The following is a 72,089-nucleotide window of genomic DNA, read 5'->3' on the forward strand; positions in this document are numbered from 1 at the left end:
CATCGTCGATTACCATAGCTATCATAGGGTGCCGGTAGCGTGCACCATTGCTGCAGAGCGTCGCCCGGTGGGTTCTAAGTGGATGATGATTGCAATGTGCTTCAATATATTTCTGCTGGTTACTTGCACAAGTTTGACACCTTTTAAAGTACAATCACCTTAGTACTATAATTTAAGAAGGATTAAAGGATGAGTATAAGAAATCATATCTAGATCAGTGGTACTACAAGAATCACAAAAAACAAGTCTGCATGGATGAAAATTGTGATATAAGTAACTTACCATGTTCCCGAGGCCCAACATCATGTTGTCATCAGAAGTGCTTCCTGGAACAATCCTCAAGGCCAACAAATTCCTAGGGACAATATGCCTCACCTAAAGATCTATCTTCTTACTTGTCAGCTGCAACCCAGGCAAGATGAACTCATTTGCTATTGTGACCCTAACATTTTCTCTGAAACATATATCTATCAAGATGACCCAAAAAATGGTAGAAAAATAGGAGCATGAGAAGCAACACACATCTTTCCATTGGGCAGCCTCACATGACTAACAGTTAATATGCATATCAGAATGTAGAACTCCCAAAAGTGCATTGTTTAGAAATCACAACACTCCTCAAAAAAATAAATATCACAACATGTTACATCATCTATGGTTTGTATAAACCCTCAAAACCTAGATGCATGTATAACCAGACAAAAAATACAAATACCATGCATGGTTGCCCGGAACTCACCACCCCCACACTAGTCCTCCTGGCGTCTCATGCATTCTACTACTGCTAGTGCGTAGCATAACACGAACCAGAAAACCTCCTGCGCACCGCCCTCCACCATCCCCGCGGGGTCTCCTGATCGTCGACAACCTCCACCAGCCCGGCACGCTCCCGCACCATGCCCCGCACTCGCTCACCGCGGCGCACAGGCCCGTCATGCTGCTTCACCTCGGCCCCTTGCCCACCCTGGTCGTCTCGTCCGTGAACATGGCACGCGAGGTGTTGCAGCTGCAGGACCACGCCTTCGCCCGGCCCGCCCTCGCAATCCCAAGGCGTCTCCTCTACGGCTGCACGGACATCGCCTTCGCTCCCCACAGCGCCTACTGGCACGGTGTGTGCAAGATCGTCGTGCCCCACTTGCTGATCCCTGCCAGGGTGCGCACCTACCGTGGCGTACACGAGGAGGTGGCCGAGGACAGCGTCGTGGTGCGGTCGAGCGAGCTCCTGAGCGGCTTCGCCAAGGACGTGAACGGGCTAATCGGGCTTGGGTGATTTGATTCCTATTTTGTATGGAAAGTATTATTTGGAAAGGATAATATTGTTTGGAAAGGATGCCATTGGTTAATATTTGATTCCTGTTGTGTATGGAAAGTATTATTTGGAAAGGATAATATTGTTTGGAAAGGATGCCATCGGTTAATATTATTTGGCCTTTGTGGTGTTAATTTGGGGATTGTCTCAGTTAATAAAAAATAAAAAATCAGTGGAAGTGGATGGGATCGAGGGGTGGCCTCTCGTTCGATGGGAGGGGGAGGGTACGAGCGAACAAAATGACGTACGGACTAAGACATTAGGAGTAGAGATCAAAGGTATTCATAGTTTCCTTGGTCATGCTGGTTTTTATAGGAGGTTTATTAAAGACTTCTCTAAAATTTCTAGGCCTCTTACAAATCTTTTGCAAAAGGATATTCCATTCGTTTTTATGATGATTGTTTAGAATCCTTTGAAACACTCAAGAAAGCCTTAATTTCCGCACCTATTGTTCAACCACCTAATTGGAACCTGCCTTTTGAAATTATGTGTGATGCTAGTGATTATGCTGTTGGTGTTTTTCTAGGACAAAGAGTTGATAAAAAACTGAATGTTATTCATTACGCTAGTAACACTCTAGATAGTGCTCAACGGAATTATGCTACTACTGAAAAAGAATTCTTAGCAATGGTGTTTGCTTGTGATAAATTTAGATGTTACATTGTTGATTCTAAATTTATTGTTCACACTGATCATGCTGCTATAAAATATCTTATGGAAAAGAAAGATGCTAAACCTAGACTCATTAGGTGGGTTCTCTTGCTACAAGAATTTGATTTGCATATCACTGATAGAAAAGGAGCGGAGAACCCCGTAGCTGATAACTTGTCTAGGCTTGAAAATAATCTTGATGACCCACAACCTATTAATGATAGTTTTCCTCATGAGCAATTAGCTGCAATAAATGTTTCTCATAGTACACCTTGGTATGCTGACTATGCTAATTATATTGTTGCTAAATACATACCACCTAGCTTTACATACCAACAAAAGAAAAAATTCTTCTATGATTTAAGACACTACTTTTGGGATGACCCACATCTTTATAAAGAAGGAGTCGACGGTATTATTAGACATTGTGTACCTGAGCATGAACAGGGACAAATCCTATGGAAATGTCACTCCGAAGCTTATGGAGGACATCATGCGAGAGATAGAACTGCTCACAAGGTATTACAATCTGGATTTTATGGGCCTACTCTCTTCAAGGATGCTCGTAAATTTGTCTCATCTTGTGATGAATGTCAAAGAATAGGTAATATCAGTAAGCGTCAAGAAATGCCTATGAACTATTCACTTGCTGTTGAACCATTTGATGTTTGGGATTTTGATTACATGGGACCTTTTCCTTCCTCTAATGGGTATACTCATATTTTGGTTGCCGTTGATTATGTTACTAAGTGGGTAGAAGCTATTCCAACTAGTAGTGCTGATCAAAACACCTCTATTGAAATGCTTAAGGAAGTTATTTTCCCAAGGTTTGGAGTCCCAAGATATTTAATGACTGATGGTGGTTCACACTTTATTCATGGCGCTTTCCGTAAAATGCTTGCCAAGTATGATGTTAACCATAGAATTGCATCACCCTATCATCCTCAGTCTAGTGGTCAAGTTGAACTTAGCAATAGAGAAATAAAATTAATTTTACAAAAGACTATCAATAGGTCCCGAAAGAATTGGTCTAAGAAATTAGATGATGCACTTTGGGCTTATAGAATAGCATATAAAAATACTATGGATATGTCTCCTTATAAAATGGTTTATGGAAAATCTTGTCATTTGCCTCTTGAGTTAGAACATAAAGCATATTGGGCAATGAAAGAACTCAACTATGATATCAAACTTGCCGGTGAAAGAGGTTATTTGATATTAGCTCACTAGATGAATGGAGAACCCAAGCTTATGAAAATGCCAAGTTATTCAAAGAAAAAGTTAAAATATGGCATGATAAAAGAATCCAAAAGTGTGAGTTCAAAGTTGGAGAATATGTTCTTTTGTACAACTCTCATTTCAGATTCTTTGCGGGAAAACTCCTCTCCAAATGGAAGGACCCTATGTTATCGAGGAGGTTTATCGATCTGGAGCCATCAAAATAAATAATGCCAACGGTACTAACCCGAAGGTTCTTAATGGGCAACAAATAAACCATTATATCTCAGGTACGCCCATTAATGTTTAAAGCAATATTATCCAAACTATGACACTGGAAGAACACATAAAAGAAACCTTCTGGAACACTCCAGAATCATGAAAAAGAGGAGGTACGTGATACGGTAAGTAAATGGACTCCGAAAAAATCCACAAAAATATTTTTTGTCAGTTTTGGAATATTTAAAAAATTAGGAAAATAAGAAAATACTAGGAAGGTGACCTTGGTGGGCACGAGACACCAGGGCGCGCCTGGCCAGGCGCGCCCAGGTGGGTTGTGCCCACCTCGGGTACCTTCTGGACTCCGTTTTTCTTCTGTTTGCTTGTTTACCAAGATAAAAAAATCTTTATATACCCCCCGAACCTATTAACCACCGTATCACAGAGAAATCTCTTGTTTTCTTTTCCTTTTTATTTCTGCCAGATCTAAAAATATGTCGTCTGAAAGTTCTGAGGAGGATTGTCCAGTTACTTATCGGCCTCTGGATAATAATATCTTCAAGGATACCCGTCCCTATATGTGGTACACCAATGAGGAAGATGAAGATGAACCAGTCCCTCCTCCTTTCAAGAACGAAAGCATGGAGGCGTCATGCGGGAGGATAATAAAGCTCAAGACGGAGAATGATGAGTTAAGGATAGATAACTCTATCCTCCGGCGTAAGTTGGAGGAAAAGAAGGACAAACCGTCCACTTCATCACCACCACCTCCTTCTTCATCACCAAAACAAAATTGAGTATCGGGTATGGGCACTCCCCTTGGCTTGCGCCAAGCTTGGGGGAGGTGCCCCGGTATCGTATCACCCCCACTATCTTTTGCCTTTACTTATCTTAGTTCGATCCAAAGTTATCCTTTTCTTTAGATGAATAAAAGTTTAGTTCGATCCTTTCTCTTCGAGAGTTTGCTTAGTGATCTATCTTTGTAATCGTGTGCGAAATATATAATAAGTTTAGTTTGAGTTTTGCTTTCTTAACTTTCATGTTTCAATAAAAAGAAAGTAAATAAATGAAAACGATCATATGCTAATCTTATGGTAAGTAATGACACCACATAAGGAAAAGTATAAGTAGAAAATTTTATTGGAGATTGACAAACATAGCATCGGTCAATGATGCAATGCATGAAAGAATTAATAAGGGAAGAGAAGATTCACATGCGATACACTATCTTGGAAATCTTTTGTGATTGTGAGCCCCCATCAAAATATTATATGCTAAAATTGTTGACATTAGACAAGGAAGACAACATAATGATTTATGTTTGTTCATACTCACATAGAAGTTATATTGTCATAGATCCTTCAACATGTGGTGCTTGCCCCCCATCTTTGCTAGCCAAAAATTCCGCACCAAGTAGAGATACTACTTGTACATCCAAAACCCTTAAACCCAAATCTTATTTTCAAGAGTCCACCATACCTACCTAAGGATTGAGTAAGATCCTTCAAGTAAGTTGTCATCGGTGCAATAAGGCAATAAAAATTGCTTCTAAAAGTGTTAGATCATTTAGTGTAAGAGAAAATTGAGCATTGTACTAACTTGTGATGGCAAGGAATAAAAGCGACAGGCTGCATAATAAAGGTTGCTATCACAAGGGGCAATATAATGTGACGTTCTTTTGCACCAAGGGATTGAGCATACAAACAAAAAGTGCATGGCAACCTCTGCTTCGCTGTGCGAAGGGCCTATCTTTTACTTTTATGTATTTACTTTTATGCAAGAGTCAAGGTTCTTCTCCCTGTTCCTTTTTATTTTCTCTTTTGGGAAGCTTCATGTGGTCAGGAAAGATCTAGGCACATATATCCAGTTGGATATGGGTAGCATGAGTTATTATTATTGACATCACCCTTGAGGTGAATACGTTGGGAGGCGAAACTATAAACCCTATCTTTCTATGTGTCCGGTTGAAACATTTTGCTCATGTGTATGCAGTGAGTGTTAGCAATCATAGAAGACTATATGATGGTTGAGTATGTGGACTTGCCGAAAGGCTCCAATACGTGACCCTTCCAGAAAAGATGATGAATTGTAGTTGCAAAGTTGACTTAGAATATAGTTTGTTGGTTTCCAATAGAGTTTATGCTTTATACTTCGATGTTGTGATGAATAGTTACTTATTCATGAGAAGTCTATGATAAAATTTCTATGATAAAAGGTTTATGTTAAAGTTAGTTGTTGTTATAATAATTTACATGATGCTTTTATGTCCGTATTTTGTTTTTATTGACACCTCTCTCTCTAAGCATGTGGACATGTTTTTCGATTTCGGTTTTCACTTGAGGACAAGCGATGTCTAAGTTTGGGGGAGTTGATACGTCCATTTTGCATCATGTTTACCTACTGTTATTTATAATGTTTTTATGCATAATAATGCTTTTTGGAGTAATTATAATGCCTTTTCTATCATAATATGCAAGGTTCACACAAGGAGGGAGAATTCCGGCAGCTGGAAATCTGGACCTGAAAAAGCTACGTCAGGCTACCTACTCTGCACAACTCCAAACAAGCTGAAACTTCACGCGAAATTTTTATGGAATAAATAAGAAATACTAGAGCAAATAACTATCGAAGGGGGCCCACCTTGTGAGCACAAGACACCAGGGCGCGCCTGGGACCCCAGGCGCGCCCTGGTGGGTTGTGCTCAGCCCAGCCCACCTCCGGTGCCCATCTTCTGGTATATAAGTCATTCTGACCTAGAAAAAATAAGGAGAGGACTTTTGGGATGAAGCGCCGCCGTCTCAAGGCGGAACTTGGGCAGGAGCACTTTTGCCCTTCGGTGGAGCGATACCGTGGGGGAACTTCCCTCCCGGAGGGGGAAATCATCGTCATCATCATCACCAACAACTCTCCCATCTTGGGGAGGGAAATGTCCATCAACATCTTCAACAACACCAACTCCTCTCAAACCCTAGTTCATCTCTTGTGTTCAATCTTTGTACCGGAACTATAGATTGGTACTTGTGGGTGACTAGTAGTGTTGATTACATCTTGTAGTTGATTACTATATGGTTTATTTGGTGGAAGATTATATGTTTAGATCCATTATGCTATTTAATAACCCTCTGATCTTGAGCATGATTATCATTTATGAGTAGTTACTCTTGTTCTTGAGGTCACGGGAGAAATCTTGTTGCAAGTAGTCATGTGAATTTTATGTGTGTTTGATATTTTGATGGTATGTATGTTGTGATTCCCTTAGTGGTGTCATGTGAACGTCGACTACAAGACACTTCACCATATTTGGGCCTAAGGGAATGCATTGTGGAGTAGTTATTAGATGATGGGTTGAGAGAGTAAGCTCAAACCCTAGTTTATGCGCTACTCCGTAAGGGACCGATTGGATCCAAAAGTTTAATGCTATGGTTATAATTTATTATTAATACTTTTCTTATAGTTGTGGATGCTTGTGAGGTGGTTAATGATGTCTACTACGCAACCTTCTTCTTGTAGACATTGTTGGGCCTCCAAGTGCAGAGGTTTGTAGGACAGTAGCAAATTTCCCTCAAGTGGATGACCTAAGGTTTATCAATCCGTGGGAGGCACAGGATGAAGATGGTCTCTCTCAAGCAACCCTGCAACCAAATAATAAAGAGTCTCTTGTGTCCCCAACACACCCAATACAATGGTAAATTGTATAGGTGCACTAGTTCGGCGAAGAGATTGTGATACAAGTGCAATATGGATAGTATATAATGGTTTTTGTAATCTGAAAATATAAAAACAGCAAGGTAGCAAGTGGTAAAAGTGAGCACAAACGGTATTGCAATGCTAGGAAACAAGGCCTAGGGTTCATACTTTCACTAGTGCAAGTTCTCTCAACAATAATAACATAATTGGATCATATAACTATCCCTCAACATGCAACAAATAGTCACTCCAAAGTCACTAATAGTGGAGAACAAACGAAGAGATTATTGTAGGTACGAAACCACCTCAAAGTTATTCTTTTGGATCGATCTATTCAAAAGTCTATACTAGAATAACACCTTAAGACACATATCAACCAAAACCCTAATGTCACCTAGATACTCCAATATCACCTCAAGTATCCATGGTTATGATTATACGATATGCATCAAACAATCTCAGATTCATCTATTCAACCAACACAAAGTACTTCAAAGAGTGCCCCAAAATTTCTACCGGAGAGTCAATATGAAAACGTGTGCCAACCCCTATGCATAAGTTCACAAGCGGAACCCGCAAGTTGATCACCAAAACATACATCAAGTGGATCACGTGAATATCCCAATGTTACCACAGATAAGCACATGCAAGACATACATCAAGTGTTCTCAAATCCTTAAAGACTCAATCCGATAAGATCACTTCAAAGGTAAAACTCAATACATTACAAGAGAGTAGAGGGGGAGAAACATCATAAGATCCAACTATAATAGCAAAGCTCACGATACATCAAGATCGTACCATCTCAAGAACACGAGAGAGAGAGAGAGATCAAACACATAGCTACTGGTACATACCCTCAGCCCCAAGGGTGAACTACTCCCTCCTCGTCATGGAGAGCGCCGGGATGATGAAGCTGGCCACCGGTGAGGGATTCCCCCCTCCTGCAGGGTGCCGGAACGGGTCTAGATTGGTTTTCGATGGCTACTGAGGCTTCTGGCGACGGAACTCCCGATCTATTCTGCTCCTCGATGTTTTAGGGTATATGGACATATATAGGAGAAAGAAGTTGGTCAGGGGAGCCACGAGGGGCCCACGAGGGTGGGGGCATGCCTAGGGGGGTAGGCGCGCCTCCCTACCTCGTGGCCACCTCGAAGCTTCCCTGACGTCTACTCCAAGTCTCCTAGATTGCTTCCGTTCCAAAAATAACTCTCCCGAAGGTTTCATTCCGTTTGGACTCTGTTTGATATTCCTTTTCTTCGAAACACTGAAATAGGCAAGAAAATAGCAATTTGGGCTGGGCCTCCGGTTAATAGGTTAGTCCCAAAAATAATATAGAAGTGTATAATAAAGCCCATAAACATCCAAAACGGGTAATATAATAGCATGGAACAATAAAAAATTATAGATACATTGGAGACGTATCAAGCATCCCCAAGCTTAATTCCGGCTCGTCCTCGAGTAGGTAAATGTTAAAACAATTTTTTTGATGTGGAATGCTTTCTAGGATATTCTTCAATGTATGTTTCTCTATTGTGGCATGAATGTTCAGATCCAAAAGATTCAAGATAAAAGTTTATTGTTGACATAAAAATACTAATGCTCCAGGTATGCTAATCAAGCAATTATATCTTATCAAAATACCATAGCCAAATAAAACTTATCCCTACAAAGTCATATAGTTTGGCCATGCTTCATTTTCGTCACACAAAATGCTCTCATCATGCACAACCCCGATGACAAGCCAAGCAATTGTTTCATACTTAGACTTTTCAAACTCTTTCAACTTTTATGCAATATATGAGCACGAGCCATGGACATAGCACTATGGGTGGAATAGAATATGATGATTGAGGTTGTGTGAGAAGACAAAAAGGGAGAAAGTCTCACATTGACGTGGATTATCAATGGGCTATGGAGATGCCCACCGATTGATGTCAATGCAAGGAGTAGGGATTGCCATGCAACAGATGCACTAGAGCTATAAATATATGAAAGCTCATCAAAGAAACTAAGTGGGTGTGCATCCAACTCGCTTGCTCATGAAGACCTAGGGCATTTGAGGAAGCCCATCATTGGAATATACAAGCCAAGTTCTATAATGAAAAATTCCCACTAGTGTAGGAAAGTGACAAAATAAGAGACTCTCTATAACGAAGATCATGGTGCTACTTTGAAGCACAAGTGTGGAAAAAGGATAGTAACATTGTCCCTTCTCTCTTTTTCTCTCATTTATTATTATTATTATTATTATTATTATTTGGGCCTTCTTTTTTTGGCCTCTTTTCTTTTTTTTCTTTTTTTCGTCGGGAGTCTCATCCCGACTTGTGGGGGAATCATAGTCTCCATCATCCTTTCCTCACATGGGACAATGCTCTAATGATGATCATCACACTTTTATTTTCTTACAACTCAAGAATTACAACTCGATACTTAGAACAAAATATGACTATATGCGAATGCCTCCGGCGGTGTACCAGGATTGCGATGAATCAAGAGTGACATGTATGAAAAAATTATGAACGGTGGCTTTGCCACAAATACGATGTCAACTACATGATCATGCAAAGCAATATGACAATGACGATGCGTGTCATAATAAATGGAATGGTGGAAAGTTGCATGACAATATATCTCGGAATGGCTATGGAAATGCCATAATAGGTAGATATGGTGGGTGTATGATACCGGCGAAAAATGCGCGGTATTAGAGAGGCTAGCAATGGTGGAAGGGTGAGAGTGCGTATAATCCATGGACTCAACATTAGTCATAAACAACTCACATACTTATTGCAAAAATCAACAAGTCATCAAAACCAAGCACTACGCGCATGCTCCTAGGGGGATAGATTGGTAGGAAAAGACCATCGCTCGTCCCCGACCGCCACTCATAAGGAAAGCAATCAAAGAACACCCCATGCTTCAAATTTGTCACATAACGTTCACCATACGTGCATGCTACGGGACTTGCCAACTTCAACACAAGTATTCATCAATTTCACAATTACTCAACTAGCACACTTCTAATATTACCACCTTTATATCTCAAAACCATCTATCAAGCATCCAACTTCTCTTAGCATTTAAAATTTATAACCAAAGTGAATTACCATGCTGTTCTAAAGGATGATACATCCATTTTGCATCATGCTTTTACATCGATATTTATTGCATTATGGGATATTATTACACATTATGTCACAATACTTATGCCTATTCTCTCTTATTTTACAAGGTTTACATGAAGAGGGGGAATGCCGGCAGCTGGAATTTTGGGCTAGAAAAGGAGCAAATATTAGAGACCTATTCTGATCATCTCCAAAAGTCCTGAAACTCCACGGGAGCACTTTTCAGAATATATAAAAAATATTGGGTGAAAGAAGTTCCGGAGGGGGGCCACCCGCCGTCCATGAGGGGGGGGCGCCCTACCCCCCTGGGCGCGCCCCCTGCAACGTGGGCCCCCTGGTGGCCCTTTGATGCCCATCTTCTGCTATATGAGGTCTTTCGCCCGAGAAAAAAATCATAAGCAAGCTCACGGGACGAAATTCCGCCTCCACGAGGCGGAACCTTGGCGGAACCAATCTAGGGCTCCGGCAGAGCTGTTCTGCCGGGGAAACTTCCCTCCGGGAGGGGGAAATCATCGCCATCGTCATCACCAATGATCCTCTCATCGGGAGGGGGTCAATCTCCTTCAACATCTTCACCAGCACCATCTCATCTCAAACCCTAGTTCATCTCTTGTATCCAATCTTTGTATCCAAACCTCAGATTGGTACCTATGGGTTGCTAGTAGTGTTGATTACTCCTTCTAGTTGATGCTAGTTGGTTTACTTGGTGGAAGATCATATGTTAAGATCCATTATGCATATTAGTACCCCTCTGATTATGAATATGAATATGCTTTCTGAGTAGTTACGTTTGTTCCTGAGGACATGGAAGAAGTCTTGCTATTAGTAGTCTTGTGAATTTGGTATTCGTTCGATATTTTGATGAGATGTATGTTGCCATCCCTCTAGTGGTGTCATGTGAACGTCGACTACATGACACTTCACCATTGTTTAGGCTTAGAGGGAGGCATTGGGAAGTAATAAGTAGATGATGGGTTGCTAGAGTGACAGAAGCTTAAACCCTAGTTTATGCGTTGCTTCGTAAGGGGCTGATTTGGATCCATATGTTTCATGCTATGGTTAGGTTTACCTTAATACTTCTGTTGTAGTTGCGGATGCTTGCAATAGGGGTTAATCATAAGTGGGATGTTTGTCCAAGTAAGGACAGCACCAGTCCACTCACATATCAAATTATCAAAGTATCGAACGCGAATAATATGAACGTGATGAAAACTAGCTTGACGATAATTCCCATGTGTCCTCGGGAGCACTTTCCTTCATATAAGAGTTTGTCCAGGCTTGTCCTTTGCTACAAAAAGGATTGGGCCGTCTTGCTGCACCTTATTTACTTTTATTACTTGCTACTCGTTACAAATTACCTTATCACAAAACTATCTATTACCGATAATTCTAGTGCTTGCAGAGAATACCTTACTGAAAACTGCTTATCATTTCCTTCTGCTCCTCGTTGGGTTCGACATTCTTACTTATCGAAAAGGCTATGATAGATCCCCTACACTTGCGGGTCATCAAGACTCTTTTCTGGCGCCGTTTCCGGGGAGTGAAGCGCCTTTGGTAGGTGGAATTTGGTAAGGAAAAATTTATATAGTGTGCTGAAATTTACTGTCACTTGTTACTATGGAACATAATCCTTTGAGGGGCTTATTCGGGGTATCTTCATGTAGTCCGGAACTACAATTAGCTACTCCTCAACCTACTGAACCTACTGAAAATGTTTACTTTGAAATTCCTTCGTGTATGATAGAGAAACTGCTACCTAATCCTTTTGCAGGAGATGGGACATTGCATCCCGATTTACACTTAATCTATGTGGATGAAGTTTGTGGATTATTTAAGCTTACAGGTATGCCCGAGGATGTTATCAAGAAGAAGGTTTTCCCTTTATCTTTGAAGGGATACGCATTGACATGGTATAGGCTATGTGATGATATGGGATCATGGGACTATAAGCGATTGAAATTGGAATTTCACCAGAAGTTTTATCCTATGCATCTTGTTCATCGTGATCGTAATTATATATATAATTTTTTCCACGCGAAGGAGAAAGCATCTCTCAAGCTTGGGGAGGCTTAAGTCAATGTTATATTCATGCCCCAATCATGAGCTCTCAAAATAAATGATTATTCAAAAAAGTTATGCTCGGCTTTCTCTCAGTAATCGCTCCATGCTCGATACTTCTTGTACTGGATCTTTTATGATGAATACTATTGAATTCAAATGGGATTTATTGGAAAGATTTAAACGCAAATCTGAAGATTGGGACCTCGACGATGGTAAGGAGTCACCTAAGTTTGATTGTGTTAAACCTTCTATGGATACCGATGAATTTCGTGAATTTAGCACTAAATATGGACTTGACTCTGAGATAGTAGCTTCCTTTTGTGAATCCTTTGCTACTCGTGTTGATCTCCCTAAGGAGAAGTGGTTTAAATATAATCCTCCCATTGAAGTAAAAGTAGTTGCACCTATTAAAGTTGAAGAAAATACCATCACTTATAATGATCCCGTTGTTCCTACTGCTTATGTTGAGAAACCACCTTTCCCTGTTAGAATAAAGGATCATGCTAAAGTTTCAATTGTAGTCAACAAAAGTAATATTAGGACACACAAACCCCTTGAGCAAGTTAAAGTTGAACCTAATATTGCTATGGTTAAAGATCTCTTGGCCGATAATATTGATGGGCATGTTATTTACTTCTGTGATGAGACTGCTAGAATTGCTAGACCGGATACTAAAAATAAACATAGAACTGTTATAGGCATGCCTGCTATTTCTGTTAAAATAGGAGATCATTGCTATCATGGCGTATGTGATATGGGTGCTAGTGCAAGTGCAATACCCCATTCCTTATACAAAGAAATTATGCATGATATTGCACCTGCTGAGATAGAAGATATCGATGTTACCATTAAGCTTGCCAATAGAGATACTATTTCACCAATTGGAATTGTTAGAGATGTTGAAGTCTTGTGTGGGAAGGTTAAATATCCTGCTGATTTTCTTGTTCTTGGTTCCCCACAACATAGCTTTTGTCTGATTATATATGGTAGACCCTTCTTGAATACTGTTAATGCTAAGATAGACTGCAATAAGGATATTGTTTCTGTTGGTTTAGGGGATATGTCTCATGAGTTTAACTTTGCTAAGTTTTGTAGACAACCCCATGATGAGGAATTGCCTAGTAAAGATGAAATTATTGGTCTTGCTTCTATTGTCGTGCCTCCTACTGATCCTTTAGAACAATATTTGCTAGACCATGAAAATGATATGTTCATGAATGAAAGAAGGGAAATAGATGAAGTATTCTTTAAACAGGGACCTATTCTGAAACACAACTTGTCTGTTGAAATCCTAGGGGATCCTCCTCCACCCAAGGGTGATCCCGTGTTTGAGCTTAAACCATTGCCTGATACTCTTAAATATGCTTATCTTGATGAAAAGAAGATATATCCTGTTATTATTAGTGCTAACCTTTCAGAGCATGAAGAAGAGAGATTATTGAAAACTCTGAAGAAGCACCATGCTACTATTGGATATACTCTTGATGATCTTAAGGGCATTAGTCCCACTCTATGTCAACACGAGATAAATTTGGAGAAAGATGCCAAACCAGTTATTGATCACCAACGACGGCTGAATCCTAAGATGAAAGAAGTGGTAAGAAAGGAAATATTGAAGCTCCTTGAGGCAAGTATAATTTATCCCGTTGTTGATAGTCAGTGGGTAAGTCATGTCCATTGTGTCCCTAAGAAAGGAGGTATTACTGTCGTTCCTAATGATAAAGATGAATTAATTCCACAAAGAATTATTATAGGTTATAGGATGGTAATTGATTTTCGCAAATTGAATAAAGCTACTAAAAAAGATCATTAATCTTTGCCTTTCATTGATCAAATTCTAGAAATATTATCCAAACACACACATTTTTGCTTTCTAGATGGTTACTCTGGCTTCTCTCAAATACCTGTGTCAGCTGATGATCAAGCAAAGACCACTTTTACTTGCCCTTTCGGTACTTTTGCTTATAGACGTATGCCTTTTGGTTTATGTAATGCAGTTGCTACCTTTCAAAGATGCATGATGGCTATATTCTCTGACTTTTGTGAAAAGATTTGTGAGGTTTTCATGGACGATTTCTCCGTTTATGGATTCTCTTTTGATGATTGCTTGAGCAACCTTGATCGAGTTTTGCAGAGATGTGAAGAAACTAATCTTTTCTTGAACTGGGAGAAGTGCCACTTTATGGTCAATGAAGGTATTGTCTTGGGGCATAAAATTCCCGAAAGAGGTATTAAGTTGATAAAGCTAAAGTTGATGCTATTGAAAAGATGCCATGTCCCAAGGACATCAAAGTTTCACATACCAGGAAAAGAAAAGGTTCTTCTATGATTTAAGACATTACTTCTGGGATGACCCACATCTTTATAAAGGAGTAGATGGTATTATTAGACGTTGTGTACCTGAGCATGAACATGAACAGATCTTACGCAAGTGTCACCCCGAAGCTTATGGAGGACACCATGCTGGAGACAGAACTGCACATAAGGTATTGCAATCTGGTTTTTATTGGCCTACTCTCTTCAAGGATGCCCGTAAGTTTGTCTTATCTTGTGATGAATGTCAAAGAATTGGTAATATTAGTAGACGTCAAGAAATGCCTATGAATTATTCACTTGTTATTGAACCATTTGATGTTTGGGGCTTTGATTATATGGGACCTTTTCCTTCCTCTAATGGATATACACATATTTTAGTTGATGTTGATTACGTTACTAAGTGGGTAGAAGCTATTCCAACTAGTAGTGCTGATCATAAGTCATAACACCTCTATTAAGATGCTTAAAGAAATTATTTTTCCGAGGTTTGGAGTCCCTAGATATTTAATGACTGATGGTGGTTCACATTTTATTCATGGCGCCTTTCGTAAAATTCTTGCTAAGTATGATGTTAATCATAGAATTGCATCTAGTTATCACCCACAGTCTAGTGGTCAAGTAGAATTGAGTAATAGAGATCTCAGATTAATTTTGCAAAAGACCGTTAATAGATCTAGAAAGAATTGGTCAAAGAAACTTGATGATGCATTATGGGCCTATGGAACTGCATATATAAATCCTATGGGTATGTCTCCGTATAAAATGGTTTATGGAAAAGCATGTCACTTACCTCTTGAACTAGAACATAAGGCATATTGGGCTATTAAAGAGCTCAACTATGACTTCAAACTTGCCGGTGAGAAGAGGTTATTTGACATTAGCTCACTTGATGAATGGAGAACTCAGGCCTATGAAAATGCCAAACTGTTTAAAGAAAAAGTTAAAAGATGGCATGACAAAAGGATACAAAAGTGTGAGTTTAATGTAGGTGATTATGTATTGCTATACAACTCTCATTTAAGATTTTTTGCAGGCAAACTCCTCTCTAAATGGGAAGGTCCTTACGTTATCGAGGAGGTCTATCATTCCAGTGCCATAAAAATCAACAACTTCGAAGCCACAAATCCGAGGGTGGTGAACGGTCAAAGAATCAAACATTATATCTCAGGTAATCCTATAAATGTTGAAACTAATGTTATTGAAACCGTAACCCCGGAGGAATACATAAGAGACACTTTCCAAAACATTTTAGACTCTGAAAAGGAATAGGTATGTGGTACGGTAAGTAAACTGACTCCAAAACCGTTCTAATCGCAATTTTTCTCTGTTTTGGAATATTTAAGAAAATAGGAAAATAAGAAGCAGACCAGAAAGGACACGGGGCTTCCATGAGGGTGGAGGGCGCGCCTTACCCCTGGGCGCGCCCCCTGCCTCGTGGGCACCTCGTGCGCTCTCCGGACTCCGTTTTCTTGCACGATACTTCTTTTGGTCGGTAAAAATTCATTATATAATCTCCCGAAGGTTTTGACCACCGTATCACGCAAAAATCCCCCTGTTGTTGTTTCGAGCTGTTTTCTACCAGGGTTGTCAAGGCCAAGCATCATGTCGTCTCCCTCCTCCTCCAACAATGAGGGCAACGATGCTTGGCTAATGAACATAGAGCTGAAGAGAGAAGAACCCGGAGAGATCAACAAGGATGGTGGGATCAAGGAGGCCATGGGGGATCAAGCTCCGGTAGTAGTAGAAGAAGACATCCTTCCACCTCACCACAATCTCTTTACCCCAACGGATATTGAGGCTTTCAAGATGATTGAGTTAGCTCATATTCAAAACAAGTATCTCACAAGTGAAAATATTTTATTGAAGGAGCATATCATCGCACTCAAGGGCATTATCCGCAAATTGGAGGATCTCTTACGCTCGATGTGCGACTACCCATCATCACCAACACCTTCTTCACCAACAAAGAAGAACTGAGCATCGGGTATGGGCACTCCCCTTGGCAACTGCCAAGCTTGGGGGAGTTCCCCGGTATCATATCACCATCACTTTTATCTTTACCATTTTTCTTAGTTTGATCATTTTGATAATATCTTGATCTAGTAGAATGAAGTTTTAGTATGATCTAGTTGTGAGTTTTGCTTTATGATCTTCTTATGTAATCGAGTCCGTGAGCTATATATAATAAAGATTAGTGTTGAGTCAAGGGCTTGATTATTTTTCTATGATCTTGAGGGAATAAAATAAAAGAGAAGAAATAAAAAGAAATAAAGAGATCATATGGATCTTATGGAGAGTAATGAGCTCACATATAAAGAGTATGATGAATAAAAGTTGTTGATAGTTGACAAACATAGTTTTGGTCATCGTTGCAATTAATAGGAAGTAATAAAGAAAGAGAGGTTCACATATAAATATATTATCTTGAACATCTTTTATAATTATGAGCACTCATTAAAGTATGATATGCACAAGGAAGACAAGGAAGACAACGTAATGGGTTATGTTTCCTTACATCTGAGATAAATTATATTGTCATGGATCATCCAACATGTTGAGCTTGCCTTTCCCTCTCTTTCTAGACAATTCTTTGCACCAAGTAGAAATACTACTTGTGCTTCCAAATATCCCTAAACCCAGTTTGCCATGAGAGTCCACCATACCTACCTATGGATTGAGTAAGATCCTTCAAGTAAGTTGTCATCGGTGCATGCAATAAAAATTGCCTTCTAAATATGTGTGACTTATTAGTGCGGAGAAAATAACCTTTATACGATCTCGTGATGTGGAAGAAATAAAAGCGACAGACTGCATAATAAAGGTCCATATCACAAGTGGCAATATAAAGTGACGTTCTTTTGCATTAAGATTTCGTGCATCCAACCATAAAAACGCATGACAACCTCTGCTTCCCTATGCGAAGGGCCATCTTTTATTCTTGTCTTATACTTCATGCAAAGAGTCATGGTGATATTCACCTTTCCTTTTTACATTTTTCCTTCGGCAAGCATAATGTGTTGGAAAGATCCTGATATATATAGCTAATTGGATGTGAGTTTTCATGAACTATTATTGTTGACATTACCCTTGAGTTAAAACGTTGGGAGGCAAAACTATAAGCCCCTATCTTTCTCTGTGTCTGATTAAAACTCTATACCCATAAATATTGCGTGAGTGTTAGCAATTGTGAAAGACTAAAAGATGGTTGAGTATGTGGATTGCTGAAAAGCTCTTATATTGACTCTTTCCTATGTTACGATAAATTGCAATTGCCTCAATGACTGAGATTAGAGTTTGTTGGTCCTCAATGAAATTTATGATTCATACAAATTGTGATTGAATTTCTACTTTAGCATAAGAGATCATATGACAATATATATATATGTTGTTGTCTAAGAATGATCATGATGCCCTCATGTTTGTATTTTATTTTTATCGACACCTCTATCTCTAAACATGTGGACATATTTTTTGATTTCGGCTTTCGCTTGAGGACAATCGAGGTCTAAGCTTGGGGAGTTGATACGTACATTTTGCATCATGCTTTTATATCGATATTTATTGCATTATGAGCTGCTATTACACATCATTTCACAATACTTATGCCTATTCACTCTTATTTTACAAGGTTTACATGAAGAGGGGGAATGCCGGCAGCTGGAATTCTGTGCTGGAAAAGGAGCAAATATTAGAGACCTATTATGCACATCTCCAAAAGTCCTGAAACTCCACAGGAGCACTTTTCAAAATATATAAAAAATATTGGGCGAAAGAAGTTCCAGAGGGGGGTCACCCACCGTCCACGAGGGTGGGGGGCGCGCCCTACCCCTCTGGGCGCGCCCCCTGCCTCGTGGGCCCCCTGGTGGCCCTCTAATGCCCATCTTCTGCTATATGAGGTCTTTCGCCCGAGAGAAAATCATAAGCAAGCTCACGGGACGAAACTCTACCGCCACAAGGCGGAACCTTGGCAGAACCAGTCTAGGGCTCCGGCAGAGCTGTTCTACCGGGGAAACTTCCCTCCGGGAGGGGGAAATCATCGCCATCGTCATCACCAACGATTCTCTCATTGGGAGGGGGTCAATCTCCATCAACATTTTCACCAGCACCATCTCATCTCAAACCCTAGTTCATCTTTTGTATCCAATCTTTGTATCCAAACCTTAGATTGGTACCTGTGGGTTGCTAGTAGTGTTGATTACTCCTTGTAGTTGACGCTAGTTGGTTTACTTGGTGGAAGATCATATGTTCAGATCCATTATGCATATTAATACCCCTCTGATTATGAACATGAATATGCTTTGTGAGTAGTTACGTTTGTTCCCGAGGACATGGGAGAAGTCTTTCTATTAGTAGTCATGTGAATTTGGTATTCGTTCGATATTTTGATGAGATGTATGCTGTCATCCCTCTAGTGGTGTCATGTGAACATCGACTGCATGACACTTCACCATTGTTTGGGCCTAGAGGGAGGCATTGGGAAGTAATAAGTAGATGATGGGTTGCTAGAGTGACAGAAGCTTAAACCCTAGTTTATGCATTGCTTCGTAAGGGGCTGATTTGGATCCATATGTTTCATGCTATGGTTAGGTTTACCTTAATACTTCTATTGTAGTTGCGGATGCTTGCAATAGGGGTTAATCATAAGTGGGATGTTTGTCCAGTAAGGACAGCACCCAAGCACTGGTCCACCCACATATCAAATTATCAAAGTACTGAACGCGAATCATAAGAACGTGATAAAAACTAGCTTGACGATAATTCCCATGTGTCCTCGGGAGCGCTTTCCTTCATATAAGAGTTTGTCCAGGCTTTCCTTTGCTACAAAAAGGATTGGGCCATCTTGCTGCACCTTATTTACTTTTATTACTTGCTACTCGTTACAAATTACCTTATCACAAAACTATCTGGTACCAATAATTCTAGTGCTTGCAGAGAATACCTTACTGAAAACTGCTTATCATTTCCTTCTGCTCCTCGTTGGGTTCGACATCTTACTTATCGAAAAGGCTACAATAGATCCCCTACACTTGTGGGTCATCAAAGGACTCTCAAAATGATATAAGTGAAGCATGAGAGGTCAATTATTTCTATAAAGTAGAACCACCGCCGTGCTCTAAAAGATATAAGCGAAGCACATAGAGTATTCTAATAAATTCCAATTCATGTGTGTCTCTCCCAAAAGGTGTGTACAGCAAAGATGATTGTGGTAAACTAGAAAGCAAAGACTCAAATCATACAAGGCGCTCCAAGCAAAACACATATCATGTGGCAAATAAAAATATAGCTCCAAGTAAAGTTACCGATAGACGAAGTCGAAAGAGGGGATGCCTTCCGGGGCATCCCCAAGCTTAGAATTTTTGGTGTCCTTGGATTTTACATTGGGGTGCCTTGGGCATCCCCAAGCTTAGGCTGTTGCCACTCCTTGTTCCATAATCCATCAAATCCATACCCAAAACTTGAAAACTTCACAACACAATACTTAAAAGAAAATCTTCGTGAGCTCCGTTAGTAAAAGAAAACAAACAACCACTTCAAGGTACTATAATGAACTCATTATTGATTTATATTGGCGTTAAACCTACTGTATTCCAACTTCTCTATGGTTTATAAACTCTTTTACTAGCCATAGATGCATCAAAATAAGTAAACAACACACGGAAAACAGAATCTGTCAAAAACCAAACAGTCTGTAGTAATCTGTAGGTTTCGAATACTTCTCGAACCCCCAAAATTCTAAAATAAGTTGCCGAGCGGGAGGAATTTATCTATTAATCATCTTCAAAAATAATTAACTAAATAACACTCTCCAGTAAAAAATGGCAGCAATTCTCGTGAGCGCTAAAGTTTCTTTTTTTACAGCAAGATCAAAAAGACTTTCCCCAAGTCTTCCCAACGGTTCTACTTGGCACGAACACTAATTAAACACAAAAAAAACAACCAAAACAGAGGCTAAATAAATTATTTATTACTAAAAAGGAGCAAAAATCAAAGAATAAAAATAAAATTGGGTTGCCTCCCAATAAGCACTATCGTTTAACGCCCCTAGCTAGGCATGATGATTTCAATGATGCTCACATAAAAGATAAGAATTAAAACATAAAGAGAGCATCATGAAGAATATGACTAGCACATTTAATTCTAACCCACTTCCTATGCATAGGGATTTTGTGAGCAAACAACTTATGGTAACAATAATCAACTAGCATAGGAAGGCAAAACAGGCATAACTTTAAAACTTTAAGCACACAGAGAGGAAACTTGATATTATTGCCATTCCTACAAGCATATATTCCTCCCTCATAATAATTTTCAGTAGCATCATGAATTAATTCAACAATATAACCATCACATAAAGCATTATTTTCATGATCTACAAGCATAGAAATTTTATTACTCTCCACATAGGCAAAATTCTTCTCATTCAGAATAGTGGGAGTATCATAAGAGACTCGAATACTAAACATTGTTTCCACATTAAAATAGTAATATTTAGGAAAAGGGTAATCATAATCATGAAAAGTTTTAATATAATCATCACTACTTTTTATAGCATATGTGTCATCATAATAATCATCATAAGTAGCAACTTTGTTCTCATCATAATCAATTGAAACCTCTTCCAAGATAGTGGAATCATTACTAAATAAAGTCATGACCTCTTCAAATCCACTTTCATAGTTGTCAAAATAAGATTCAACATCCTCCAAAATAGTGGGATCATTACTTCCTAAAGTTGACACTCTTCCAAACCCACTTTCATCAATATAACCATCATAAATTGGAGGCATGCTATCATCATAATAAATTTGCTCATCAAAACTTGGGAGACTAAAAATATCATCTTCATCAAAAGTAGCATCCCCAAGCTTGGGACAAACATTAATTGCATCAAATACATTCTCAAACATGTCATTCTCATCAAACATAGCATCCCCAAGCTTGGGCCTTTTCATATCATAAGCATAATCATTCTCATCATTAATAGTACGGATAGCACCAATAGTATCACAATTATCATCGTCACAATGAGTAGTAGGAGCAACATCATTTGGGAGGGATACATTTTTACCTTTACTTCTCCATCTTTTCTTTTTCTTCTTCACATTATGTGTGGGTTCAATCCTCTTTATGGAGCTCCTTATTAATGAGATTGGTCGAATAGAAGGCTTCTCCTCGTTACCTGATTCATCATAAGAAATAATAGGAGGATATTGGGAAGCCTCTTCCCTTTCATTAGTATTCTCTTCATCCTATATTTGTTTTCTTTTCTTTATGTAATTGGCAATATAAGGATTTTCAATTCAATTCACCGCACAATACATAAAAATTTCTTCTAGATCAATATCGAGGAATTTCTCAAGGTTATATTCTGGAATATGCTTAGTTATATGTTTCATTTTTTCATAACCCAAAAGCAAACTAAGTTCATTATGATGTGCAAGGGAAATCAAATCATCAAAAAATTTGGACATGATACGATCATGAAACAATTTTCATTGGAGATTTAAATGACCATGTTCATTACAAAGTTCACAAGTATGGAGAAGAAATTTTAAATTTTCAACACAAACATCTAGCCTTTCTTGCAACCACTTAGTTTCCAAATACTTATGCCTCCTGCAAAATCTATCTCCCCTATTTGGTGTGTACTTGCAAACTCTATGCACTCCACAAAAATTTACATGCTTATAAGAGACATTTTCATCATGACTAGTGCAATCATCATTAGTACTATGGATACTCAAGGAGTTCATACTAACAACATTGCAATCATGCTCATCATTCAAAGATTTAGTGCCAAACATTTTATAGAATTCTTCTTCTAGCACTTGAGCACAATGTTCCTTTCCATCATTCTCATGAAAAATATTAAAAAGATGAAGCATATGAGGCAAACTCAATAAACATCCAAAATGGGTAATATAATAGCATGGAACAATCAAAAATTATAGATACGTTGGAGATGTATCAGTTAATCATAAGTAGGAGGTTTGTTCAAGTAAGAACAACACCTAAGCACCGATCCATTCACATATCAAATTATCAAAGTAGCGAACACAAATCAAACCAACATGATGAAAGTGACTAGATGAAATTCCCGTGTATCCTCAAGAACACTTTGCTTATCATAAGAGACCGTTTTGGCCTGTCCTTTGCCTCAAAGGATTGGGATAACTTGTTGCACTTTTTGTTACTATTATCGTTACTTGCTCGTTACAAATTATCTTGCTATCAAACTACTAGTTACTTACAATTTCAGTGCTTGCAGACATTACCTTGCTAAAAACCACTTGTCATTTCCTTTTGCTCCTCGTTGGGTTCAACACTCTTACTTATCGAAAGGACTACGATTGATCCCCTATACTTATGGGTCATCAGTAATCTCTTGACAGAGAACGCACGCTGGCCATGGCAGACGCAAGGGAATGATGCTGAATGACTTGTTTGTTGTTGTGGATGAGGAGTTGAGGAGGAATGTGCAGTCATCTTGGCATAGTAGTATTTATAACCTAGTACTAATATGCCCCCAAGTGGGAAACCGTTTAGGTTGTGATCGGTGTGAACATTTGCAATTAAATATAGCGTGGTAGTAATTTGGAATGTGATGAGACGCAAGCTCAAAATTTATTGACGGTTCTAGTTTCGAAGTGCGGCACTATTCCTGGATGGCGTAACGTGGGCACGTGTTCTCGGCCATGGTGTGTAGTTTTGTAATATGCCATGGTACTTCTTTTTCTACTGCTGTGTACGTGCAATAACTCGCACTGTTGGATACATATCTTACGGTTATTGGGGCGTTCGACGGGAATAGCCTCATGGCGAGCTACAGACTAGTGTTTTTTTCAAACGCATTACATCGACACGTATCATCTCTCTCCCTCTTTCCCACGCACACACCTAGTCCCTCGGGACTTCTCGCACACACCATCTCTAGCTCCCTAGGTCGATGCCAGCCACATACACTTGTACTCTGAGTTTAGTCCGTTATACACGAAGAGAAGAGGTGCACGCACTCATCCTCTCTCACACACGCATCTGTAGCTACAAATTGTAGTGTTCTCAACCATCCGATTGGCTCTATCATAGGTTCCCGTTGCTCCTTGGCGTTGAGATTGAGAAGTTTAAAATGCAGAGGCTAAGCTGGAGGTGCGAGGTTTTGGTTAATGTGCGGACCGCACACAGCACCAACACGACACAAGCTTCGTCTGCCTGGTGCGCAGCTGGGTGAGTACTACTAGTACTACAACTACTTTGATGTGTCGCGTCAACTCGAACAAGTATGCAACACTTCCTGAAACAAGCATATAAGCTGCTTATACTTCTTAACCAAAGGATCTTTATATCCAACAGACACAGAATATCCGTTCGACCGTTGGAAATTACTTTAACTACTGATCTGATGTCAAAGTAATTGCTGCATCGCCACCAAAACCCACCATCTCTTAAGCTAAAGTAGACCGAGCTAACCCCTACATTAGCATATTACTAAGATAAATAGAAGGCACTGTGGAATCATTTATGAGGTGAGCTTGCCAATCTGAATGTGGAGGGACACCGTCCTCGACAACCCAACCCCGACCAGCAGTTTGGGCGGAACTGTGAAGAAGGTCAGCTCCTGCACGACGATGTCGCCAGGATCCTTGCTGCTTGTCACCTTGATTTCCACCTTGACGGCGTCGGTCCTGCCTTTGGGCTCCCCCGGCGGGCCGTTTGCCCATAGCTTGGCCGTGTAGTGCGGCAGTGGGGACGCCCCTGCTCTGATGTAGACGACCACACGGCGATAGGCGCGCCGATGTCGAGCATGCCGCCGACCAAGAAAAATGTGCGATCGTCCTCCTCCGCAAACAGCAAGAGTCGTGGCTCCGACACTGGCAGTTGCAACTGGAGCACCTTGCCGTACTGGATCCTATGCACGGGCATGGCATGCACGGTGCTGATGTGGTGGGAGAGCGCCGGTGGCGGGCCTTCATAGCCGCAGACGGGCACGGGGCATTTGGAGGGCGCGAGCGGACACACACTCTGGTGATCGGTGAGCTTGTGGTAAGTGAGTAGAGCCCACAACCTTCATGCGGGCACTCCACCCTCACCGAGGAGAGGACGGCGTCCATCGTCGTGTTTCGCACGTCGAAGTCGCTTTCGCGTTTGCACTTCTGGCACTGCCGCTGGTTCCCGGGGCGCTCACTGCGGTAGTCCGTGCAGGACAGGTGCCGTCCCTTGCACTACACAAATCAATTGAACATCACATCAATCAAGAAACCTGCACCTTGCTCGATCAGCCGAATGGACGAGGTGTATTCGAACCTCATACACTGTAGGCTTCAAGGGGCAGAGGCACAAGGGGCAGTGGAGCAAGGTGAGGTCCATAGAGACCATAGAGAGCTCCATCGTCGGGTCCTGTTCCGTTGGCATGATCTCTCCCTCCTCGTGCACAACCATCTCTCGCTTTAGGGCCGGGGCATTACATAGTTTTACCATCACATATTCATACTACTTCAACGTGCATTAAATCAACACATGCAAGTATCAAAAGGAAAGTCAAGGCATGCATGCATGCGTTGTAATTAATGCATCAGTAAACGCAAATTATTGAAATATATTGAGTGCACTGCTTTGATGTGTCGCGTCAACTCGTACAACAAGCACAAGTTTGATTACAACGCCCTCTCCCTTGCCCATGAGCGTGGTGGCTCGCAAGACTAGGAGAAGATTTCGCTACACGCTCTCCCTCCCGCACGCGATGTACATGCAACAGTTCATTCGGTGTCAGATGGCCAGAAGAATACTAGTAGTACTCCACTGCAGTAGTACCATCATTGTCCGACTTCCCGAAGAGGCGAAGAGCCAAGCGCAACCCGGATGCTTGTGTGGCAGTTTCATGTGTTGGGGAGGTAGTATAGTGACATAGTCTAGGAAAACATTCTCCAATTTTTACCAGGGCATGGTGAGGCAATACCATGGCACCACGCTAGGCGTCATGTTTTCTAACCATGTGCTTCATTTTTTGTATAGTTGTTACCCAATAATAGACGCGTTTATGGTTGACTATTCGAACACATTTCCTCGAAATATCTGCCCATTCCTTGTAAAACGCATGAGAATGTACTAAATAACACGAGCTAGGTTTTCCAGAGCGTTCTTGTGCACCTTTTCATGCACCGATTGTTCAAATTTGAATTATGTCCATTAATGCCTAGAAAATGCACATAATCCCATAAATATGGTAAATGAGCCCGGAAAAATGTCAAATTTGAACATGTTGCATTTGAGGCGGTATGTTGATCGTTGGAAAAAAACTGAATGACAACTAGGACGGAAATTTGGATTCCCCTTCAATCTTGGGTATTTCCCTCTCGAAAGCATGGAACTTCCTCGGTGATGGTTCGATATATGAAGGGCGTGCATGATGACATAAGCCAAACCTTCTCAAATTTTTACCAGGGCATGGTGAGGTCATACCATGGCACCATGCCAGGCGTCATGTTTTTCAAGCATTTATTTCATTTTTTCTATAGTTGAAAACCCGACAAACAAACATTTGTGGTTGACTATTGCAACACATTTCATCGAAATATCTGTCCATTCCTTGTGAAAGGCATGAGAATTTACTAAATGGCACGAGCATGGTTTTCCAGGCCGTTCTTATGCACCGATTGTCTGAACTTGAATTATGTGCATTAATGCCTAGGAAATGCACATAATCCCCTAAATATGGCAAATGAACCCGAAAAAGTGCCAAATTTGAACACGGTGATTTGCAGGTTGTATGTTCATCATAGAAAAAACTCGTGGACAAAGGACAAAGGAAATTTGTACCCCCCCTTCAATCTTGGTGATTTCCCCCTCAAAACCATGAAAATTCCTCGGTGATGGTTCGATTTATGAAAGGCGTGCATGACGACATTTTTACCAGGGCACAGTGAGGCCATACCATGGCACCACACCAGGCGTCATGTTTTCCAAGCATGTATTTCCTTTTTGTATAGTTGTTAATCCAGTAAATGACGTGTTTATGGTTGACTATTGCCACACATTTCCTTGAAATGTCTGCCCATTCCTCGTAAAAGGCATGAGAATGTACTAAATAGCACGAGCATGGTTTTCAAACCGTTCTTGTGCACCTTTTCATGCACCGATTGTTCGAATTTGAATTATGTGCATAATTAATGCCTAGAAAATGCACATAATCCCCTAAATATGGTAAATCAGTTTGGAAAATTGACAAATTTGAACATGTTGCATTTGAGGCGGTATGTTGTTCGTTGGAAAAAACTGAATGACAAACTAGGGCAGAAATTTGGATTCCCCTTCAATCTTGGTGATTTCCCTCTCGAAAGCATTGAACTTCCTCGGTGATGGTTCGATTTATGAAGGGCGTGCATGACGACATAAATCAAACCTTCTCAGCTTTTAACGAGGGCACGGTGAGGCCATACCATGGCACCATGCCAGGCGTCATGTTTTTCAAGCATGTATTTCATTGTTCTATAGTTAATAACCTAGTAAATGACGCGTTTGTGGTTGACTATTACCACACATTCCATTGAAATCTCTGCCCATTCCTTGTAAAAGGCTTGAGAAATTACTAAATACCATGAGTATGGTTTTTCCAGACCGTTCTTGTGCACCTTTTCAAGCACCAATTGTTTGAATTTGAATTATGTGCACTAATGCCTACAAAATGCACATAATCCCCTAAATATTGTAAATGAACCCGGAAAAGTGTCAGATTTGAACATGGTGATTAGCAGGGTTTATGTTCATCGTAGAAAAAAACTCATGGATGAAGGACAAAGGAAATTTGGATTCCCATTCAATCTCGGTGATTTACTACCACACACGATTCATCTCCGTTGCCTCTGTGAACCGTGTGTATTCACTCACACATGCAAAAGGAAAAAAGAAAACCCTCGCCCACTTTGTTCCCACTCACTCGCCGCGGACTCCTCCGCAACTTTGCACCCTAAGCTCGATGGTTGTTGGCGGCAGGTGTAGGTCGTGCTCCAAAAGGCACGGGATTTCGCCCCTACCGCTTTTCGCCGCCTATCTGCATCGACATTCTAGATTCTAGTTGACTGGGGTTTTCTGTAGGATTGGGCCGAGGATTTTTCTCATGGAGAAGGTAATCAACTTAGGAAATATTCACTCATCTCTTATCGCAGTCCGTCCATCACTGTTAATCAACCGGCAGAAATTACCGTGGAATCATTTTTGTTCTAGCTGATTCATGGGTGTTCATTCATGTGTCCACAGTGCGAGCACAAATCGGGCAACTGTGGTCGTGGCTAGTCGGAAATGAAGTTCTATCTCGCCATTCCGGATGACTTCAGGGAGTGCCCGGTATGTTCAATCTCAACCTACCATGGTCGGCATGGCCTAAATTTGTGAACATATACCGTCTGTTGCTACATTATCTATATATTTGCATCAAATCTTTGTTACATTATCTATTTTTTATTATATATTTTTGTACTTTTCTTTCATCTATATATTGATCTATTCTATCAGTTACTCCCATATTTGCATTTTGCTTTGTTATTTCAATATATCTAATTTATGATCTTAATTTTCATTTCAAGCAGTACATCCCTTGCTTTGCAGGAACAGGAGTAGAAGAAAATCTTGGGCTTTACTTTATTGATGACTCCCAGGATGTCATATTGACAACGCAGTATGGATTGACAATGACGGTTAGCGTAAAACTTGATAAAGCTGGTCACTCCTATTTTAATGCGGACCTTTGGAGAAAAATATCTAAGTGTTATGAACTGAAAGCTGGGAATAAAATTCTAGTGCGTGCACCATAGCCTGGTCTAATTAACATGGATGTTTACTTCCCCAACGTCATCAGCCGATCAAAGTCTGATTGAGGTTAGTTTCCTTTCAACTTTCTCCATGCTGTCATATTACTTAGCAAAATCGGGGTATTTGTTCTGACTAATTGATCACTATTTAAGAAACCAATTGTGATTTCGTATTCTGACTCCGTTCCTAGGCAGTAACAAATTCTATTTACCAATTTATGCGCACTATATATTCTTCTACCATGTTCTGAATAAATAATACCTTTCCACCTTTTAAGCAGGATATGTTGGATGCATAGTGAATGGTCTGTATGTTACTAAGCGTACCAAATTTCATTGGAAGACCTTGAAGCATGTCATAAACTTTGTTGATAATCTAATAGAGATAGCACAGCATATGAACGCTGGATTTTGGATGGGATTAATTAGACCTATGGTGCACACACTGAACAAGACCAATTGTGTGCACAAAACGCTGGTAAAAAGTCTTATTTTAATGTTGATGCTCATAAACTGCATATATCTTCAACGATATGTTACAATTGGTTTTTACTCTACATGTCAACAAAAATTGCCCGTTGTAGCAGTTCCTGGATCGATTTCCCCGCGTGGTCGAATTACACTTGTGGTTGCTAATAATGCCAAAGTGATTGCAAGGTACTGCATTTCCCGTAGAAATGGAACCATTCAAATTAACAAGTTCTCGCTAATTGTAGCAATGCACCCATATTGGAAAATTGGAGACACTGTTCTACTCATGCTCCACCAAGGCACAGGAGGGCTCTTCCTTTTCATTAACGAGATGCCGAGTCGCCATGATCAAGCTGCTTCCAGTGGATAGTTGTTGTTCTTGGCCCTAGCCTCTTAAAATGTGCTAGTTGTTACTATACATGTTAAGTATGTAGATATGGACCATATGGTTGTTGGCCCTTAGCCTCTTAAAATGTGATAGTTGTTACTATGTTAAGTATGTAGATATGACAATATGGTTCACTATAAAAAAAAGACACATCCGTGACATTTTGGGTTGAATGGATTTTTTCTGTCATGTTTATGACACTTGTATGATGATAATTGTGACAAAACCCGGTATCATCATGGATGTGGTGGGCTCCTACTTCTATGACAAAAAATCGTGACAGAAAATGGGCTTTTTGTCCTGGGCGGGCCAGAGACGCAGCTGCATGACATTCTTTGGGCCGTCCATGACGGAAAAAAATAGTGGTAGAAGCGAGGGTGAGGAAAATATCGGGGGAGTTCCCAGTTACGGTGGATGGTCGGGCCGAGCGATGCACATTTCTCTCGTACATACGCGCGTGTGTGTGAGGCGTTGTGCTCTAACTGAACCCGAGCGAGGCGTTGGGCTCTAACTGAACCCAAGTGATTGCATTGCAGGCTACGCATTACTGAACCCGAGCAATCGATCCCTTGCTGTTAACTGAACCTGATCGAGTGGTTCCTTCGCAACTGATGCTAATTGAAGCCGATCAAACCTATTGCCTCTTGAGGAACAGTGAGCATTGTTGGGGGGTTTGGATGAACAGTTCTCAGTGGGGGGTTTGATGAACAGGAACCCGTGGTGTTGCCGCTGGTTGAACATGACCCTGATCTATCGAGCCGGTGGAGGGGTGGATGAACAGGACCCCGTGGAGGGATGGATGAACAGGACAACCCCGTGGAGGGCTGGTTGAACAGTAGCCGGTGGAGGGCTGGATGAATAGTAGCCCATGGAGGGGTGGTTGAACAGGACCCCATGGAGAGGGCTGGTTGAACAGTAGCTGGTGGAGGAGCGCGCGGTGGAGGCTAGATGAACAGGAGCCCATGGATGAACAATCGCAGGTGGTGGCTGGAGGAGGTCGACGGTGGAGATGAACAGTATCCCGTGGAGTCCTGATTTGCGGTACGCCACACCCCACCCGATGAACATGACCCCCATTTTGACCGTAGCACTCCAACACAAGTCTGTTTCCACCGTTTTGCGGTACGCCACACCCCTCCCGATCAACAGGGCCCCGTTTCGACCAAGAGAAGTCCGTTTCCTCCGTTTTGCAATACGCCAGACCCCTCCCGATGAACAAGATCCCGTTTCGACCGTGGTCGGTCGAACACAACGCCGTTTCCTCCGTTCTGCGGTACGCCAGGCCTCGTTTCCATCGGTTGTTTCGTTCAAGCCGGTTGGCTCCTGATGAACAGCACACGTTCCGTTGCCTCCCGATGAACACGATGCATTTTGTTTCCTCCCCATGAACACGACGACACAGTTTCTCCGTTCCGACCCAGCCATGTACACGAGCCCTGGCCGTATGTATGCGCGAATAGGCGTTCGAGACCCCACACGTTTGTATGTACGTGGGCGTATTTAATTTCTTGCACCCTGGGCGCTGTACGTACATGTACATGCTACGTGCGCGCCTCTACTACGACACGTGTGCGCCTCTACATCGACCAGTATGTACATACACGTTCGCAACCGGAATGACAACGCTATGTACACTTCGACCAGGTGGGTCCCGACTGTCAGGCACTTCCTTGCGTGCGAAGATGTAGCTGGTGGGTCCCAGCAGTCAGGGAGGAACTTTTTCGCGAAATACGGTGGCCCGTCCAGTGGGTCCCTGCTGTCAGGTGGAGGAATCATTACTTTCCGCGTAATAAGGAGGCACTTCCTTGCTGCGGCCGTGGACCTAGCTGTCAGCCTCTCCACGTACAGTACTCTTCCAACGTTCACCACATTGACCATGCCGCGCCGAGAGCACCAAGGTGGTGGACGGAGAGGCCTAGGAATGGGACGACGCAGAGCCGGGGAAGACGCGGCAGTGGATGCCCACGTGGAGAGGAGTATGAGGGTTCACTGGTTCGGCTGCGGCGTGAGGCTGTCGTCGCCGCAGGGCCTGGCCAGCAGTGGGAGTAGTAGGGGGCGGTGAGGCCTCCGCGGCAGCATAGCTAGGCGACACGACCGACGCTGCTTTGGGCGGCTGGAGCAAGAAGACCAGAGGTTGAAGAAGCACTATGGCCGTTGGATGGACATCATACGGTCACTAGATCTAGAATCGTTCATATTGACTAAGTTGACAAAGCCCTCCGTCCGTGTCAACTTAGTAGGTCCACAAGTCAGGCTCCCACTATGGTGGGTCCCAGCTAGCAGGGGGTATTCATTTTTTGTGTGTAATAAGGAGGCACTTCCTTGCGTGTGAAGATATAGCTGGTGGGTCCGAGCTGTCAGCGGGAATATTCATTCTTTTTGGCGTAATAAGGAGGTACTTGCTTGTGTGCGGCCATGGACCATGTGGGTCCCAACTGTCAACCTCTCCATGTACATCCCTCTTCCAATGTTGTTGTTTGTTGACAACGTTGACCACGCCGTGCCGAGAACACCAGTGCGATGGACGACGGCGAGACCCAGGAATGGAATGACCCGGAGGCGGCGAAGCCACAACAGTGGAGGGATGTGGGTGAGTAGAGGGATGGCCTGGCTAGCGGTGGGAGTAGTAGGGGCCGGCGCGGCCTGCGCGGCAGCACAGCCGGCCACGGGAGGCGGGAGCAGGCGGTCCCGCCGGTGCTGGATTTGGCGGCTGGAGCAAGAAGATCAGAGATTGAAGAAACACGACGGCCGTTGGATTTACATCCAATGGTTACGTCTGCTAGAATCGTTTGTTGACGTATGTAATAACTAAAAAAATCTTTCATACGCGTCAACTTAATAGGCCCACAAGTCAGACCATTCCCTATTTTTTTAATAATTTATATATAACTCATTGCAACTTCTTATGCAATTTATTGCAGTCCATTTTTTTGTTGGCCAGGGCCAGGGTTAAAAATTAAAATGAAAATTCGCATATTTCTGTGGGTTCCAAACTATTTTTAATACCTAAATGTCGAGCCAGATTTAAAGTACTTTGAAGATATATTTAAATTAGGTTAAAGGAGAGTGAAATAGGAATCTAAAAATGTGAAAAAAATTTCAGAAATTATAAAATAATTGCCAATTTGTCATCTGTTTTTATATTGACAACCCATTTCATATTACTTTCAAGATTTGCAGGCGTCTTGAAAGAATTGCATCCCATCAGGGCATAGAAAAATAAGTAGGCCTGGATTGGGTATTCTTTAGAAAAAATAATCTGGGCTCATTTTGACAAAGAAAAAATAGCTGGGCTGGTCATATGGTGAACATTTAGAGACATTACAACCGAGCACTCTTCCAGCCTTCTAAGGCCATCAGTGTTTTCGGTCGTCGGATCTATAGTCGTATCAGTTTTTGGCCGTTGGATCAAACTCTGAGCGCAAGAGTTTACGCGAAAGGGAATGGGCCACTGCTCGCGTAACAAAATTGGCGTTCTCTGGTTAACTGGGCCAACCTCGGCCTTTTAGGGAAGGCGAAGCAAGCGACGTTGCACAGGTTCCTCCTCTCACGAGTTGCGACCTCTCTGGCGGCGTTTACCCAAGGTCTGGTCACCGCCCCAATGATATCCCCGTACCCAAGGCGTCACGATATCTCCCTTTCGCCAGCTTTCTCTTGATCTGGCACCTTGTACCAGGCAAGCCCTAGCCACCCGAGATTGTCCTTCGCCTCATTTGCTTCCCTTTCTTGTTGGTCTCTCAGCCCTTCGAAACCTGACAATGCTTGTGACTACACACCTGGGGCTCTGCCACGATGTCAGAGGCGATGGCAACGTCGACAACGACGGAGGAATCTGGCACCACGCCCTCCTCATCTATCAAATTGGTGTTCCTCCTTCGCAGTGACGGGTCCCTAGGAAGCAGCGACGTAGTGCGACACCTCTGCCGCCTACATCTTCACCTTGGCATGATTTGGCACCGTGCCCTCTCCCTGTGTGCTAAATAACCCGCAAGTTCAGGTAACTTTCTCTCGACGATTTTTGCCTCCCTCTCCCATGGTTTGTTCTCTCACTTGTTATTTGCAATCACTGATGTTACTGCTGATTTTTTTCATATCGGGTATTTATCTGTACCGATGGATATTACAGTAAGCAGGGGTGGGCATCTAGAAGAATGAATTGGAAAGAAACAATGCTCTGCAATTATAGTCAGTAGAATGGTAGCCCCAAATTTCAACAGAAATAAAGTGAAAATGAATGATGTATTGTACCAGTAATATTTAGGGAAGTGCCACAAAATAGTATAGTTCTATCTGAAACTGTATATTTGACGGGCCATTCAAATTTGGACCTGGTATTACAAGTGCATAACTTACTTTTCATCTTCTTATTCAAATTAACCAAATTAAAATTCCATATGAATTCTAAACTGCATATACTGTACAATATTGTTCAAGAAAGGATGCTTTTCATCTAAGGAGATCCCTTGATGTGAGTTAGGTGGTAAATACTAAATAGCATGGTGTTTCTTTTTACATCTGAGGAGATCACTTGATACTAGACGCCATGTTTTTTTGGGTCCAATAATTTTACATGGGTACCTACTGATGCTATATCTCATGCTCCTTCATATATGCATGTATCCTTAATTTTTGTTCTTTTCCCTTGAGATGACACTGCAAATTTTTTGTGGCCACTACAACGATGTATTTTTCTGATCCCATTTACAGGCAATGCAACAGAAACAGGGATCAAGAACTGCTTATTGTTATGCTAATAACCTAACACACTCCTTGATGGTTTGTGATTACTTTCACCAGAAAATGCATGCTTTGCAGATTTATATCATTATTTATTGTAATTCTGCTACCCCTCTTATATCATTATTTATTGTAATTGTGTAAATTTCCATATATAGTCTGTTATGGTTGTGGTAAAATTTTCTCTGCGTGCTAATATGATTTTTATTTTCATGGTTCCATCTTTTCTATATGTGGATGAAGATGGCACCCCCACCTCCCACCTCCCTCTCCCTGGCAACTCCTAGGGCGACTCCATCGGCGATCCATGGCTCCCCCTCCTCGTGAATCTCTTCGGCCAAGATGGCGCCTCCTATCCTGGATGTTTCCCCGAGAGTGGAAATTGCTAACAAGGTTAGAGCAAGATTCTCAACTTCTGTTCATTGCCTCGACCCCAACCTCGCTTTTCATCTTGTGGTTTCTCTTAGCCATTCTTCTTTCCCCCTTAATGTTGATCATGTTGGCTTAGCCCTTGAGGCATGCATTGGAGGATCACCATCTCATCTCCATGTTTCTCACATCCGTGGTCAAGTATTTAAATTCTCAGTCATATCTAAGGCGGTTGGGTTTATGATCTATCAGCTGAGATCTTTTAAATGCCCTAGTTTAACTTGTCATTTTCATCTTTGGGGCTTTGGCGGACCCTCTTGGATTAGAGAATACAATCTTTGGCTTTACGAGCTAGATCATGAATGGACTACTGTGTCTAGATCCCCCCATGGCCTACTCACCGGTGCAAATTCAGTTCCTTTAGGTGCCCGACCCCATTCTGCATCATCGTCATGCATCATTCCGGCTACCGCCAACAATACGCCGTCATTCTCGGATCACGAGCCATCTGCGGGCGGGATTGTTACCATTCAAAATTCTATCCCGGGGACTCCTCTTTGGACCCTCTTCGGGCCCCGCAGCCCATCTCTGTTTCTTCCAACCCCACCGGCGCCCCACCACTTTTGATCACAGCCCAACCTTCAGCCAACCCAAACCCCCGGCCCACTCAACCCCCCCCCCCCTCAATTGAGCCCAACCGTTCAACATTTGACTCCATATTTTTTTTCTGACGCAAATGCTTATCCTTTGGACACCGCCATGTCGATTGCAAAAATTAGTTTAGATGTCGTGCTTGTTTTCATTACGGGCACATATCTTGTTTCTGTTTTTTATCCAAAACTAAACCCCCCGTTTATCGGGTAAAATCCCACCAAACTTCCTCCCCTTCGCCCGTACCCAATAGCCCGCATGACGACTCGTCTCCCCAAAACCCCACCCCCCTCCTCTATTCGACCGCCCAGCCTGCCAAACCCCCTGCTCTCCATTACACCCCTGCTCTGCTCCGCTGCTTTTCTCCATCGCCGACTCAGCTTCCTCCTCTACCATGGCTGCCTACCCATGTGATCCCCTCCCTCTCCTACCACCCGGCACTGCCATCATGGAGGCCAATGGAAACCGCCGCCGCCGATCCTACCACTTCCTTGGCGGCGAAGCTCTGGTCCAATCAGGGGACTGGGCTATCATCTCCCTCGCGCCTCCACCGGACCCAAACCAGTTTGACACGGACGCCATGCTCATCCACCATTATCTGGACCATGAGCGTGGTTTCCGTATTGCTGAAGTATCAAGATGCGGCATGGGAGCTGCGCTCGTCCGCTTCCAGCACGCCTGCGACATCGACACTGCCATCGCCAATAGTCCCTACTTTGTAGGTGACTCAATCTTGCGTGTTATCCGCCATGACAGAGGTATTAATCATCGTGACTGCACCTTCTCCCATGATACCTGGATAATGATGGTCAATTACCCACTTGAGGCTTGGAGGCCAAATAAAGTTAGGGAATCTGTCAGTGGCTTTGCAAAGTTTTTAGTATGGAACAAAGATATGTCCAATAGGGCTCGCATTTTGGTCAAGGTTAGGGTCCCCAATTTGTAGGAAATCCCAGTTAGTCATGTCATTTGCGAGAGTTTAGATGATTTTGGGCATGGACAATCTTGGACAAGTGCTGTTTATATCCTGCAAACTGAACACCTTGGTGCTATGGGTGGAGATGAGGACCCGATCCCCCCTGATGGTGTGTTGCACCCAATGCCACAGGCACCATTTGGTGGGATCTGGCATGACGCCGACTTTGTTAACAATGAAAACCAGCATGCTGCTCTTGCGACTCATCATGCTCTAGCAGATGAAAATGAGGACATACCCATGGTCCATACACCACCTCAGAGCCCGGAAAATGCCCAACAGAATCAGCCACTTCAACCTGCTGTCGAAGCTGCTGATGCTTTCGTTGCTCTGCATGACATGATGTCAAAAATTATTACCTCTGCACCTTCTATCCTTAAGCAGCTCTCCGGCACTAATGTGGTCAGTACCAGGTGTCAGTTGATCAATGTGGACGATGCGCATGGGCCTATTAAAAAGTGTCTACTGACCATTACTACTGAAGCCCCACCTGAACCTGTTATATCATCTGTCATGATCTCTGAAGTGCTGGATCACACCGCAAGTTCTGAATTATCACTCATTCCTAGCCCTAAACCAGTCCTATCACCTGCAATGCTTGATTTCATGGCCATCAACCCAAACTCTCCGACTGCTGAACCACTTTAGGACCTGATTGAAGATCTGCCTATTGTACCTGCTATAGCTTCCACTCCTGCTATCAACAAAAGGAAGAAAGTTAATGCTCCTCTTGATGTCAATGAACTGCGTTGCAGTCGCCGCCTTGCTGTTCTGAGTGTGGGTTTCAAGAATGAAGCTGCTCCAAACAAGGCTAAGAAGATGGACAAGTGCAAGAAGAACCTGAACTCTGAATTTGAACATGAGATTAGGGACCCCACTGCATCACCTCCACCTGAACTTCCACTAAACACCATTCAAGCCATCGCCACCAAGCAATGCCTGATCCCTCCTGAGGAGGTGTCTGAAGAGAAGATGATGGCCATAGTGGATCATGAATGAAGCAATAATTTACTATGATTGGTCTTGTTTTCTCAAGATCAAGGCTGGCACTAGGCCATGTTTTTTAATTTGCATATGGACTATATTTTCTGTTTTATTCATGAACCTGGATTGTAAGGAGTTAGACTCCATATTTTGCTTCTATCGATGGAACATCACACCTTATTTATATTATGTTTTAATTTGTCTGAATGGTCAGTGGAGTTATGATCAGTTAATCAGTGGCATAGTGGATTGTCAGAATTCCTGGTTGTCTCTTTACACTACCTGCTATGATTTATGTAAAGATAATTTGGTTATGATTAAGTCATTCCAATATGAGCTCAACCCCAAAAAACTTATTAATGAGTAGAAATTGGCATATATTGAATTGGAATGTCAGAGGGATAAATTCCCAAACAAGATGGGATGATATAAGAGCCAAAATTGATGAAAGCAACTGTGGTATCATTTGCATACAAGAAACAAAGAGAGAGAGATTTGATCAATCTTACCTCAGGAATTTTTCCCCAAGGAGATTTAATTAGTTTGCTTATACACCATCAGTAGGCCTCTCTGGGGGACTTATTACTATTTGGAATAGCAGCCTTTTCAATGGTACTGTTGTCAATCAATCATCTTACTGAAATACTGTCAAATTGTCATGTAATCTCTCTGGTAACATTTTTTATGTCAGTAACATATATGGACCCTACCAAAATGATGACATAAATGATTTCTTTGAGTGGTTGAACAATTTTGATGCTTCACAAATGGATCATTAGATACTAGTAGGTGATTTCAACTTAATTAGAAGCCCTCATGACAGGAACAGACCTGGAGGTGATACAAATAATATGCTTATGTTTAACAGTTTGATTCAGCGACAGGATCTTGTGGAAATTCCAATCAAAGGAAGAAACTTCACCTGGTCTAACATGCAAGACTCTCCACTATTGGAAACACTGGATTGGATATTTACTTCTGCAAATTGGACCCTGAAATTTCCAAATACCCTGGCACATCCACTAGCCAGAGTTACATCTGATCACATCCCAATTCACAGTGACATTCCAAAATCTTTTGTATTCAGATTTGAAAACTATTGGCTTGAATTTGATGGATTCTATGAGACTGTTATACAATGCTGGAACAGAAATCAACAACTGACAAACTCTGCTAAGGACATTGCTGCCAGATTCAAATGTCTCAGAATGGGGTTAAAAAATGGAGCAAAAACCTCTCAAAACTCAACACCAACATCTCAGCTTGCAACTATGTCTTGACTATGCTTGATGGCATTGAGGATCAAAGAAGTCTGAGTACTATAGAAGAAAATTTCAGAAATATTCTGAAGGATCACATCACCAAGCTATTGGAAGTCAAAAGAATGTATTGGAAATCCAGATTCAAGATGAGGAGTGTGAAACTTGATGATGAAAACACTGAATTTTTTCATGCCATGGCTACCCAGAGTCACAGAAAAAATTACATAACTACCATCAATGATGAAGATGGGAATCCTTTCCAAAATCATGATCACAAGGCTGCAATCATTTGGAAATCCTACAAGGATAGGTTGGGGAAATCCATTGACCCTCCTATGTTATTCAATCTTGAGGAACTTATTCAGCCAAAAGACTTATCTAAACTTGAAGCACCTTTTTCCATGGAAGAAATTGACCAGGTTATTAAAGACATACATTCTGACAGAGCACCAGGGCCAGATGGTTTCAATGGACTTTTCCTGAAGAAATGTGGGATATCATTAAACAAGACATTTACACTATGATCTGGGATTTTTTTGAAGGGAACAATGACATTCAGAGTATTAACACTGCTTTCATTACACTCATTCCAAAGATTGCCAACCCACTTAACATGAATGATTTTAGGCCCATTTCCCCGGTCAGCCTTCCTCTCAAAATTATTACAAAGCTTATGGCCAATAGAGCTCAAAAAATCATCACCTCTATCATTCATCAGAATCAATATGGATTCATCAAAGGGAGAAACATTCAGGACTGTTTGGGATTTGCATTTGAATATATTCACCTATGCCATCAGTCAAAAAAACCTATAATCATTCTCAAACTTGACTTTGAGAAAGCATTTGACAATATTGAATACAAAGCAATTAATGCCATGTTGACAGCCAAAGGTTTTGGACCTAGATGGATAAAGTGGGTTAACAACATTTTACAAACTGCTTCAACATTTGTCCTTCTGAATGGAGTTGCTGGAAAAAAAATCATATGTAAAAGAGGAGTCAGGCAAGGAGATACTCACTCTCCACTTCTTTATATCATTGCTGCTGATCTCCTACAGTCAGTTATTAATGCTGCTTTGGCAAATGGTGAAATCTCTCTTCCCATCAATAAGGCATATGGACTGGATTACCCAATTATACAATATGCTGATGATACTTTAATGATCATGCCTGCTGATGAGGAACAGCTCAGTCACCTTAAATATCTCCTTAACCTCTTCAACATGTCCACTGGTTTATTTGTCAATTTTAGTAAGTCCTCCATGATCCCAATTAATATTGACCAACAACCAGTCACCAGGCTGGTTGCCTCATTTGGATGCATTGTTGAAAGCCTCCCTTTTACATATTTGGGACTGCCTATGGGCACCACCAAGCCTTCTATTCAAGACCTCATCCCAGTTATTTCAAGAATTGACAGGAGACTCTCAGGGGTTGCTAGATTCATGAACCATTCTGGTAGACTTACTTATATCAACTCTGTTGTTGCATCCATGCAAATATTTGCTATGTGCTCCCTTAAAGTGCATGTTACCATTCTGGATCATGTGGTTAAATCAAGCAGGAACTTCCTTTGGTATGGAAATGAGATCAATAAAGGAGGCAAATGTCTGGCCAGCTGGGAGATTATATGCAAACCCAAACAACAAGGAGGACTTGGGGTTTTGAATTTAAGAGAACAAAATAAAGCACTCCTAATCAAACACCTCTTCAAATTCTACAACAAGGTTGATGTCCCTTATTTGGGAAGCCCACTACCATAATAATGAGGTCCCACACTCTAATAGAAAAAAGGCTCCTTTTGGTGGAAAGACTGCATGAAAATGCTTGACCTTTTCAAAGATATGACTACTTGTGACATCAAGTCTAGGAACACTTGTATGCTTTGGGAAGACAATTGGAATGGTGGCATTATGAGAATAAAGTTCCCTGAGCTACATTCTTTTACTCAAAAAGAAAACATATCTATCAAAGAGGCCAAAGAATTGGATAATTATTACAGCCTATTTCAACTACCTTTATCCATCCAAGCCCACCAGCAGTTCCATTTGCTGTCAGATGAATTAAATAGTATCAGAAACATATATGATAAGGATACATGGCAGTTCAATTGGGGCAATAACAAGAACATTACCAAGAAGATATATAGATATCTAATGAATGGTGAGGATGCAGCTGACACTTTCAAGTGGATATGGAAATCATGTTGTTTACCAAGACACCAATTCTTCTCCTGGTTAATGCTCAATGACAGAATAAATACATGTGATCTTTTGGTTCGAAAAAGCATGCATCTGGATTCCACAGTATGTGTATTATGCAACAATGATGACATGGAGGACATGGCTCATCTCCTCTTTACATGTCCATTTAGTCAAGGGTTTTGGTGGAACATTGGCTTTGAATGGAATTCGGATCTGGACATCAACAACATGATTATTGATGCTAACCAGAGATAAAATATTGGTCACTTTATGGAAATCATGATACTAGGATGCTGGAGCATATGGAATCAGAGAAGTGGGATGATCTTTGAAGGAATACCATGCTCAATAAATGAATGCAGGAATGATTTTATCAGAAATTTCAAAATGACCATATTTAGGGCTAGGCCTACTCTGAAAGAGGGCATGTCCTCTTGGATAGAAAATATTTAATTTTTTATTCCATTATTTCCCTTTATTTTCTTATTAGATAGCTCCTCATTGGTTGTCCCCCCATCAACCATTGATATGTACTTTGTTTCCTTAAATTATTAATGAAAATGACTCACAGTAGGGATTTTGCCCTACTGTTCTTTGGTCAAAAAAAATCTTTGCAATTTTATCTGTTCATTTTTTTGCAGGTGAACTACAAATGAGATGCAGAGATAAAGGCTCAACTTTCAGGAAATGGGCCTTGGCAAGGTACATGCTTAGTTTTTAAAGCTAATAAAACTTGAATGTTTGGTCTAATATTCTCAAACACATGCCTCGGTTTCATCATTACCACTTGGAGACAATTTTACTTGTCCTAGTTAAAGCTATCTAGCCTTCCATTAGTGAAGATTCTAGAATTTGCTTTATATGATAGAATTTTTCAGTTCTTCAGAATTTCAACTGGTTGTAGCACACTCATTTGTTCTGTTTAGCTATATAAGATACATATATACCAGCTTTAGGAACTCCCCCTTAATATTGTTGTGTATAGTTTTGTCGTTCAATTGAACAATCAAGATCACTGTTTTCTTCGGCTTTTGAAGAAGTTTTAACATATTGTCTCCTCGGAAATAGCGATTATATTTATCGATTCAAAAGAAAAGTGTTATGTTCTCAATTGTACCATTCTTGGATAGTATATCAGTTTTAGCCTTTTAGGGAAATATAGAGCTCATGGCAACCTGTGGCATCCCGATATAATGCACAGCGGTTGTATTTACCCATAAAGTATTTTAGTTCCCATATATTATGCCTTGCCTCTCACTTTCTATCCCTCCCATGGTTTAGAAACCTTGCTATTTTTATATAAAAAACAAAACCTACCAACCTTCTTACCATCTAACATATTTGTACAGAAAATATTAATCAACATATATTTTTTCCATCGATAGCAAACATGCTTGCGTCAAAAATAAATAGACACAAACGTACAAAACCATCAGATGAATATGAGGTGCCAAAACACAGGTGAAAAGACATATTCATGGGTGAGATAATTATATCACATGATTGAAATACTACCATTGAATTTAATGTGATATGTATACCACATTATCAAAATACTATTCTTGTATATGAATTCATTATCACTAATATTATACTAACAAAATGGACGGGCGCAGCAACGCGCGCCTACGATGATCTAGTAAAATATAAGCCTGGGCTAGACGAGCCACAACCCAGTTGAAACCCTACTCCGTCTCAACAATAACAAAAAAAAATACTACTCGAGAAGCTACGTCCCAGGTGTCAGCCAATCTTGTGCCATTCTCTTGTCTATTGACTATATACGCTGACAATGTCGTCAGTCCCAGATGTCAGGAAACCACTAGGAGGAAGCATTTTATTTTTCCATACGCTAACAATGGAGTATATATAACAAAAGATGAGGAACTTCCTTGCGTCCGGCCATGGACATGGTGGGGCCCTACTGTCATCCTCTCCACATACAGTCCTCTGTCGATTCTTGTTGTTTGTTGACCATGTTGACAACGCAAGAGGGCGGCGCCATGGCGAGCGCACAAAGCGCGCGGAGGACGACGGCGAGGCCTTGAACATCGGTGTTAACGATTTAGGAGACGGTCGGGCGGTGATGCGTGCACTGAGGCGCAGCCAGCCGTGGGAGGCGGAAACAGGCGGCCCCGCCGGTGCTGGTTTAGTTTTGGCGGCTGGAGGAAGACAGGACTGAAGAAACACGACTGACTGTAAAAGCAGTAGGAGTACTTAACAACCTTAACTAAAACCAGCAGGGGCACTTAACAACCATAGCTGAAAGTAGTATGAGTACTTATACAGGTTCAACCGTACAAAACACGCCTTGAACAGTGCTACTTTGCCTACAGTTAACCAAGGGTGAGGCTGCCAAGCCCCGGGACAAGGCCCAGGCGCCACCCCGCGCATCCACAACCTCTGAAAGCGGCTTCATCTCGCAATGTGCTCAATAAACAGTATATTCGCTTTAGAGCCATGGAAAAGCAGGAACATAATCTTCTGTCCTATTCTCCAAGATGGATAGGCCTTTATTATTTGAGACCACCCATGAATAAGTATCTTTTCACCTCCAAGGGGAATGGAGTAGGTCGACATAAACATCATGTTGTGACCAAGCACAAGTCTGACCCGACCATGGTCAGGCATCTGTATAGGAACAATAGAACTGGGCAGTTTCTGTTTCAAGAAGATCACAACTACAAAACTGTGTATAAGAAAGAGTTTATGAACAACATATAACAGAAAACAGCTTGTACCATAAGTTTCTCGACACAGTTGGACCTGTTCAACGAGGGCAGTAGTGACACACATATCCCACATTGCCTTCCACCATTGAAAAGCCCCACAAGGACCCCAAGAAGATTAATAAAGTGTAGGAACTTGTCGATGTCGTCCCAGTCAACTTCAGTGCCATCAGTAACAGCCGAGTTCTTATAGAATAACAAATGTGTAGCCTGCTTAACTCTGAAAAAACCTACACGTGCCACCAATTATAAGAAAATATTAGTTAGAAGTAGCATCTTCGTGAGAGATTTGTTGCTATTTCTAAAGTTAAATTGCGATTAGTTAGACAGAATAGGCAGATTAAGAAGTAATTGAGGGAACAGGCAAGAACCAGATACAATACTAACATGGATGAACAATTGGAATGACGTCGGGGTGGAAGATCGCAGTGAAGATGAGACCAGGTTCTGCTATTTCCATCAACATTCGTGCGCTAACTTTCAGTCCATAACACTTGAGAAAGTTTATCCAAGTTCAGCCATAAAAAAGCAACGATCTTCTTAGTTCATGAACCCAACTTGGAACTTATATCCATGGCTTGTCTTCACTATGACCATTGAAATTGTATATTCAGTTATGGCAAGGCCGAGCATCTTGAGTACACGTGTTCTGGCAGAGTAAGGAATGCACTGCAGGAAAAGTAATATGAGAACACAATGTATTCCCTATCCAAATATAGAAATAATTCCCTCCTTCATGTCAGTGTTGACCATGGTACTAGTACCTTTTATCCAATTATAGCAATCCAAATTTCCAAATTAGTCGACAACATGTTCAAAAAACCCCACCCTCCCGGATAGAAAAGAGGATTTTAGGAACATACTGTGCGCATTGTAAAATCCTGTGTTAGGATGAGAAGGAACAAGTGTCGCATCTCACTGAGGGTGCAGAAACCTGTAGGGTCCTCGCACTTTGGGCACTGCAAATGAAACACACTAGATTCACTAGGAACAAAAATGCATCAACGGCGGCGGCTGCCATCCTAGGATTACCCGCGACCAAGGGACTTGGATTTATCAGGGATGGATGAAGAATTCCTACCAGGTTCTCCATGAGAAAACCCTATGCAATTGCTGAGCGGGGGTTTTCTTTGAACAAGCAGACGAGGGAGAAGGCCCGGTGAAATATTGCTGCTTCGTCCGTTCAGCTTACTGTTAAAGCTAGAAAGGTGGGTTTTTTTTGTGATTTGACGGCTCATTGGGCATTACTGTGGCACTACGACCAGGGTATGTCTACCGTGCATTTGTGCACTCTAATTTGGTGCATATGGCACGTGGACCCCGTTGTCGGATGCCTCACATATCAGCGAAAGGAAGTAGAAAGACAGGAGTAACTAGTTACACATCAATATATTTTTGACAGAGAGATACTCCCTCTGTAAAGAAATATAGAAACCTTTTATATCACAACTTTATACATAAGAAAAATCAAGGGGAATATATATAACATATATAATTATAAAAACAGAGTTTTTTTAACAGAGTATAAACGAGTTGGTGATGATGGTGTGCCTGCCATCCTGCAATATAGGCCGTCCGATTTATATCTGACGGATAGGAAGGAAACTATGGAAATTTTGTAAAAAGGCACCCACACACCTCTCCACATTTGCAAATAAGGCCTTCCCTCGTTCATCCTTTTCTCTCACAAGATAAAATACTCATATAAATGCATCTTGATGTTACGTGCAACGCACGGGCATTATGGGGGTTCAGCTGAGAATATAATACTCAGACAGGCTCACGGTTCTGGACTTTGGGCCACAGGCCAGTGGGCCTGCATGTTTGGGGGCCCATGTGTTCTACCTCAGCGCTTTCCATATTGCAAGCAATCGGTACGGCGCTGGTTTTAGATGCTGTCACAAGGCGAATACACAAAATTGAATAAATCACGGTAGCTGTTAGAATGAAATCGAACGACAGTTCCTAACCAGCAATCAGAGTTGCAATTCTATCAACGATATACCATGTGATAAATAATACTGTCGTACTACTTATACACACAGGACACTTGTTTCACCATGCCAGATCATTACATCAAAATCTCTCGGAGGATAGATCAGTTTGGCAGTTGCGTGCTGCTACTGAAGAATTTCAAAGTTGATTTGGACCAGCTCTCCTTGCCGAGAAAGTTCGATTTTGACATCATCCCCTACCGTAATATATGATTTAGATTTGAACCTTGACCATCCTTTAGCATCAATCATCATGTAACCATCCTTTGTAGTTACGGTATATTGAGCAGGTTCATTCACACCAAGGCTGTGCATGGTAAGAGAAACTTGGCCACGGTTGCCCGGATTGTTGAACGACTCCCTCGTTGCTCTAGGAATTCTCTATTTGCAAACAAGAAGACATACACAAATAGTTAGATCAAAATAGTGAATCATGTGAATCAACATGGAAAAAAAAATAACGAAGCACTTGGGGGGCCAATGCTTACCAAGAAGGTGGAGATGTCAGTTTTTGTAAGGACTTTGGTATATGAACTGCGAACTGCGAACTGCAGCCTAGTCTGTTGCCAGTGCAACTGCTGGTCCCGTTGCCGCTGCACGGGCCGGAGCAGATGCAAGTGCAAGTGTTCGTGCAGGTCCCAAAGCTGTTGCTAGTGCCCGTGCCGGTGCGACTGGTAGTGCCGCTGCTGCTGCCGGAGATGGTACTCCTTGTAGAGTTGGTGCCGGTGTCGGAGCAGGTGCCTGTGTCAATGCACGATCCTCCGGTAGATCAGCCTGATCCGCTAACGTGGTCGGTGTACAATCCTCAGCTAGATCAGACTAAGTTGTTGCCGCTGTTAGTGCTAGAGCAACTGTCGGTGCTCAATCCATTGCTGAAGGTGGTACCGATGTGCGAGACAACAGCGATCGTGTGTGGTCTGCTATGACCAGCTTTCTAACTTGACTAGGCTCCGTGACCGTGATCCAGTCTTTTTCTTCATTTCTGTTAAATGCAAGGACTAATTGTGGCATGTTTGTTAAACCAAACTGCAGTTCATCATAGGGATTCAGCTTGTACTAGACAACAGACTGATCCAATTTTTCCAGTAATATAAGTGATGGACGGTGCCTTCGTTACTAACACGACATAAGAAGTCAAACCTGCAAAAATATCCATCCTAGAGCAAACCAAACGGTTTATTCTGTGATGAATGTCACATGGCAAAACATGCATCGTAAAATTGCAGCAAAAGAAAGAGAACATGACATTAAATCAATAAGATTTAGACAGTAAATCAATAAGATTTACTTGATGTGACACGAGTGAATCCTTACCAGGAAATCACTATGTTGAAGTACTAAACAGAAGATTGATCGTCCAACTACGCGTGGCATGTAGGGCCCCCGCCTACTCCCACAAGTAGGACAGTCCAAAGGTCATGACAAATTGTATGGACGGGACATCCATGGGACTGGAAATCCTGATGGGTGCGATAAACCCTATAATGCATACAAATATTGGAGTGTAACCATAATTGATAAACCGTCCTCGCAAAAAAGATGATATGGATACTTCAAAATATACAGACTGAATTGAGTGGACATACATTAACATAGACCATTCTCAGGACTTACCATACACCAAAAGTGGCAGTACTAAACAATACAGGGTTCACAAACACAAATCAAGTACTAAACAATAGTACTTACTACACACAAGCAAAGTTGCACTAATTAAACTCTGCAGACTATTTCTTGCCACCGACCTACGGGATGAACCCCGCAGAACTGACTAGGCCATGGACTTCATGAGAGATGTCTACCGGCACCATCACCATCTCGTCAACCTTGGAGAACCTAACAGAGTGGTCTTTCCACTCATAAACATGACGATGAAGACAAGCCGCACCAGATTTGTCGGGAAGCTTCACAAGAACTACACTCTTTGTAATCGAAGGCACAACCAGGAAATTATTGTGGTCAAGTACAGCCTCGAGAACACGCCTGACAACAATGCTACAGGAAAACACTAGTTCAGGACACGTGGCGACAAGGACACAACAGCTGGATAGTTTAGCAGCAGAACTCATCCTCAGGTATTCCAGTTCACACGGCATGACTTTGAGGACTTCTTCTCCACCGCGGACCTAGTTCTAATTCAAACAGAAACCAAATATTTTATTACTACCTCCATTCAGAAATATAAGATGATTTCGATATTTTACTCCATATATGACTACATATACGCACAGAAATGAGTGAACAAAGACACTAGAACATGTCTCCAAAGGCATGAGAGTAGAGGGATTACATGCAATTTCCATAACACAAGTTACTAAGGCAAATATACACTCTTCAAAGGTAGCATTGATGTTCATAAAGTAGTTGAAAGTAATATATAAGAAATCAGTGTCAACCTCTCGCATGTTTTGGTCAAAAGAGGAATTTAGAACCGTCATTTGGCACACAAAAATCACATGCAAGATCACCCACAAAGTTGTACTACTAGTACTAGTACTGCGTGTTAGATGAAAAAACACGATCAAGATCGAGAAAAAGATCATCAAGAAGAGATATTACCTGGACTTGCTTAACGAGGGATCTCGGAGAGGGGGGCTTGGACAGGGCGATGGCTTTGAGCTTGTCTGTGGTAGTCTCAGTGGGGTGCTTGCGCTTCTTCGTACCATGAGCCTCGACGGTTTTGCCAAGAGCCATAGACATCACTTCGGCCGGTGCTCCAGCGTCCATCAAGAAATTGTCAAATATAAATAAAAGAAAAGAAACCATAATCACAAACCCAAAAGAAGAATAGAGAGGGAGTTATAGGATCAGTCTCGGGGTTGTAAGACCGGGCCTTGGCCAGAATCAACACCGTTGATGCGCTCACCTTTCCTTCTTTGGGAGAGAAGAACAATGGCAGAAGCAGGTCGGGGGTTTTCTTGAAGAAATGAGGAACAAGATGAGGGAGAAGCGAGTGGGGGTTTTCTTCAAGAGAGGAAGTTAAGAGAAAAGAGTGAGATGATGGTTGCTTCGCCCGTCCAACTTACTGCTGGAAGGAGGCTGTTTTGTGATTTGACGGCTCATTGTGCATTACTGCGGTGTTTCGATCAGGGTAGTCTATCGTGCAGTTGGGAACTCTACTACGGAGTAATTTAGTGCATGGCTGGTGGACCCTGATGCTGGCAGTCCCACACGTCAGTGAAAGTGAGTAGCAAGGTTCCCGACGACCGTCGAGGAGGATCCACACGGTAGAGCGCGTCCACTGTTTTTCTGAAGAAGAAAAAAGATTACAGCAAGCGTTTCCACTCTTACGATGGAGGAGTGTGAAACACGGTAGCCACTTGAACATACACAGTGCTCCTACTACTAGGCATGTGCAGTGGTTCATACGTCAGTACTACATAATATTGTTGCTAGTGTAGTAAGATATGACGATAACAAATGATGTTGTGCGCATGTCAACTATTTTAAGACATTATAACTATGCACCGTAGGAGCTCTCTCAGGCCATTAGCATTCACAGTCATCAGATCTTCACTTTTAGATGTTTTCGGCCGTCCGATAAAACTCTCACGCCACACTTCCCGTGACTGAACGGGGCAGCTGCTCCCGCGGCAAAATTGGAGCAGCGTGGTTGATTGGGCACTCGCCCGCACGAAGGCCTTCGTGGTCCGGAAGCGAACAGCCGAAGACTCCTCGAAAAAAATGCAGTGAAGCCGCCCCCTCCCATCCCCTCCCCTGCCTCGCGTCTCTCTCGCTGTCTCGCACGATCTGTGCCCCATCATGCACCGCCGAAATTTCAGTTGCGGGAAGGGAGGAGAGTATACAATTTCGGCGGCGCCGCCGGCGCGCATCTGGTTATCCCTGTCGCTGACCCCTTACTTATGCTCTCGCAGATAGGACGGGGTGAGGCACATGCGACCAGGGCTCTCTCCTCCTTGACGAGACCTCCTCCCCGATCTCTCCTTCTCTCTACCGGCCGGAGAACATGTGGTGCGCCGCCGCCGTCGCGGTGCTTAAGCCGGGGAGTTCCACGTCTTCCCACCCCTTCGTGGCCCAGATTCCTTGTGTCGCCACGATGACCACCACCTCCGGGTCTTCATGCCACAGACAAGCTGGGCGGTGCCCCTCGTAGCCCCCCTTGGACTGTTGGATCCATCACCTCGAATCCGCTTCACCACCACATCACTGTTGGATTTGAGGAGGTCAGATTGGATTTTATGGGTTACTTTGGAAACTCATGTGAAGACATCTATGCTTTCATCTTAGAGGTCGATCGAGTGCCTCAAGCTGCTCATTGATAATGGTGGATATCTCATCATGTTAGTTAGAAATATTGTCACACTTAATATGACAATTCGATTGTTAGATTTTTCTATTTAGAGTAGTTAGTCAATGCATCAAAGAGATTTTGTAATCTGTTGTTGATAATGGTGGATATATGATCATGTTAGTTAGAAATATTGTCACACTTAAGGCCTGTTCGGACTCACTCCCACTTTGCAGCTCTGCTCCGGAGCGGAGTGGCATGCAAGTATAATCTACTAAGTGGCCAAAAGGGCGCTCCGTCCGCTCTGCTCCGTGGTGGGGGAGTGGAGGCTTTCCAAACAGGGTCTTAATATGACAATTTGATTGTTAGATTTTGCTTTTTAGAGTAGTTAGTCAATGCATCAATGAGATTTTGTAATCTGTTGTGCACCATATAGGAAATTTCGTAATGTGTACTGACTGCAAGAAGGCTTGAAATTTTCTTAATGTGTCCTGGCTGCAGGATGGCTTCTTGACGCTCTAATAGGAAGTTATGCCCTTTCAAGATGAAAAGGATACTCGGAAGGCTCGTGCATTTTGATCTAGAGAACAATGCCATACAAGGTGAAATCATCAGTCCTACTTTCTTTATTTAGAAGAGGTCATCTTTGTTGCTGCTACCTAAGATGTGTTGTACCTATATCATCAATGAACCACATGCTCATTCTCATTTATGGCATTCATCCATTCATGTAAATGCATTTGATACGCCAAATTTATACCTGTCTAAAGAAGTAAAGATAACACTTTACCTGTTTGCTTTTCTGTAGATGAAAAGCAAAATCAAGGACCCTTCCACGAGTGCCATAGATCAGGTGAGCTTCATTTTGTTAAACAATTGTGACGGTCACTATTGTGTAACATTGACACTGATCAGGCATCATCTATTCTGATTTTCAGGTAAGGAAGCAAAATTAAAAGTCGATGCCAAGAGGTTCAAGATGGATCATGGTGAGAATAACGTGGCCTCTATGAAGCCAAAGGTGGATAGAGGACGGGGATCATGAAAATGTAGCGAACCTTTTGCATAGGGAACTGGTAATATTCTAAGCATATGGTCAATCATGATCCAGACCAAGATACTACTTTTTAGTATCTTGACTTTTACCTTCGATTTGTGACCGGATTTGAGAGGCTTCGATAGTTGCCGCCGGTATGATAGAAGATTCACACAGAGGGCGAGCAAATGAGGGCGACACTGTGTCTCTGCTTTGCCCAAGCCAGGAGGTCGAGCGCACGCTTTCCTCGGTTTCAAAACAAGGGACAAAGATAGATCCTTGGTAACGGCAAAGGGGGTAGCCTTGCTTTTGTGCCGGTGTTTCTATTTCAGTGCGCCTCTGTTAGGTAACTTCAATAAGCTTGTTAGCTTCTGTTGGATCCTTAGCTAATTACATTTGTCATGGATTTATTAGTGTACTTGTACAACTTGGGTCATGAGTAGTACTGGTCGATTTTTGGTTCTCTATGTTGTTGACATGGCATGTTTGTTCATATGTTTTAACGCTTTTATGCAGATTAGAGCCTAAATAATATGGTTGGAAGTGCTTATTATGTTAGCACTTTATTATGTTGCTCCTAAATTTCCGCATAGATGCTATCACAGAAGCTAATGCCTGGAGCATATATGTTACTGTACATATCCCCCTTTGTGGCAGCATCGTTTTTTGCGCACATGCGGAATCTGGCACCATAAGGAATAACATTGTCCTTCTCTGACAGAGGCAGTGGATTTTGTTAAGTGCTTTCTATACAAAGATTCACATAGAAGGATGCCTGCAGCACAAGCTTGAAATGAGTTTCAATCTGTCTATATGGATCTACCTTAAACTAATGTCGTTATTAGTATCCCATAAGTTCTTTAGGTCACCCATGGATCAGAAATACAATTACTTTAAAATGACATTGGTTATATTCTGTCTTATCAAAGCTTAAACTCCTTCATCATCAGTACGTAAAGATGCTTTGATGGTCTGCAATGATGAAATTTGTTCTAATTTTTCTTCTGTTGTTCCACGGAGAAGATATATGACGCTGCTTCTTCAAGTTTGACCTTGCATCCTTCTATGTGACAATTTTTTTATGGTTGTTCCATAACCTCCCTGTTTTCATAAATGGTTAATTAGTTTCATTTCCATGTGTCTCATAGAACATCTTGATCAAAATTACTATATATGCTTACAATCTTCATAAGTATTTATTTGGGAGCCTATGTTTTTGTACTTCTGATTTTAAGTACCAACATAGAATGCTTAGACAGCTCTCAAACTGTAATCTATTTTGGAATAAATTTATTTGCACTTAAAAGTGGCACCCTTAAATGTTTCTTTTGACACACGTGAGTGATCACTTTAATTTTTATTATCTACAAATTCCAGCTATTGATGTATGATATTTCTTTATAGGCTTTGTTGACCTAGACTGTTGATGAGCCTTTTTTATCTGAGAATGCAGTATTCTTCATTGGAGCTTGATAGAAATGGATGTATATTTGCTGCATTGAGACCGTGTATCCATAGGTCAACAAGGGATCTGCGTAGACAAGCCCTGTGGAGCTGACCTTCTACACAACACGACACTCATCATATCTTCCGTTTTCCTTTTCTTCCTCTGTTATTTCGACATCTTTGTTCTTTCCTTTTTTTCTTGTTATTCATCGTATAGGTCAATTGCTTAGGCCTTTTGAGTTTTCGTGACTGACATCTTTCCATTGACGGTGATCCGAGTGAAATTTGTAATTAGCATCTTTCTAGAGCATTCTAGACAATCATGTTAAGATATTGTCTTATGGAAAATTGATATTTCTTTATTTTCATTAGAACCTGTTTGGTTGCTTCCTAGAGACTTTCTTTGATACCTGCCAAAGTTGGTTATTAATCCGCCGCCTAAATATATGTTTCTTATGTTCATTCTAGTCACTATTGGACTTTTGACATAGCAGTTTCTTCCCTTGTTATCTATGCTCAAGGACAAGGTTTTATGCTGAGGGTGCTGTAGCTATTGACAATATTATTGTTGCATGTTTTTCTTGCTTTTGTATCTATGCATAAAAAAACTTGTTAGTACTAAATTTTATGCAGTTTGAAGTCACAAATTTGTTTTAGATTTATTCCAAATTGATTAAAATAGTAGTAAGTTTTTTTGTAATTCATCAAAATATGTCAATTCAAAATAAACTCTTCTATGTTAACAAATATACAAATATGTCTGTGCAAATTTAACATATATGTTTCATGTCTCCAAATGTCAAGTATCAAATATACGGGCGCAGCAACACGTGCCTTAAAAGATCTAGTATGAACAGTAATTCTCGGGGGAAGAGACTTGTTTGTGATAGGACGAGAGATCAAGTACAGTGTTTGGTTCAAACTAGGCAACCTCTTCGTTATAAGACCGAGAATAGTTGTAACATAGTACCACTTTTTTGACTATCCGGTCGAGACCGAGAATAGTTGTAACATAGTACCACTTTTTCGACTATCCGGTCGAGAATGAACGGTGAGATCAATGTTAATAGAACTAGGTCTACATCATATGGAGAATACAATGCTATAGTACTCCACGAAACATGAATCATATGAAGCACAGATCAGTGTTAGGCAGGGTGTATGAAGGGTGCACGGGATGGGAGCAAAACTTCCCTTCTCGACCCACTTTTGGGTGTTTGGCAGAGTGCATGAAGGTTGCATGAGTCCACACTAGTAGGTTAACACAAATACATGAAGGGGGAACAACTATATTTAGATGAGGATGCAACCAAACACACCCACATGCTTTGTGCTGCAGTGACCGATCTGCACTGTCTGAGTTTGATCCAATGGTCATGTTGTGCCGAGACATGGACATGCCCATGCAGAGGACACCTAAACACCACCGAAGTCCCACTGCTTCTCGAGGCGCACAACGTTGGTGATGCAGGGTGCAACCGCCCGCAGAGCCCGCTCCCGATCGACGGGAGCTAATACGTCTTTAACGTATCTATAATTTTTGATCGTTTCATGCTATTATATTATTTGTTTTGGATGTTCAATGGGCTTTATTATGCACTTTTATATTATTTTCGGGACTAAACTATTAACTGAAGGCCCGGTGCAAATTGCTGTTTTTTTTGCCTATTTTAGTGTTTCGCAGAAAAGAAATATCAAAGGGAATCCAAACGGAATGAAACCTTCGCGAGGATCGTTTTCGGAACAAACGTGATCCAGGAGACTTGGAGTGGACGTCAAGAAAGAAGCGACGAGGCCACGAGGCAGGAGGGCGCGCCCCCACCCTCGTGGGTCCCTCGCAGCTCCATCGACCTACTCCTTCCCCCTATATATACCCATATACCCTCAAAATATCCAGGAGCACCACGAAACCCTATTTCCACCACCGAAACCTTCTATACCCGTGAGATCCCATCTTGGAGCCTTTTACGGCGCTCTGTCGGAGGGGGGGGGGGTCGATCACGGAGGGCTTCTACATCAACACCATAGCCTCTCCGATGATGTGTGAGTAGTTTACCACAGACCTTCGGGTCCATAGTTATTAGCTAGATGGATTCTTCTCTCTCTTTGGATCTCAATACAAAGTTCTCCTCGATTGTCTTGGAGATCTATTCGATGTAATTCTTTTTGCGGTGTGTTTGTCGAGATGCGATGAATTGTGGGTTTATGATCAAGATTATCTATGAACAATATTTGGTTCTTCTCTGAATTCTTATATGCATGATTTAAATATCTTTACAAGTCTCTTCGAATTATCAGTTTGCTTTGGCCTACCAGATTGATCTTTCTTGCAATGGGAGAAGTGTCGGATTTCGGGTTCTGGCAGACCCTTGAGGTTCGAACACTGGGGTGCGCACGGAGATTTCGCCTCCTACCTACCTGCACCCCTCCGCCTTGCTGGGATCTAAACTATGGAAAGAACAACACAAGAGACACAGGGTTTATACTGGTTCGGGCCACCGTTGTGGTGTAATACCCTACTCCAGTGTGTGGTGTGGTGGATTGCCTCTTGGGCTGATGATGATGAACAATACAAGGAAGAACAGCCTCGCGAGGGTCTGCTCTTGGCTGGGGCGATGAACTGCTGGGAGGAGCTCGGTCACCTTTCTCCCTCTCTCTCTCTTTCTTATCTTCTCTATCCTTCCAAACCCTCGGCCCCCTTTGCTCTGTGGGTGGCTGGTCCTATTTATAGAGGCCCTGGTCCTCTTCCCAAATATCGAGCGGGAAGGGAGCCAACAATGGCGGGCTAATTTGAAGGGGGACAACTAGTACTAGCTACCCTGACAAAAGTAGTCTTCGCCTGCGCAAAGCTCTGGTGATGACGCCGTCTTGGGCTCCATGGTGACCTCCGTCTCGTAGTCCTCCTGGTCTTGGTCTCGTTGCACCGAAATGGCAACCTTTGCCTGATGCCTCGGTACTCCGCGGCTGCGCTTGCCCCCCTTGCACCAAAGAGGGAAGGAGGACACCGTCGGGCTGGCACCCGCCTGGCGCCCTCGGTCGTCATGGCTTGCGTCACGGGCACCTCGTGAGGTACCCCGCCTTGATCTCTCTGCCTCCTCGTGAGCCAGCCTGACGAGGCCGTGCCTGAGGAAGCTCCGCGTCGTCCGCCCCGTGAGGCTTGGCCCCTCGCGAGGGTCTTGGGTTTGTGTTGGTGAAGATGGGCCGCGCTAGGCCCCCTTTTGAGCCACGCCGCAGGCCGCAAGCAGGCAAGTCTGGGGACCCCCATTCCCAGAACGCCGACAGTAGCCCCCGGGCCCAAGGCGCGCCCGGACTTGGCCGTGCAGGGAGGCGGAAGGGTAAGAGTGAAGCACCGCGGGCCCTAACAGTCTGCAGCCTTGGGCGCCGTGTGGCGGTTGATTGGACGTGGGTGCCTTAGCAACCGCGCGAGTTGATTAAGGAGCGGTACCCACCTAGGCTTCGCTCCTTGCTTTCCCCGGTTGCTGCTCAGATCCCCTTTCTTGCGCCTCTCCTTCCTTCCTCCAAAATTTCCAGATCCGCTTCGACGGTGTGACCTAGGAAGCCATGGCGCCTCGCCAGCCCCCGGTCGTAGCTTGGTATTCGTCCGCCCTGGACCCGCCGAACGTATCGGAGGCGAGCCTTGCCCGGTTGCGCCGGATGGTGACGGCGCGGGGCGTCAACGGGGCGAAGGTGTTTAAAGCTGGCTCCGCCACCCCTGATGGTCAAGGGAGCACCTTCTATCCGCTCTTCGTAAGTGCCATTGCTGCTGGCCTGGTGCCTCCCTTTTCTGAGTTCTTCTTCTCTGTCCTCCGCCACTATAAGCTGCAAGCCTTGCATCTCCACCCCAACTCCGTCCTTCTCTTGGCAATCTTTGCCTATTACTGCGAGGCTCACGTAGGGGTGCAGCCCTCAGTGGCCTTGCTGCGCCACTACTTCTACCTCCGGACCTCTCGCGGTACTGCTTCCGCGTGCGCGAGCTTCGTCGCGTACGGTGGCGCCATTGCCATTTCGAACCCCGGGAAAAGGATTGAGGGCTTCAGGAGCAAGTGGGTCTTGGTGGATGCTGGGCGCATCCACCCTCGGCTGATCTTGCCAACAGAGCAGCCCGCGAGCTCCAGCAATTGGGGTCGAGCGGAGCTCACGGACCCTTGCGCGAAGCTGATGTTGGAGAAGATGGACGCGGATCTGAGGCCGGCCAATATGGCGGCGGCGAAGCTGACCGGCGCGTCGCTGCTGAGGGAATTCCTGGAGCACCAGGTGGCTCCGCTTCGGCAGTACTCACTTCCGATGTGGAGGCCCCGTCCGAGCCCCGCGGCCTTAGCAGACGGTGATCTAGCTGCTGTCCTCCAATCTCTGGTCGGGGGCGATGTGGCGAGGTCGGCGGGCGCTCCTACGCCCTTGTTCCTTCGCGACGACTGGGAGCGGGTAGTGGAGTCCATGCCCGTCTGCAACGGGGATGGGCCCGTGCCCATGGAAACTCCCGAGGAACCGGTGGACGTGCCCTCCGACGACTCCGGCGAAGAGGAGGAAGGAGGGGAGCGGGGAAAAGGGCCTGACTCCGAGGCGACTGACGGAGAGTCGAGGGCTCCCCTCCTCCAGCGCGGGTCCCGCGTTCTCCGCCTCTCTCTGAGCGATGACGACGAGGATGACGATGAAGACGATGACGAGCAGGACGGCGGGAGCTCACCCCCGATCCCGAAGAAGGACAGGACTGGGCTGATCTCCCGAGGGTCTGCCCCGGCCCCAGGGCGGACCGCAGATGCACCTTCCGCCTCCAAGCTTCCCGAGGTTGACCCTTCCAGCCGGCTTTCAGGCTTCAAATTTGGCCGGAGGCCGCTTGAGCTCGCCCGCGACGACCCGTAAGCATTCGATTCCTGTCTTTATCTCTTGCTCTGCTTCTGAGGCTTGGCGTCCGCATCTCTTGGATAGGCTGGCGCCCGCAGCAAAGAAGTCGAAGGGGGCTCCCGAGGTTCCATCCGTGGCAGCGCTCCTGCCCGCGAAGGAGGGTGACCGCGATGCACAGGCTTCTCCTGCCCGGTCGTCCTCGTGAGGCCTGGCTGAGCCGGCTGGGGCGAGCTCAGCCCCCACGGCCCAGGTGACTCCCGAGGTGCTCTCGCCTGCCGCCGCCACCACAGCTGTCGGGGCGCGGCAGACTCCGCCTCAGGATGCTGCGGCCGCGCTGCCGCCTTCTCCTCCTACTCCACCGGCTGCTGTCTCTCCGATTCCTTCTGCCGTTCTGGATCATGCTATCGCTGAGCTGGACCGACTGCGGCAGGATCTTCTTGGCGCCGACCCCCGCTTGGTGGCCGGGCGCTTGGAGCTGGCTTCAAGATGGGTTCGCTCCGACGCTTCGATTCGGGCGGCGCTGGTCCAGGCCTCGACGGCATGCGACGAGGAGAAGCAGGCCGTCCTTGAGGCGAAGGCTGCCCGTGACGCAGCCCTGGGGGAGGTGGTCGACGTCCGTGGGCGTTGCAAGGTGCTGGAGGGCGAGCTGCAAGATTTGCGGGACCAACTCGCGAACGAGGTCCGCCTTTGCCAAGAGTAGGAAGAAGGCGTGAAGGCTCGCGAGGCGGCTCTCGAGGAGAGGGAGGTCAAGCTCAAGAAACGCTGCGACCGCCTAGGTGCGCTGGAGCAGGAGTTGGGGGCGAGGAAGGACAAGCTGGACGACGAGGCCTTGGTTCTTGCCGAGGACCGCGTGGCCTTCACGGAGATGGAGGCGAGGGCTCGCTCCTCACTGAGGACGCTTTACGACAGCGGCCTGGAGAGCCCACTGGCTGGCTCCGAGGACGGCCCCGCCAAGCTGCTTCCCTTCCTTGTTCACGCTCTTGAAGATGTCGCCCTTGGCCTTGGCCCCACGGCCGAGGCCGAGGCGCGTGTCCTATCTTATGCAGCACTGACGCGGGTCCTCACCCACATCTTCCTTCGTGATCCCGGTGTCGACCTCGACAGCCTGCTGGAGCCAGTGAGCGGCGAGTGTGCCGCTGCCGCTGCCGAGGCCGTGAAGGGTCGCGCAGAGGCCCTGCTGGGGAAGTTCCGGGCCTTCAGCACCAAGCCGAAGCAAGGCGCCGCCGACTCCACCGCCCCGTGAGGCATGCCCGATCCGCGCTGCTCCACCGCCGACAAGTGACTCCGTCGCGGCTCCTTTCCTGCCTTTAATTCCTGCACATGTATCATGCCTCGGGGAGGCATTTAAACTTGCATTTGGCTTGAGATAACAGTGTGGACTGTAATATTTGCTTTTGAATTCCTTGAAATTTGCGCCTTTCCTTCCTACTTGCTTATGTTCTATGCCGGCAGAGCCCGGCCCCGCGCATGCCTCACCCAGCGTTGGTTCCGACCGGAAACCAGGACGGGGCCAAGGAGTGAGGGGCCACGTGACAAGTTAGGCTCCTGAGTCGCGATGCTCAGGAGTCCCCCTTGGTGCACGAACAACAAGTAGGGAGGTGTGATGCGGGTGGATCTACCGTTCTACGTCTGCAGAGCCCGGCCACGCGCGTGCCTCACCCAGCGCTGGTCCCGACCGGAAACCAGGACGGGGCCACGGAGTGAGGGGCTACATGACCAGTTAGGCCCGTGAGTCGCGATGCTCAGGAGTCCCCCTTGACGCTCAAATGGCCTTCGTACCTTGGCTCCGCTCGGGGAGAGACGCGCGATGAACCAGGCCCGGGGGGACCTGGCTGGGCGGCGTGTGTCTGAGTGTGACCCAGGCGCAGCCCCCGTGCCCAGCCCCCTCGCGCGGCACTCCCGAGGGGAGGCGTTACGATGAGGCTAGACACTGAGCTCTGGGCTCCCTGAGGTTGATGCGTCCCGGGGGCCACCCTTAGTTGTTTATCACCAGCGTGGAGCATAGTGCTACCGTATGTGTACGGGCATAGCCGCTCCTCGGCAGTGTCGTCAGCCAGCGCGGAGCATGGTGCTTCCACTAGTACGTGGGAGGGGGGCCCCCTTCGGGAGGAGCCCCCGGGGCGTGTACAACCCCGCCCTGACACGTGGCTGGCACGGTAGGGCCTGGCGAGGTGTATCTAGGCACCCGTGAGCCAGCGCGGGACTCACGGGGCCCTACCTCTAGGCGGGTTGCGCCTGGCACTGGGCCTTATCTTGTGATGCGTTCCTGCAAATTTGGTTAGATGTCGGGACTCTACGTCCTCAGGTCCTGGCCCTCGAGCTGGTCTCAGCCGCCGCTGGTATGCCAGGTCGCGATGCCATGGACAAGGCCAGAGGGTGAGGGCTGGAGAGCCAGTAAGAGCCCTGAGTCGCGATGCTCAGGTACCCCCCCTTTAACGTGCAAGTGGTCGGCATGGAGAAGAAGAGGTGCCGTGGACCGGCATCAAATAATCAAGCATGGTGGGTCTAACGCATAATCGGGAATAAACGCAAATGGGATACATGCCACTGGGCCTGGCCCGAGCAGCTTGGGGATCATGCAGCCTGAGGGGTGCCCCCAACAAGGGAAGCTAACGACATGGAATAAAAAGCGGATACACGCGCAGGGACGGACCCACGCGGCCTGGGAATAATGCAGCCCTGGGGGGCGCTCCCAGCTGGAAATGAAACTAGAAAGGTGTCACCTGATGATGTTGAGGATGAAGGAGTGTTGATGTAGCAGGCTCGGTGGGCCGCGGGAGACGATCCTCACGAGCCCACAGGCCTAGGGGCCTCGGGAGGCTTCGGGGGCGCTGGCGGCTCCTCGCGGGCCATCTCCATCCCTGCCAGGGCAGCGGAACGCCTGGCCTCTCGTGCCTCCGTGATGCCCCTCATGAGGCGCTGGTACGCGCCAGCCGCGCTCGGCAAGCCGTAAGGCATGCGAACGTAGCTGTGGGGTGGGCCTCCGCAGCACCCCACTCGCGAGGGCCAGAGGCGCTCCAGAGAGGTGACTCAGTTGAGCCCTGGTATGTCGATGCAGACACGTAGCCCACCATCCTCGCCTGGATGGGGAGCCACTGCTGGTAGGCGGCGGCCGCATTTCATGACTCTTGACTCCTGTAGCTCCTGAATGGCCTTGCTGACGAACTCCTGAGGGTCTGGATCTCCTTGCCTTGCTCCTTCCTGAGGGAAACGTGCTTCAAAACACGCCTCCATGTGGTGCCCAAGCGCCTCCCTCGTGACCCTAGCTAGGTCGGTGGCCCTCCAGGGGCGAGCCCCCGAGCCCTGCCTGAGGAGGGCGCCGGGCGCGCTTTCCTATGCGATGGAAGGAGGCTCCCCCTGGGCAGGCGCGGGCCTAGAGGGGCCTGTCTCCTGAGTGGTCGGGCCGGACGATGTCTTCTTCTTCTTAGGGGCGGTCTCGGGAGGCCTCCTGCTTCCACGATCTGGGTCTTCCAGTGACGCGGCCTAAAAGGCTCGTTCCAGGGAACACACCGCGTCCTTCTCTTCACAGGGCACCTTGATGACTCCGCCACTTCCTGGCATCTTGAGGACGTTGTAGCCGTGGTGAGTTACGGCCATGAACTTGGCCAGCGCTGGGTACCCAAGGATGGCGTTGTACGGCAGACGAATGTGAGTGACGTCGAAGTCGATGAGCTCGGTGCGGTAGTTGTCGCGTGCCCCGAAGGTGACAGGGAGGCGGACCTGCCCAATCGGGACCGTGGAGCCGTCAGTGATACCGGAGAAAGGCTTGGTTGCCTGAAGCTGGTTGTAGGGCACTTGGAGGTTGTTGAATGTTTCCACGGACAGGACGTTGAGCCCTGCCCCGCCATCGATGAGGGTCTTGGTGACCACCACGTTGCTGATGATTGGGGAACAAAGCATCGGGAGGACTCCGGCTGTAGCCGCACACTTGAGCTGATCTGCTGAGCTGAACGTGATGGCGCACGCCGACCACCTGAGAGGGCGCGTGGCTTCGAGCCTGGGGAGGACTGCGTTCACTTCGCGGGCGAACTGCTTGAAGATGCGCTAAGAGGCTGGGGCTTGTGCCCCGCCCAGGATGCAGGCGATCGCGCGCGGCTCCTGGAAGCCCCCAGCCCCCTCATCCTGGTGGCGGTCTTCGTTTCTTCTTGGCTGCGGCGGCAGCGGTGGGAGGCCTGCGTTGCCTTGCGGGCGATCCTCGCGAGGCTGATCTCTCCAGTCCCCCTCGCGAGGCTGATCCCTCCAGCCTCCCTCGCGAGGCGGGTCTTGCCAGCGATCCTCACGAGGTTGGTCGCGCCACCCTTGGCGCGGGCCACGGTCTTCCCAGCGTCCTGCGTTCCTTCCTCCTCCTCGGCCGTAGCCCCGGTCACTGCGGTCAGGGCGACGGCCGATCCTTCCTTCTCGCACGGCTCGGAGCTCTTGAAATTCGTTGGTATTGTGGGTGTGGAGGTCGTGGTACACACAATACCGACCGCCCTTGGAAGGTTCTGGCTGATCTCTGCCTCGCTTGGTGTCTGGTTCTGCCGCGAGCACGGCAGCCCCCTTGTGCTTCACATCCTTGGCCTTGGGCTTCTTCTCTTCTGGGTCCGCAGCAGGCAACTCGAGGAGGGAGAGACGCCCTTCCTCGGCCCTAGCGCACTTGGTTGCCAGGTTGAACAGCTCCAAGGAGGTGCACAGGTCTTCATGCATCGCCAGCTCCTCCTTCATCTTGACTTCGCGCACGCCGTCGGAGAAGGCCGAGATGATGGCCTCCTCGGTCACCTTGGGAATCTTGAGGCGTGCGTTGTTGAAGCGCCGGATGTACTTCTGCAGGGTCTCCCCGGGCTGTTGCTTGATGCGGCGCATGTCGCTTACGGCGGGTGGCCGGTCGTGAGTGCCTTGGAAGTTGGCGATGAAGCGGGTGCGCATCTCGTCCCATGAGGAGATTGTGCCTGGAGCCAGGTTCAGGAGCCAGGTGCGGGCCCCGTCCTTGAGTGCCATGGGGAACCAGTTCGCCATGACCTTCTCGTCTCCGTTGGTAGCTTCAATGCCCAGCTCGTAGAGCTGGAGGAACTCCGCAGGGTCAGCCGTGCCGTCGTAGTGAGGAGGCAAGTCCGGCTTGAACTTGCCGGGCCACGCGACGCTGCGTAGCTTGGCGGTGAAGGCGCGACAGCCTGTTGTGGCCACGGGAGGTCTTGGATGCCGGGGAGCTTGGTCTTGCATGTCCCCACGCGCTGCAGCTGGGAGCAGTGCGGGGTCTTGACGCGCGGGAGCAGGAGCATGGTCGCGACGTGCTGGATCAGGGAGCGCCCTGGCAGCTTCTTGCGGGCGAGGGACTTCTTGATAGCTCTGCTCTTGCTGCGCTGGCGCCTGACGGAGCGGGTTCCGCCCAGGGGCCACGCGCCTTGGATCCATGGCGCCTTCCTGACGAGGAGGCGGTCGGGGCGCCGCCGGAGCTTCATCGCCCGCGCGGGGCGGGGTGCGGTGCAGCGGAACGGACGGCGCAGGAGAGCCCCCTGCGGTGCGGACGAGCTCGGCGATGCGGTCGAGCCATTCTTCGTAGTCGTCGTCGACGGGGCGGTAGCGCAGGAGCTCGTTCGCCGCGATGAGTGCAGCTCGAGCCTCCATGGGCGCGCGGAGCGCACGGGACGAAGAACCAGCTGGGGTGAGCGAGGGAGTTGCGGTGCGGCCGTCTTGCCGCACGGACGGATGCTGGGACGATGCTTGCCGCTCGTCCCCCGCCGGGCCGGTGGCGGCGTTGACGGCAGGTGACGGGGAACGGCGAGGACGCCCGCCGACAGGGGCCGTCTAGGCAACGCGGGAAGCGAGCGCGGCCCGGCGCTTGGCGCGGGCCCGGTCAGACATGGGCGTGATGGTCGGAGGAGAACGGGGTGGTGGAAGACGAATCCTGGCGCACCCCTACCTGGCGCGCCAAATGTCGGATTTCGGGTTCCGGCAGACCCTTGAGGTTCGAACACTGGGGTGCGCGCGGAGATTTCGCCTCCTACCTACCTGCACCCCTCCGCCTTGCTGGGATCTAAACTATGGAAAGAACAACACAAGAGACACAGGGTTTATACTGGTTCGGGCCACCGTTGTGGTGTAATACCCTACTCTAGTGTGTGGTGTGGTGGATTGCCTCTTGGGCTGATGATGATGAACAATACAAGGAAGAACAGCCTCGCGAGGGTCTGCTCTTGGCTGGGGCGATGAACTGCTGGGAGGAGCTCAGTCACCTTTCTCTCTCTCTCTCTCTCTCTCTCTCTCTCTCTCTCTCTTTCTTATCTTCTCTATCCTTCCAAACCCTCGGCCCCCTTTGCTCTGTGGGTGGCTGGTCCTATTTATAGAGGCCCTGGTCCTCTTTCCAAATATCGAGCGGGAAGGGAGCCAACAATGGCGGGCTAATTTGAAGGGGGACAGCTAGTACTAGCTACCCTGACAAAAGTAGTCTTTGCCTGCGCAAAGCTCTGGTGATGATGCCATCTTGGGCTCCACGGTGACCTCCGTCTCGTAGTCCTCCTGGTCTTGGTCTCGTTGCACCGAAATGGCAACCTTTTCCTGATGCCTTGGTACTCCGCGGCTACGCTTGCCCCCCTTGCACCAAAGAGGGAAGGAGGACACTGTCGGGCTGGCACCCGCCTGGCGCCCTCGGTCGTCATGGCTTGCGTCACGGGCACCTCGTGAGGTACCCCGCCTTGATCTCTCTGCCTCCTCATGAGCCAGCCTGACGAGGCCGTGCCTGAGGAAGCTCCGCGTCGTCCGCCCCGCGAGGCTTGGCCCCTCGCGAGGGTCTTGGATTTGTGTTGGTGAAGATGGGCCGCGCTGGGCCCCCTTTTGAGCCACGCCGCAGGCCGCAGGCAGGCAAGTCTGGGGACCCCCGTTCCCAGGACGCCGACAGAGAAGTGCTTAGCTTTGTGTTCAATCTTGCGGTGTCCTTTCCCAGTGACAGCAAGGGCAGCAAGGCACATATTGTATATTTGCCATCGAGGATAAAAAGATGGGGTTTATATCACATTGCTTGAGTTTATCCCTCTACATCATGTCATCTTGCCTAATGCGTTACTCTGTTCTTATGAACTTAATACTCTAGATGCATGTTGGATAGCGGTCGATGTTGGAAATATGCCCTAGAGGCAATAATAAAAGCATTATTATTATATTTCCTTGTTCATGATAATTGTCTTTATTCATGCTATAATTGTGTTATCCGGAAATCGTAATACATGTGTGAATAACAGACACCAACATGTCCCTAGTAAGCCTCTAGTTGACTAGCTCATTGATCAACAGATAGTCATGGTTTCCTGACTATGGACATTGGATGTCATTGATAACGAGATCACATCATTAGGAGAATGATGTGATGGACAAGACCCAATCCTAAACATAGCACAAGATCGTATAGTTCGTTTGCTAGAGTTTTCCAATGTCAAGTATCTTTTCCTTAGACCATGAGATCGTGTAACTCCCGGATACCGTAGGAGTGCTTTGGGTATACCAAACATCACAACGTAACTGGGTGACTATAAAGGTAGACTACGGGTATCTCCGAAAGTGTCTGTTGGGTTGACATGGATCAAGACTGGGATTTGTCACTCCGTATGACGGAGAGGTATCACTGGGCCCACTCGGTAATGCATCATCATAATGAGCTCAAAGTGACCAAGTGTCTGGTCACGGGATCATGCATTACAGTACGAGTAAAGTGACTTGCCGGTAACGAGATTGAACGAGGTATTGGGATACCGACGATCGAATCTCGGGCAAGTAACATATCAATTGACAAAGGGAATTGCATACGGGGTTGATTGAATCCTCGACATCGTGGTTCATCCGATGAGATCATCGTGGAGAATGTGGGAGCCAACATGGGTATCCAGATCCCGCTATTGGTTATTGACCGGAGAGTTGTCTCGGTCATGTCTGCTTGTCTCCCGAACCCGTAGGGTCCACACACTTAAGGTTCGATGACGCTAGGGTTCTGAAGATATGTGTATGCAGTAACCCGAATGTTGTTCGGGGTCCCGGATGAGATCCCGGACATCACGAGGAGTTCCGGAATGGTCCGGAGGTAAAGAATTATATAGGAAGTGCTATTTCGGCCATCGGGACAAGTTTCGGGGTCACCGGTATTGTACCGGGACCACCGGGAGGGTCCCGGGGGTCCATCGGGTGGGGCCACCTATCCCGGAGGGCCCCATGGGCTGAAGTGGGAGGGAACCCAGCCCATAGTGGGCTGGGGCGCCACTCCCCTAGGGCCCATGCGGCTAGGGTTGAGGGGAAACCCTAGAGGGGGCGCCCCCTTGCTTGGGGGGCAAGCCCCCCACCCTTGGCCGCCGCCCCCCCTAGTAGATCCATCTACTAGGGCCGGCGCCCCCCCCTTGGCACCCCTATATATAGTGGGGGAGAGGAGGGACTTGATACCCCAGCCCCTGGCGCCTCCCTCTCTCCCCGTTACGTCTCTCTCTCGTAGTATAGGCGAAGCCCTGCTACTGTGACGCCCTGCATCCACCACCACGCCATCGTGCTGCTGGATCTTCATCAACCTCTCCTTCCCCCTTGCTGGATCAAGAAGGAGGAGACGTCTCCCGTCCCGTACGTGTGTTGAACGCGGAGGTGCCGTCCGTTCGGCGCTTGGTCATCGGTGATTTGGATCACGTCGTGTTCGACTACATCATCACCGTTCTTTGAACGCTTCCGTGCGCGATCTAAAAAGGTATGTAGATGCATCCGATGTCTCGTTGCTAGATGAACTCCTAGATGGATCTTGGTGAAACGAGTAGGAATTTTTTTTGTTTTCTGCAACGTTCCCCAACAGTGGCATCATGAGCTAGGTCTATGCGTAGTTCTTCTTGCGCGAGTAGAACACAATTTGTTGTGGGCGTAGATTTGTCAACTTTCTTGCCGCTACTAGTCTTTTCTTGCTTCAGCGGTATTGTGGGATGAAGCGGCCCGGACCAACCTTACACGTACGCTTACGTGAGACCGGTTCCACCGACTAACATGCACTAGTTGCATAAGGTGGCTGGCGGGTGTCTGTCTCTCCCACTTTAGTTGGAGCGGATTCGATGAACAGGGTCCTTATGAAGGGTAAATAGAAGTTGACAAATCATGTTGTGGCTTTAACGTAGGTAAGAAGACGTTCTTGCTAGAACCCTAATTCAGCCACGTAAAACTTGCAACAACAATTAGAGGACATCTAACTTGTTTTTGCAGCAAGTGGTTTGTGATATGATATGGCCAAAGTTGTGATGAATGATGAATGATCTATATGTGATGTATGAGATGTTCATGCTATTGTAATAGGAATCACGACTTGCATGTCGATGAGTATGACAACCGGCAGGAGCCATAGGAGTTGTCTTTATTCTTTTATATGACCTGCGTGTCATTGAGAAACGCCATGTAAATTACTTTACTTTATTGCTAAACACGTTAGCCATAGTAGTAGAAGTAATAGTTGGCGAGCAACTACATGGAGACACGATGATGGAGATCATGATGATGGAGATCATGGTGTCAAGCCGGTGACAAGATGATCATGGAGCCCCAAGATGGAGATCAAAGGAGCTATGTGATATTGGCCATATCATGTCACGTTTATTATTTGATTACATGTGATGTTTATCATGTTTTGCATCTTGTTTACTTAGAACGACGGTAGTAAATAAGATGATCCCTCATAAAAATTTCAAGAAGTGTTCCCCCTAACTGTGCACCGTTGCGACAGTTCGCTGTTTCAAAACACCACGTGATGATCGGGTGTTTTATTCAGACGTTCACATACAACGGGTGTAAGACAGATTTACACATGCAAACACTTAGGTTGACTTGACGAGCCTAGCATGTACAGACATGGCCTCGGAACACAGAAGACCGAAAGGTCGAGCATGAGTCGTATAGAAGATACGATCAACATGAAGATGTTCACCGATGTTGACTAGTCCGTCTCACGTGATGATCGGACACGGCCTAGTTAACTCAGATCATGTAATACTTAGATGACCAGAGGGATGTCTATTCTAAGTGGGAGTTTATTAATTATTTGATTAGATGAACTTAATTATCATGAACTTAGTCTAAAATATTTTACAATATGTCTTGTAGATCAAATGGCCCACGTAGTCCTCAACTTCAACGCGTTCCTAGAGAAAACCAAGCTGAAAGACGATGGCAGCAACTATACGGACTGGGTCCAGAACCTGAGGATCATCCTCATAGCTGCCAAGAAAGATTATGTCCTACAAGCACCGCTAGGTGAAGCTCCCGTCCCACAGAACCAAGACGTTATGAACGCTTGGCAGACACGTGTTGACGACTACTCCCTCGTTCAATGCGGCATGCTTTACAGCTTAGAGCCGGGGCTCTAAAAACGTTTTGAGAGACATGGAGCATATGAGATGTTCGAAGAGCTGAAAATGGTTTTTCAAGCTCATGCCCGGATCGAGAGATATGAAGTCTCCGATAAGTTCTTCAGCTGTAAGATGGAGGAAAATAGTTCTGTCAGTGAGCACATACTCACTATGTCTGGGTTGCATAACCGCTTGTCTCAGCTGGGAGTTAATCTCCCGGATGATGCGGTCATTGACAGAATCCTCCAGTCGCTTCCACCAAGCTACAAGAGCTTTGTGATGAACTTCAACATGCAGGGGATGCAAAAGACCATTCCTGAGTTGTTCTCAATGCTGAAATCAGCGGAGGTAGAAGTCAAGAAGGAACATCAAGTGTTGATGGTCAATAAAACCACTAAGTTCAAGAAAGGCAAGGGTAAAAAGAACTTCAAGAAGGACGGCAAGGAGGTTGCCGCGCCCGGCAAGCAAGCTGCTGGGAAGAAGCCAAAGAATGGACCCAAGCCCGAGACTGAGTGCTTTTATTGCAAGGGAAGCGGTCACTGGAAGCGGAATTGCCCTAAATACTTAGCAGACAAGAAGGCCGGCAAAACAAAAGGTATATGTGATATACATGTAATTGATGTGTACCTTACTAGTGTTCGTAGTAGCTCCTGGGTATTTGATACCGGTGCAGTTGCTCACATTTGTAACTCAAAGCAGGGGCTGCGGAATAAGCGGAAACTGGCAAAGGACGAGGTGACGATGCGCGTCGGGAATGGTTCCAAGGTCAATGTGATCGCCGTCGGCACGCTGCCTCTATGAGAGATATGTTTTAAACCTTAATAATTGTTATTTAGTGCCAGCTTTGAGCATGAACATTGTATCGGGATCTCGTTTAATTCAAGATGGCTACTCATTTAAATCCGAGAATAATGGTTGTTCTATTTATATGAGAGATATGTTTTATGGTCATGCTCCTATGGTGAATGGTTTATTCTTTATGAATCTCGAACGTGATACTACACATGTTCATAATGTGAGTACCAAAAGATGTAAGGTTGATAATGATAGTCCCACATACTTGTGGCACTGCCGCCTTGGTCACATAGGTGTCAAACGCATGAAGAAGCTCCATGCAGATGGACTTTTAGAGTCTCTTGATTATGAATCATTTGACACGTGCGAACCATGCCTCATGGGTAAGATGACCAAGACTTCATTCTCAGGAACAATGGAGCGAGCAACCAACTTACTGGAAATCATACATACTGATGTGTGCGGTCCAATGAGTGTTGAGGCTCGCGGTGGCTATCGTTATGTTCTCACCCTCACTGATGAATTGAGTAGATATGGATATATCTACTTAATGAAACACAAGTCTGAAACCTTTGAAAAGTTCAAGGAATTTCAGAGTGAGGTTGAGAATCAACGTGACAGGAAAATCAAGTTTCTACGATCAGATCGTGGAGGAGAATACTTGAGTCACGAGTTTGGCACACACTTAAGAAAATGTGGAATAGTTTCACAACTCACGCCGCCTGGAACACCTCAGCGTAACGGTGTGTCCGAACGTCGTAATCGCACTCTATTAGATATGGTGCGATCTATGATGTCTCTTACCGATTTACCGCTATCTTTTTGGGGCTATGCTTGAGAGACTGCCGCATTCACTTTAAATAGGGCTCCGTCGAAATCCGTTGAGACGACACCGTATGAATTATGGTTTGGGAAGAAACCTAAGCTGTCGTTTCTAAAAGTTTGGGGATGCGATGCTTATGTCAAGAAACTTCAACCTGAAAAGCTCGAACCCAAGTCGGAAAAATGCGTCTTCATAGGATACCCAAAAGAAACTATTGGGTACACCTTCTACCTCAGATCCGAAGGCAAGATCTTTGTTGCCAAGAATGGGTCCTTTCTAGAGAAAGAGTTTCTCTCGAAAGAAGTAAGTGGGAGGAAAGTAGAGCTTGATGAAGTATTACCTCTTGAACCGGAAAATGGCGCAACTCAAGAAAATGTTCCTGAGGTGCCTGCACCAACTAGAGAGGAAGTTAATGATAATGATCAAGATACTTCTGATCAAGCTCCTACTGAAATTCGAAGGTCCACAAGGACACGTTCCGCACCAGAGTGGTACAACAACCCTGTCTTGGAAATCATGTTGTTAGACAACGGTGAACCTTCGAACTATGAAGAAGCGATGGCGGGCCCGGATTCCGAAAAATGGCTAGAACCCATGAAATCTGAGATAGGATCCATGTATGAAAATGAAGTATGGACTTTGACTGACTTGCCCGTTGAGCGGCGAGCCATAGAAAATAAATGGATCTTTAAGAAGAAGACAGACGCGGATGGTAATGTGACCATCTATAAAGCTCGACTTGTCGCTAAGGGTTATCGACAAGTTCAAGGGGTTGACTACGATGAGACTTTCTCACCGGTAGCGAAGCTAAAGTCCGTCCGAATCATGTTAGCAATTGCCGCATTCTATGATTATGAGATATGGCAAATGGACGTCAAAACGGCATTCCTTAATGGTTTCCTTAAGGAAGAATTGTATATGATGCAGCCGGAAGGTTTTGTCGATCCTAAGAATGCTGACAAGGTGTGCAAGCTCCAACGCTCGATCTATGGGCTGGTGCAAGCATCTCGGAGTTGGAATATTCGCTTTGATGAGATGATCAAAGCGTTTGGGTTTACGCAGACTTATGGAGAAGCCTGCGTTTACAATAAAGTGAGTGGGAGCTCTGTAGCATTTCTCATATTATATGTAGATGACATACTATTGATGGGAAATGATATAGAACTCTTGGACAGCATCAAGGCCTACTTGAATAAGAGTTTTTCAATGAAGGACCTTGGAGAAGCTGCTTATATATTAGGCATCAAGATCTATAGGGATAGATCGAGACGCCTCATAGGTCTTTCACAAAGCACATACCTTGATAATATATTGAAGAAGTTCAATATGGATCAATCTAAGAAGGGGTTCTTGCCTGTGTTACAAGGTATGAAATTGAGCTCAGCTCAATGTCCGACCACGACAGAAGATATAGAAGAGATGAGCGTCATCCCCTATGCATCAGCCATAGGTTCTATTATGTATGCCATGCTGTGTACCAGACCTGATGTAAACCTTGCCGTAAGTTTGGTAGGAAGGTACCAAAGTAATCCCGGCAAGGAACACTGGACAGCGGTCAAGAATATCCTCAAGTACCTGAAAAGGACTAAGGAAATGTTTCTCGTTTATGGAGGTGACGAAGAGCTCGTCGTAAAGGGTTACGTCGACGCTAGCTTCGACACAGATCTGGATGACTCTAAGTCACAGACCGGATACGTGTATATTTTGAATGGTGGGGCAGTAAGCTGGTGCAGTTGCAAGTAGAGCGTCGTGGCGGGATCTACATGTGAAGCGGAGTACATGGCAGCCTCGGAGGCAGCACATGAAGCAATATGGGTGAAGGAGTTCATCACCGACCTAGGCGTCATACCCAATGCGTCGGGCCCGATCAAGCTCTTCTGTGACAACACTGGAGCTATTGCTCTTGCCAAGGAGCCCAGGTTTCACAAGAAGACAAGGCACATCAAGCGTCGCTTCAACTCCATTCGTGAAAATGTTCAAGATGGAGACATAGAGATTTGTAAAGTGCACACGGACCTGAATGTAGCAGATCCGTTGACTAAAGCTCTCCCTAGGGCAAAACATGATCAACACCAGAATTCCATGGGTGTTCGATTCATCACAATATAACTAGATTATTGACTCTAGTGCAAGCAGGAGACTGTTGGAAATATGCCCTAGAGGCAATAATAAAAGCGTTATTATTATATTTCCTTGTTCATGATAATTGTCTTTATTCATGCTATAATTGTGTTATCCGGAAATCGTAATACATGTGTGAATAACAGACACCAACATGTCCCTAGTAAGCCTCTAGTTGACTAGCTCGTTGATCAACAGATAGTCATGGTTTCCTGACTATGGACATTGGATGTCATTGATAACGAGATCACATCATTAGGAGAATGATGTGATGGACAAGACCCAATCCTAAACATAGCACAAGATCGTATAGTTCGTTTGCTAGAGTTTTCCAATGTCAAGTATCTTTTCCTTAGACCATGAGATCGTGTAACTCCCGGATACTGTAGGAGTGCTTTGGGTATACCAAACGTCACAACGTAACTGGGTGACTATAAAGGTAGACTACGGGTATCTTCGAAAGTGTCTGTTGGGTTGACATGGATCAAGACTGGGATTTGTCACTCCGTATGACGGAGAGGTATCACTGGGCCCACTCGGTAATGCATCATCATAATGAGCTCAAAGTGACCAAGTGTCTGGTCACGGGATCATGCATTACGGTACGAGTAAAGTGACTTGCCGGTAACGAGATTGAACGAGGTATTGGGATACCGACGATCGAATCTCGGGCAAGTAACATATCGATTGACAAAGGGAATTGCATACGGGGTTGATTGAATCCTCGTCATCGTGGTTCATCCAATGAGATCATCGTGGAGCATGTGGGAGCCAACATGGGTATCCAGATCCCGCTGTTGGTTATTGACCGGAGAGTCGTCTCGGTCATGTCTGCTTGTCTCCCGAACCCGTAGGGTCTACACACTTAAGGTTCGGTGACGCTAGGGTTGTGAAGATATGTGTATGCAGTAACCCGAATGTTGTTCGGGGTCCCGGATGAGATCCCGTACGTCACGAGGAGTTCCGGAATGGTCCGGAGGTAAAGAATTATATATAGGAAGTGCTGTTTCGGCCATCGGGACAAGTTTCGGGGTCACCGGTATTGTACCGGGACCACCGGGAGGGTCCCGGGGGTCCACCGGGTGGGGCCACCTATCCCGGAGGGCCCCATGGGCTGAAGTGGGAGGGAACCCAGCCCATAGTGGGCTGGGGCGCCACTCCCCTAGGGCCCATGCGGCTAGGGTTGAGGGGAAACCCTAGAGGGGGCGCCCCCTTGCTTGGGGGGCAAGCCCCCCACCCTTGGCCGCCGCCCCCCTAGTAGATCCATCTACTAGGGCCGGCGCCCCCCCCC

At 45.1% G+C, this 72,089-nt stretch overlaps 1 protein-coding gene, 1 long non-coding RNA gene and 1 pseudogene across 4 annotated transcripts; 2 read left to right on the plus strand and 1 right to left on the minus strand.

The window, feature by feature from the left end:
• The first annotated feature begins 934 nt into the window (after positions 1 to 934).
• LOC147990926 (cytochrome P450 71A1-like) lies at positions 935 to 1,270 on the plus strand. Its single transcript, XM_087533851.1, has one exon. It carries the CDS (start codon positions 935 to 937, stop codon positions 1,268 to 1,270), a length of 336 nt encoding a protein of 111 aa, XP_087389977.1.
• A 22,836-nt stretch (positions 1,271 to 24,106) lies between these two features.
• LOC147990927 (uncharacterized) lies at positions 24,107 to 24,510 on the minus strand (annotated as a pseudogene).
• Positions 24,511 to 48,757: 24,247 nt separating this feature from the next.
• Positions 48,758 to 52,257, plus strand: LOC125507967 (uncharacterized). 3 transcript variants are annotated; one of them, XR_007283163.2, is made up of 5 exons: positions 48,758 to 49,342; positions 49,909 to 50,009; positions 50,216 to 50,260; positions 50,346 to 50,789; positions 51,897 to 52,257. It is a non-coding gene; the product is annotated as an uncharacterized LOC125507967 (long non-coding RNA). The 3 variants fall into 3 exon arrangements; XR_015601738.1 differs by having other exon boundaries at positions 48,762 to 48,939; positions 49,034 to 49,342; positions 50,346 to 52,257; XR_007283162.2 differs by having other exon boundaries at positions 48,759 to 49,342; positions 50,346 to 52,257.
• Positions 52,258 to 72,089: the final 19,832 nt, after the last annotated feature.

The sequence above is a fragment of the Triticum urartu genome, chromosome 1A, assembly GCF_056163025.1.
Source record: "Triticum urartu cultivar PI428250 chromosome 1A, HENAU_Tu73, whole genome shotgun sequence".
In the NCBI taxonomy this organism is placed as follows: Eukaryota; Viridiplantae; Streptophyta; class Magnoliopsida; order Poales; family Poaceae; genus Triticum; species Triticum urartu.

Bases quoted from the DNA above. Each gene is read 5' to 3' on its own strand.
- LOC147990926 (XM_087533851.1), top strand. From the start codon at position 935: ATGCTGCTTCACCTCGGCCCCTTGCCCACCCTGGTCGTCTCGTCCGTG.